The following is a 72,089-nucleotide window of genomic DNA, read 5'->3' on the forward strand; positions in this document are numbered from 1 at the left end:
TTGAGCACTTTTTCTTTGCTAAGGTCTGTTCTATTTATGTCTTAACTCTTTAAAGCCTCACTACTTGCAAAGTATCACTATTATTATCATCATATCACAAATAAGGAGGCTGAGGTGTAGACAGGTTAAGAAACATGACCAGGGGTACCTAGGTGGCCAAGTCAATTAAACGTCTGACTCTTGGTTTCAGCTCAAGTGATGATCTCATGGTTTGTGGATTTGAGCCCCACATTAGAGCCTGCTTTGGATCCTCTGTCCTCCCCCTCTCTGTCCACCCCACCCCCAGCTCTCGCGTGCTCTATTTCTCTTTCAAAAATAAATAAACATTAAAAAAAAAGAATCGTGACAAAAGTCACACAGCTGGGAAAATCAGAGCCATATTCAAGCCCTGGTCACCTGGGTGCAGAAATCCTGCTTGGAGCCACAGCACTCTCCTACTCTGGGGTCCAGACTTCACTGGAATCAGGGTGTTCCCCCATTGCTGATGAAGTGCCTCTGAGTTTCCTTACCAGACTTAGAGAAATGTATCACTGGGAAGGTGATGGATTCTGGATCAGTTTTGGGTAGTGAGTAAGATTTTTCAGTTTGGGGTCATTGCTCTGCAGAGTGGGAAGAATGAGGCATTTGAAGAAGTGAGAGCCTCTTCGGGAATAGGCATGTGCCCATGATGGAAACCCCATGAGAAACATCTACTTATTTGATATTTCTCCCTTAGGCCATAGAAAGAATCATGAGCAGTGTACAGACTTGAGTTTTGTAATAGGAAAATATGTTGTTTGTTTCTTGAATTACCCTGGTTTTCAGACAAGACCAAAATACCTCTACTCCTTTGTGTTGACACAATGTAGAATGGAAGGTCCACACACTTGACTGAGGTGTGGTCAGACCCATATCAACCTCTTGTCTGATCCTATGAGAAGGGAGAGGAACCCATTAAAGGGAGCTGACTGTGAGTTCCCAGTGGTGATCAGTGAGGAGGGGCAGAGGCCCATGGCAGAATGGGAAGGAGAACAGGGTGCTAAGAAGCAAGTTCCAAGTAGAGAAGTGATGTGAAGTATATCTCCCCTTCCAATATGTTCTTAGAAAATCTGACCTGTAGGAGGGGAAGAGGAAGAAAGGAGGATACTTGAGTTAGATCTTTCTTCACTAAAGACCAATAGAACTGTTATTTAGTCACATGGTTTCAAAGATAGCAAGTTAGAGTGAATCTTATGCTAGAGTCCTTTGAGTGGGACTGTGCTATATCAACAAAGGTAGGAGAAGATCAGGCATTGAGCTTTGGTTGGGGTCTTGGCTGGAGTGTCATAGGTAGGTGGCAGAATGTGTTCAAAAGGAAAGCCAGAAGTCTCAGCTTCAAGGGAAGGTGGAGTCTGGGCTAAAGTGGGGGGGAGTGGGGAGGAGGGTCTGGCCATGAGGACAACTGCAAGTGTTAGCCACAGCAACGTGGAAAAATATCCTGGAGCATGCTCTAATATGTCTAACTTCTAATACACTAACTTTAATCTCAGAACCATATAAATAGCAACGGAACAGCATTTACTTTTTTTTTTAAATTTTTTAAAAATTTCAATTAATTTTACAAACATATATTGGATGCATCATATATGTCTTGTCTTGCACTAAGCCCTAGAGATACTATGCCATTAGAAGGACACGGTTTCTGCTCACACAGAGTCCACAGTCCAGGGACATGATGGAAAATCAATACGGTAGTGTAACAAGTGCTTCGATGGAATATGCATAGATGCCCTGGACTCATGGGAGGGCACACAACTTAAACTTTAACTGGGGGAGGTCGTGTTAAAGAAGACTTCCTGGAGGAAGTGACATCTATAAAGAGGCTTGTTGGATGAGTGGCTATCAGCCTGGAAAATGGGTGTGGGGTGGGAGATTGTTTCAGGCAGATGAATCTTGACTTGAATGAGAACCAGAGACCAGAGGGAGCCCTGAGTAGCCTGTTATGACTAAAGAACACTGTGCCCATGGGAAGTGGCTAGAAAACAGATGCAGGAGTTAGGGACAGAGCATGATGGATTTTATAACTAGCCTATAAGGCAGGTAGCACTGTAATTTTACACTTGCAGCCAATGAGCTCAGTGGGTTAAGTGACATGCCCCAAATCACACAGTGGGTGGCAGAACTGGGATTGGATATAATATCTGCCTCACCCAAAGACAGAACTACCTTTACATTATTCCTCTGCATGTTTTTTTTTTATTTGGGAAAAAGTCTAATTAAAATTTATACCCGAATAAACAATGTGTCCATCTCCAATAGACCCCTCTGCTCCATTTTGACACAGAAGTCATTCCCTCCTCTATGGATTAAACAGATTGAAATGCAGTAAAGAATATTCTTCTCTGATCCTGATGGAGGCAGCAAATCACTGAGAACTCAGCTCAGTTCTCAGGCCTAAATTGTTGCAAAAGCCAGGCTGCATTTGAATTCCAAGTGAGAGTCCAGAGAGAAAAATGCACAGCGGTTTCTTTCATAAACATTTTAAAGGGACTAGTTTGTTCATCACCTTGGTTGATTAGGGTCAGAAACTTGACATGATAAGGCTGAATATATCAGAAAAATCTATGTTTGCTCACTGGCCCATGTTCCTGACTAGTCTTCTCCAGCTCTAACTTTTCTGGATTTAGCCCTTGGTATATGCAAGTTGGTTTTGAAGGGTGTGTGTGTGTGTGTGTGTGTGTGTGTGCATGTGTTTTGCTTCTTTTCCTAGTTTGGGACAAAATCCTGCATAATTGTGGCATTTAACTACCATTAAGTGAAAAATAAAGTTCGCTGAAAACAATGAGTGTTGTCATACCTCATAAGAACTCACAGTATTTCCATCCAGATGCCTCCTTCTTGGGTCAAATATCTGCTGATGGTCTTTTCATTTCACCACACTGGACCTTGGACTTCAGTCACTCTATGTCTCCCTCCCTGCTGCACTGCAGAGCCCAGCCTGTATTGAGAAATAGGCAAAGAATGTCTTTAGGGCTATCAACCTTCCTCTTCTTCCTCTCTGTGTGGGGCCTCACACCGAGTGGCTTAGGTACCCAGCGCCACGTTGAATGTTCATCCTCTTCCATCAAAATGATGACCAAGAAAGAATCTCACACTTAATGATTAGAAGAGAGGAAGGAGTGATTATGTTGATAAGAGCTTAGGCTTAGTGCATACTATGTGCAAGACACATGGTGCCCAGAGTTTTGTGAATGTTGAGTTAATGAGTTACTCTAATAACTCTCTGCACTAGAGAATATAATTATCCCTCTGTGTTACAGATAAGTTAGTTTACTTACCCAAGGTCATGTCAGTAGAATGTTGTAGAGCATGGTTTGGACCCACAGAGCCTGGTTTTGTCCACGATCTTAGTTATTATATAAGGAGAATGGGAAAGATTCATTGACCAAGATGTTGAAGGCACTGTGCGAGATACCATAAGCATTATTTTACTTAATGCTCCTAATGAGCTTTTGATATAAAATTTTATAACCCCAATTTGCAAAAAAGGAAGACAAGAAGTAAGTGACTTGCTGAGCTTTCACAACTAGTTACGTGGTGGAGTAGGAATTGGAACCATGGTCTGAATGATTGCAAATTTCATGTTCTGTCCACCATAGCACTTCAGGATTCAGACCATCAATCACACACTAAATGTCAGATTAAGTGTCAGACTAAGTGTCAGTCTTTTCAGATTTTGTACTTTAAATAGTATCAGAGTATTAGATTATTGCAGCCATGATCACATGGGGTTGGAACTTTGGGTGGCAACTAGGAGGCAGGACAAACATTGTGTTTGGGAATTGGGGGAGTGGGCACTGAGATAATCTTGGATGTAGAAGTTACAGTTGGTAGGCTGGTGACCACTTGGCCATCCTGGCATGCCAGCTTCACCCAGAAGCTTTTTCTCTTCAGTTCGAGCCTGCTGTATTTGCCTGTGTCCACAGCCTCTCCAAAGGAGCCCTGTCTGAAACTAAACTCACCTTTACATCCTCCCCCAGGTTTAACAGTGTTGCCTAAGCTAGAAACGCCTGGTTTTTTTCCACCCGTCACAAGTAATGAGTCTTTGAGTTCTATGAATTCTGCCTTTTGCAGACATTTCCAGTCTATTCTCTTATACCTCATCACTCATCTTATGCTTGCAAGGTCACTCATCATCATTTGCCTACATGATCATAGTTGTCTCCCAAGTGACCTCCTCTCTCCTGGTATCTCTCTCCTCTAATGTGCCATCATTGCTGCCCCTGGCATAATTGCCCTAAGATGGAAATCTGATCACATCACTTTCTTGTTCAAAGTCTGTCAGCGATGGGCCCCAAGCACTTATGTAATATTTCCTCAAACTTCAGGCTATGGTCTTTAGTAAAGTGCTCTTGGGGCTGATGGGTTCTCTCAGACAGTTTTAAAAATCTTTTTTTTTTTTTTTTAATTTTAAGGACAGTTTAAAATGTAAATAGAGGCATCTTCTAGGACATTTAATGACCACTTGTAATCAAGGAGCCAAGTTGCCCTATTTTTATTGTCCCAGGCTACCGAGGAAGGAAGTGCAGTTGACGCACAGGCAAGGGATGTGGTGGCCACGTGACATCACCACAGTCTCTTTTGATGACAGTTTCATGCTAGTTTGACTAGAAAGAAGGATTGGAAGAGTTAGTGCGTGGTCATGTAGGCATGCTGAATTAAAAATAACGCACATGCTTGTAGTGAGTGCCATGTTCACATGCCAGTAGTCATTTGCTTTCAGTTAAATAATAACATCCGTTGCCTCGAGTGGGTTTTGTTAATTTGAATTAGATTGGGTTTTATTTTATAAATTTGTTTTGGTTTTATTATTGTATCATGGTTATAAACATTGGGAAATTATACCTGGTTTGTGTTTGTATACATCTGGATGATGTTGTAATAAAAATAAGTTGTGGATACATAAGAATAGGTGATACCTTCTCTTTTACAATATTTTTTTAAGTTTATTTATTTTGAGAGAGAGACAGAGAGGGTGAGAGGGGGAAGGGCAGGGAGAGAGGGATAGAGAGAATCCCGAGCAGGCTCTGCACTGTCAGCCCAGAGCCGGATGTGGGGCTCGAACCCATGGACCATGAGATCGCGACCTGAACTGAAACCAAGAGTCAGCCGCTTAACCGACTGAGCCACCCAGGCGCCCCTCTTTTTTAGAATATTGATCAACACAATTTTCCACACCATGTTCAGGAAATACTGACCTGTGGGATCAAGTGCAAATTCCTTAGAATAGCACACAAGGCCCTTTGTGTGTTCTCTCTACCACTCTTCAGCCTCGTTCCTGCACCTTCCCCCCATACCTGCTCCCCCTTACTTGACTAGAGCTCCTTGGCAGTAGAGATGATTTCTTATTCGTATCTGTACCTATATGTGGACAATGAATGAATGTTTGTAGGACAAATGAATGAACGAACATGTGATGGGAAGTGAGAGGAAAAGGAAGGCCATTCCACAGGCTTAATGGCCAACTTCTAACATTATTTTATTTTATTTTTTATTTTTTAAAATGTTTATTTTTTTTAGAGAGAGAGCTCAAGCAGGGGAGGGGCAGAGAGAGAGGGAGACACAGAATCCGAGGCAGGCTCCTGGCTCTGAGCTGCCAGCACAGAGCCTGACGCGGGGCTTGAACCCATGAATTGTGAGATCATGACCTGAGCTGAAGTTGGATGTTTAATCCACTGAGCCACTCCGGCGCCCCTAACATTATTTTAAATAAGGTTCCTTGTTTGGCTCCAGGCTAGGACACATTCCAGCCTCTCTCATCTCCTCAGCCACAATTTACTGAGTAAGTCATTTACAGGCAGGCAAGGGAGAGAGGAAGGGGAAGGAGAAGGAGTGGTGGGGGAGGGAAGGGGAGGAGAGAGAGAGGGAGAGAGAGTCAAAACTAACACTCATAGGGGAAGGTCAGACGCAGCCCATATCCCGAGGGAAGGAGTCATCTCCACATGGTGTTTTCAACTTGGAAATTCTCAGAGGATCAAAGAGAGACTGTTCACATTGCCAGTAGTCCCAGAGCATATCAGCTGCTCTTCTCCCTCTCCTTTTTAGCTTCCAAAAGAAGAATGATTCATTTAAACAGACTTTTATGTGTACTTTATTTTTAGTCCAGGAAGTATTTGCTTTAAATATTGGTATGTGGAATGTGAGTTGAGATCAGCTGATAGTCAGGGGCAAACAAGTGCCCGCAGAGGGGCATAAGTAACTTAGCAAACAAAACTGCATGGCTTAGTATGACCTCTAAGGTCTCTGTCAGTTCCAGAATTCTGCTTAGTCAGTTCCTATTTACTGAGTGTGAGTCAACTGCAGTGGGTTTCTGCCATAACATCATTCTCATAAAGAGGGTTTGGGTGTACTGTGTGGCCAATGTCATTCCCTACAACAGAAGAACTTTCTTCTTCCCTTTCCCTCCTTCTTTCTTTTCACCATTCAATAATTGCTTCATGTGCCAGGCACCACACTAAGCCTGTCTAGCCATTGATCCTGATTAGACACAACAAAATTATAAGACAGGTTCTTCTTGTATCTGCATACAACTTTATGTAGAGATAATGGGGCGCCTGGGCGGCTCAGGCAGTTAAGTGACCGTCTCTTGATTTCGGCTCAGGTCATGGTCTCATGGTTCGTGATTTTGAGCCCCACATTGGCCTGGGTGCTGACAGCAAGGAGCCTGCTTGGGATTCTCTCTCCCTCTCTCTCTCTGCCCTTCTCTGGCTCACTCACGCTCCTCCTCAAAATAAACAAATAAACTTAAACAAAAATACACTTTACGTAGAGATAATTTGGTTGTGACAAAAGAGAATGTCAGTCTTTGTTTGTTCCCTAGAAATTTGCCTTTTGATGCTGCATCTGGAGATGAGGACACCTGGGTCCTCCCACCTCGGGGACCTAGAGCAACTCATTCACCTCTTTTGACCTCAGATTTTTTTCCTCTATAAAATGATGGTGGAAAAATACCTGCTCCTTTTTACATGAAGGGCAGTGATGAGGATTCCAATGAAAACAAGACGATCTGTATGAGAGAGCTATCAACTGCATCAGGCACCGAACAACCTCCTGGGAGGGTTACTGTTCCCAGCATGCCTTTCCCCCACCCCTCTCGTTAGAACACTGCATCTTCTATAAGTGAAGTGATTGACAAATAAGGCGTTAACTCCATACTGTTAAGTAGTCATGGTGAATATCTTCCCTCATTCCACCAAATAAAGGTACTCAGAGAGAAGGAGGCTAGAGCAGGGACACCTCTGGACAGAGGGGGCAGGCCACCACTGCTCCAGGAAGAACTGGCCCGAGGGTGTGCACCATGAGTGAGGGCCACCGTGGAAAGACCCATTTCTCCTTCGTCTTCTGAGCTGCACGGATAGATGGAAAACAACCGAACGAGGGCTGTCTAGGCTTGCTCGTGTCCCTTTCCTGAGCACCTTCCCGTGGACAGCAGTTGTTCAAAGGAATGACACAAGCTCCCAGAGAGTTTTGATTAGTTATATTTTCTCACTGCGCTCAAATGGTAAGACAAAGCCAGCCTCTGTCTTGGGGCTGTATGTAAACACTCTGTTCTACATCACAGTGATAACTCAGCGAGTTTGTAACTCCGTACTGCCTGGCCCCCAGCCCGCTCCCTTCCCATCCCAGCTTCACAGCTGCCTTCTGGTGTGGAAATATTTCCTCTGGGGAGGAAATATTAGCGCTTCAATGTGGAAATAAAGGGCTTTCCCTTTGATGTAAATATCCACTTGGTTCCTTACCGTTAGGAAATGCCTATTTCCTCTTCAAGGGAAGAGACCTACCCTACTGGTAATGGAAAGTACTTTCTCATTGCTATTTTGAACCTCATATTCAGGCTATTCCATTCATTCAGTCATCCCTTCATTCACTCACTCGTTTACTTGTAAATTGAGGGCCTACTATGTGCCAGATGCTGTTCTAAGTGCTTGTAATAAAGTAGTGAATAAAAGAGACAGGGTCCCTTCTTTTATGAAGTGGGAGGACACAGTCAATAAAACAAACAAGCCTGTGTACAAACCAGCTTCAGACAGTGAATGAAGGAGAAAGAGTGACGCGCTAGAGAATGACCAAGGAGGGGCATACCTAGGAAGGCCTCTCTGAAGAAGTGCATTTGAGCTGAGACCTGAGGACAAGGGGATCTGGGACAGAGCAGTCTCTGTTAGGGGAACTCAAGCGTGAGGGCGGAAAAGGCCCAGCTCACGTGCTGAGAAACTAGTGCTGTTTCACTGACATTAAAAACAGCTGGGCATACAGACTCCCAGATGTTTTCTGCTCCCTCAACCATGTCACTTAAACCCGTATGTTTAAGAAAATGGGCTATCTATTTCGCTGCTGATTTTCTCCCCTTTTGCCAGGCTTTTTCTAACAAAGAGAGTAACACAGATGGTATAATGGGCTTCAAGTTACTGCCTTTCCTCAATTACCCCTATTTCTAGCTAAGCTCCCTAAACCTTTGCAGAGATCTCTGTCTACAATGCTTACTGAAGCCAAAGTTGGTATACAATTTTTCCTAACTCTTCCCCCACCTCCTCCTCTACTAGACATTGTGACCTTTAATCTTCAGACATAGACCTCAGTCTGGGAACTTTTAATGGGATTTAAGAATGCCCATTTACGGGGCGCCTGGGTGGCGCAGTCGGTTAAGCGTCCGACTTCAGCCAGGTCACGATCTCACGGTCCGTGAGTTCGAGCCCCGCGTCGGGCTCTGAGCTGATGGCTCGGAGCCTGGAGCCTGTTTCCGATTCTGTGTCTCCCTCTCTCTCTGTCCCTCCCCCGTTCATGCTCTGTCTCTCTCTGTCCCAAAAATAAAAAAATAAACGTTGAAAAAAAAAAATTAAAAAAAAAAAAAAAAAAGAATGCCCATTTAAGAAAGGATACCTGTGAACAGACACCAGCCTCCTGGTTTGTATTGATGGGCTTTATCAAGAAGAATTGGGAATGAAAAAACTCCCTTTATAAGTCAGTGATGTAGGAGAAAGAGAAGCAGCCTTCAGATAGGAAAATTATTTGCTAGACGTTAAGAACTATCTTACTTGCAATGTAATGCCCCATGAGAGCGTTCTTATACACTTGCCCCAAGATGCCTAAAAGAAATTGCCTGGTGACATGGCCTCTCTCTCTCCATCCTTTTTCTGTTTATGTGCCCATCAGTCCTGGGAGTATTTAAAATACATAGCAACCACTTTTTCCCACAGAGTTAAATTAAAAGATATAAGGAACCAGGACGCCCGGGTGGCTCAGTCAGTTGAGCATCCAACTCTTGATTTCAGCTCAGGTCATGATCTCATGGTTCGTGGAATCAAGCCCTGTGTTGGGCTCTGTGCTGACAGCATAGCATGGAGCTTGCTTGGGATTCTCTGTCTCCTTCTCCCTCTGCCCCTCCTCTGCTCTCTCTCTCCCTCTCTCTCCCTCAAAATAAATATATAAACATTTTTTTAAAAAAGGCATAAGGAACCAAAGAAAATATTCTACAACTCATATCACACAAAGTGGGTGCTGCAAGTGCACGAGATTTCTAGGCCAATTCAATTCCAGAGGCTCATTCATCTCATCAACAAGTAATGCCAGAGTTCTCTCTGCCTCCTTGTTAAAACCTGTCCCTAAAGTCCACCCAAGGGGCTGACTTTGATCTCCAAGTTCTGTGCTGTGTACATCTTTGTTAGGATGTGTTGTTCATTCCTACTTTAGGACTAATTTCTGCATACATCATTCACTGATTCATGTTTATCAAGCATTTACTATGAACCTGCAGTGTGCAAGGCTCAGACGATACCAACCTACCCACCATTACGGATGAGTAAATATGGCTCTTACTCAGAGGAAGCTTGAAATTTACTAAGAGGCACAGACCAATAGGCAGGAGTTACATGGGGTGACAAGTGCTTTAATAGAAGTAAAACAGGATGTGTGGGGAACACGGAGGAGGGAAAGGAGGGATGCTACTATTTTGAAGAGGGGCAGAAAAGCCTCTCTGTACTTCTGCCAGTCTCCTCTTCTAGGTGCTTCCATTGCCTTTTCTTCTTTCTCCCTGCCTCTGCAGACCCACAGGCCACAAATCATTACTGCTCATTTGGTTGACTCTCTAGGTAGTTTGAAGACATCATCTTTTCACCTTTCCTGTTCCGTCTGCCTCATTTTTGCCAAACCAAGCTTCCCTCCTAGCCTCCTCTGGCCACCCCACAACAAATGACCAATGACTTCCTGTTTATGGGAACACAGGGATACTGTCTCAGTGGGACAAGGATTTAGGGTTGTTTTCCCAGGAGTTATGATGCCTCATGCTCCTTCTGACATATCTAGGTTAAGGGCTTAGGTTTTATGGCTATGGGGAAAATTCTCTCTCTGAAGCTAACAAGCCTGTATGGGAATAAAATAAGCTCCTGAGGCTTCATTAGATCTGAGCTCTAACCAGATGATATAGGGTAGAACTAACAATAATAAATCAACTATTAAAATGAGGAGATTTGCATGCGTTTCCAAGCCCAGGACCTGGTATACTTACTAGAATTTTAATAATATAAGCTGTGACCTTCAGGACTCTGATTACACATTGACTGACGATACTAAGTAGGGAAAATGCATTAATAAAGTCTATTAGATACTTCTGAGAAGAGAGCGAGAGTTTTTTCAAGATGAATAGTATTTCTGTGACAACTATCACAGTTCTTCTCTTATTCTTTGTGATTCTTACCCAGCCCATGTCAAAGGCAATGAATGAGGAGTTTACACTTTTGCTGTATTCTAGAGACCTTCTTCCTTTTACAGAATCATTACGTTGCTCAGTCACCCATTGGTCACTCATCGGCTTGAGACTAAATATTTTTATTAGGTTTTGATGTTATTTCTTCCTCCACCCACACTCTAGGGGCAACTCTCTCTTTATCTCTAATTTAGGCCTCCTCTGATAAGTGAGCACAATAGTGCTGATTGAACAGAAATCTCAGATGAGGGCCTGAGTCATCCTAGATAAGGGCTCCAGTGGGGTAGAGCTCTGGCCGGGGTGCCTCTTCTTCCATAGAAGTGCTGGGTGTCCTCAAAGAACCCCTGGCCTCAAAAGTCTCCCATTGGTCTTCTCCAGAGGCCAGAATTATTTATTTTATATATAACTCTTAATAGGGGTTATTATATTTATTATTAATATAGTTATATATTATATATAATAGTTATATTAATATAATTAACATATAATAATACAATTATAATGTTTCTATATAATTATAACTAATTAATATAGTTATATTAATATAACTATTAATAAGTTTTTTTCCTGTAATACCCCAATAATATATGTTCTTTATAGAACAGTAAAAAATAAAGGCCAAAAGTATAAAAATTAAAGAAAATTCTTAATTCCAACCTTCTTAGATTATAACAAACATGCTTGTTGACATGTATTCTTCTGGACTCTTCAGTATGCATTCTACCTGAGTATGTGCACACATTTTACATGTCTACTATATACATGTTGTTTGATTATTTTTTCTCTGTTAATTCCTTATTATGGACTCTTTAATATTATTACATGTTGCTCTATGTCATTTTAATGGATGCATAATAATTCATTATGTAGAGAGATTTAATGAAACCACTCCATTGTGGGATAGAGTTTCCAATTTTACACAAGTCTATAATAAACATTTCTCACAGAAAAATCTTTGCAAAGTGTCTCTAGATACTTATCTTTAGGAACGTTTCTCTGAGTCAAGGCAACTTGGATGTTTTAGCCCATTTTGGCTGCCTATAACAAATACCACACTCTGGTGGCTTATAAACACATTTATTTCTCATAGTTCAAGATCAGAGTAACAGCATGGTTGAGTTCTGGTGACAACCATTTTTGGGGGGCGGGGGGTTGCAGGCTACCAACTTCTCATTGTATGCTCACATGGTGGAAAGCAGAGGGCAATAACTCTCATGACTCTTATAAGGGCACTAATCCCATTCATGAGGGTTCTGTTCTTATGACCTCATCTGATTACTTCCCAAAGACCCTCACCTCCTAATATCACCACATTGTGGGTTATGGTTTCACCATGGGAATTCTAGGGGGACTCAAACGTTCAGTCTATAACACTGATTCATCTATGACAAGAGAGATTCATAGTATAGATTCTCAAGAAGAAACTCAGTGATCCTTTCTTTGCTGAAATGTGAAAATAATAATACAACCTAATTTAACTTTTCCCTCCTCTCATATTTACTCCTGCGACTCAATTAATGTTTGAACAGCTCCAGGGTTAGGTACTCAGTATGTTTACATAGCTCCTTATAACTCACAAAAAATTTCACGTACAGTATCTTACGCTAGCCCCAGAATAACCTAGACAGTAGAACAGATATTTTTATTATCATTTTTTTTTTCAAATAAGAAGGCTGAACTCAGAGGGGATGAGTGACCCCTCTAATTTCTGCTGCTGGTACACGGTAGAATCTTGGTTTCTGAATTCAGATATGTGGGGGAGTGGGGGGTTTAGGTGGGGGTGGGAGTAAAGGTCTTTTCGCAAAGCTCTGCTGCCTGCCTAGTATGTTACGTCACTCCCTTGGTCAGGAGAGACCAAAGCTAGATGGTCTTCACTTGTGGCTAGATGGGGCACATCTATTATTTCATTCATCAGTTAGTCCTCCCTGCCTGTCTTTGAGGAGGTGAGTTTAGAACTGGGGATGAGGGAGTAGGATAGAGGCCATGGGATTTAGATCAGGAAGAAACGGCCCTAGGGGCACAGCTTAGTGTGAGGCAGAGGTGTGTCTAGGGGGAGGAGGGAAATGATGATGAGGGTGAAGGGTGTGCTGAAATACACCTGGCCCTGCCAATTGTCACTGCTTGATTGGTGCCATGGTGGTTCCTGACTTTGGGCTGGACACAGATAACTGTGATAAATGTACTTCCGTTTTATCATGCTCTTACCATTAGAGTGTCAAGAAAGTGAACACACATAGATCACGATGGAGAGAAGTCAACCTAGATGTATTCGTTTTTTTCCCTTTTAAAGTTTTGCTTGCTTTCCCCTCATTTGAAACTGCTTCTGTGATGTCACAGAGATAGCATTTGCCTGCCGGTCGCAGCCAGAAAGCTGTCACAGAAGGAGCATTCTTCAGGACACAGAGCCTTTGCTTTTATGAGCACACACTGTAGAGGGCAAAGACCTGCCAACCATCTGGGAAATGCCGAGCACTGGGTTTGACGGAAGGGTGGCAAGGGCGCCCTCTGGTGGAACTCTACTCATCCTCTAATCTGCCTGACAACAGGCTATATTTTGTAGCTCTAAACCAATAGTTATTTTCTTTCCCTGAATTTGTGTTTGAGGGTATTCTTAGAATATTCTGAGTACAATTCCTAGCTGCTTTTAATATCCACCACGAGCTGATAATCTCAAGTCAGTGTGCAATGGAAAAGGTTGCATTATTTTTTTTTTTAAAGGGTCAGATTAAATGTGAATTGTCTCCCACGCTGGCATGTTGGTTAATTATTTTCATATTTTTGTGCAAAGCCTCACAAAGTATGGTTTTGCAGTGAGCCCTTTTTTATTTTTTTTATTTTTTATTTTTTTAAATTTCAGAGCCCAACAGTTTTATTTTTTTTTAATTTAAAAAAAAATTTTTTTTAATATATGAAATTGTCAAATTTGTTTCCATACAACACCCAGTGCTCATCCCAAAAGGTGCCCTCCTCAATACCCATCACCCACCCTCCCCTCCCTCCCACCCCCCATCAACCCTCAGTTTGTTCTCAGTTTTTAACAGTCTCTTATGCTTTGATGAGCCCTTTTTTAAAACCACCTCTCCCACCTGGGTGGGATTTAAGCAAAGCTCGGGCAGTTTGGGGCTATTTTTAGTCCTGATTAATTATTAGGCCAAGATAATTCCGAGTTTAGCAGCTTACTTGAAGGAGTCATGACAGCTGGGCTCTCAGGGCAGCCTCCGGTCAAAGCCGACATCTTTATGAAAAAATGGTGCTTTCCCTGCTCGTAGGGGGAGTGCAGGGGCAAGGGGAGGGCACATTCTGTGAAAAGTAGTGTCAGCTTTGCCAGCTTGGAGCTAGTGAGTGGAGGAGAAACTGCTGATTCAGGGGCCTGCAGACATGGCTGGTCTCACCGCATTGAAACTAGGTCACTAATGACACATGGCAATAAGCCAAAAAGCCTCAGCCAGGATCTCTGAACCGTCCACTGGTGGCAAGATCCATTTTGCTGGAACTCCAGAAAGAAAGCAGTCTGCCTGAATTTGTTTAGAACAACCACAGGATTGCACAACACACATGCTCAGATTGTGATCTCACTCCCCCTTCCTTTATTTTCCGAAGCATTTAAGTTGCTTGTTTTACGGTTTCAGTTTATCCTGTTTCTATTCCCATGCGCTGAAATAACTCTGAAGCTCCTGGTTGGTTGGTTGGTTGGTTTGTGCAGCCGAGCTGATATGGTTGGTCTTTAAAAATATCTTTTTAATGAAATTTAAATTAAAAAAAAAAAAAATTCTTCTCCACCGCTAAGTGGCAGGGAGCAGAATGGAGACGAGAATGACATTACCCTTGTTGATTCCTTCTATGATGACACGGAAATGGTTCTGACCCGTCTAGTCCATACCACAACAATCTTTGTGAAGCTATCCACCTCTGTGATTCTAGCAGGAAGGGTCTGGGGTTGCCATTACATGATAAAACAGCATTCTACTTTATTTTGGGTAGTGTCACTCTGGGTTGGTGTTTTCCACTTCTGTCAGGAGTTCCTTGAGAAGGGGAATTGTGGACAGGAAGTCTGGGAATGGCTAATGATTCAATGCCGAGCTTAGGCCAGAGAATCCCAAACAGAAATGAGCTCTGTTGTCTCCTGCAGGGCCTGCTAACACCCAGATTGCTGGGCCCCACGTCCCAAGTTCTGATTCAGTAGATCCGGAAGAAGGGCCCAAGGTCGTGTACAGGCTGCTTTTAGGCAAACAGACTTGAGGGATGGAATGTAGGCAGGGGCCCATAGAGAACCCCTGGCTGAACACAGACAGGCCCATCAGGTGACCCACCTCAAAATACCCATAGACCCTAACTGACCAAGGGGCTACTTACAACCAGACACAGTTATCAAAAAAGGGGAAATCCCATACGTTGCCATACCCCCTCACTTTCCTCCTTTAGATACAGCCCCCACCCACTAGCACATTGCAGACAGCCTCTCCCTCACTGTCCTGCCCGCTGCTCCGCTTGTGGTGGACTCAAGAAACTTCTATCTCCTTTGTTCTGATTTGGGTGAATTCTTTCAGGACCCGCCATCGACTTCCATCCAACTGTCACCCCACAATTGGGGGTCCCCATTCAATTGGAATGGACACTACAGGCTGTGAATTTCTAAGCAGTTCCCAGATGACCATATTACAAGAAGCACTAGCTCGGGCAGGTCAACTGTGGCCTCAACACTGTCTGTGCATAAGCAGTTTCCATGTCCTCGAGCTTCTTCCACTGTGCAGTCTGAGGGCAGAGACCATGCCTCCTTCACTATCAGGTCTCCAGAATCCAGCATAGTGTCTGACACAGAGAGAGTGCTCATTAAATTTTTTTAAAGCTTATTTCTTTTTGAGAGAGAGAGATTGGGGGAGGGGCAGAGAAAGAGGGAGGGAGAGAGAATCCCAAGCAGGCTCTGCACTGTCAGGACAGAGCCGATGCACAGCTCGAACTCACAAACTATGAGATCATGACATGAGCTGACACCAAGAGTCGGACACTTAACCGACTAAGCTACCCAGGTGCCCCTAGAAAGTAGTCATTAGGGGCGCCTGGGTGGCTCGGTCGGTTAAGCGTCCGACTTTGGCTCAGGTCATGATCTCGCGGTCCGTGAGTTCGAGCCTCGCGTCGGGCTCTGTGCTGACAGCTCAGAGCCTGGAGCCTGTTTTGGGTTCTGTGTCTCCCTCTCTCTCTGCCCCTCCCCTGTTCATGATCTGTATCTCTCTGTCTCAAAAATAAATAAACGTTAAAAAAAAAATTAAAAAAAAAAAGTAGTCATTAAATGCTTGTTGAGTTAATTAATGACTGAATCCTACCAGTTGATCTTAACACAGAAGCAGGTTTTCTAAAGGCCTGGGACTGCCTTCAATGGGTTGCACTGATTGTAAATCATTAAATTACTAAGATTTATATTAAAAACACAATGGAATAAGGAGAAATTAGGCAACATACTCTTTCCAGGCCTGCCCAGGTTGAACAAAAAGAGCTGGGTTTGAGGAGGACACCGAGCAAAGATGGGCCCATCACATTTGATAAGGTGTTTTACCCATAATTTGTAGTTAAGGACAGAAACCTTCCACGAGTGTCAAGCAGGTGACATGGCAACTCCCCCGTGGAGCTCCCCTCCACCCATGTACTGAATCTCATGGGGCAGGGTGTAGAATGGTTCTTAGAGAAGAGTTTTTAGTGTGTTTTGTGTCTCAGGGACTCTTGTCTATGCCAGGAACAAATGGGTAACCCCTGGAGATCAGCTTCTGAGACTATTTGAAGCTGTGTGTTCATTTGTTTCAATGGCAACAAAAGGGAAAATAGAGTTTGAGTCTGGTTTGGTCACAACCCTCCATGCTCCATGACCTTATTCTAGCTGCCCCAACTTGTCCTCTACTCTACCCTACCTCACACTTTGCCCTCTATCAACACCATTTTGCTGGGGTTTTCTAACATAGACCGTGTTGCCCTCCTGCTTCTACCTCCCAAGCATTCCCAAGTCTGGGTAACTCTGATGCTGCATTTACGACTTCACGTAGCAGCCACTTTTTACGGGAGGTCTCTTTTGGTGTATCTTCTCTGCATTCTCATAATACCCTGTGAACATATCCATCACTCATTTAATTATCTGTTGAGTTACTGTTATGTGCTAGACATCAAAGACACAAAGATGGACACGACACTTGTCCTTAAGTTCCTCATTATTTAGTAAGGGAATATGTAAACAAGATACGTAAACAAGTAACTATACTAGAAAGTACAAAGTCCTAAGATATGATTGCTATGGAAATATATAGAAAAGGCACCTAACCCTGACTTGAAGTGTTTTTTTTTAAGTTTATTTATTTATTTATTTTGAGAGAGAGAGAGAGAGAGAGAGAGAGAGAGAGAGAGAGAGAACAAGTTGGGGAGGGAGAGAGAGAGGGAGAAAGAAAATCTCAAGCAGGCTCCACAATGTCAACACAGAGCCTGACAGAGGGCTCAATTCCATGAACCATGAGATTATGACCTGAGACGATATCAAGAGTTGGATGCTTAACAGACTGAGCCACTGAGGTGCCCCCTGACTTGAAGTGTTAAGGGAAGCTTTCCAGATGAAGTAACATCCTAGTCAAGTTCTAAAGAGTTGAATAGAATTAGCCAAAGATATGGGAGAAGAGCATACCAGGGAGAAAAAAAGAATTTGCAAAGGTCATTTTCTGCTTATATGATTATAGACCATAGATTTTGGAGGCTGAGACTATATTTTGTTCATTGGTCCAGCCCTAACTCAAAGCACAGAACATGGCACCCAAACAGATCTCTAAGAAAATGTTTGTTGAATGAATGAATGAGTAAATAAATGACTTAACCTCTGGTAAGAGGGCTGGTGAGGGTACTAATTAATCACAGAAAGTGAGGACTCTTAGAAAGTACACATTTGCTGGCTTAATGGTTCTCTATTCTAGTTCTTCTATGTTCCTTCCTGTATGCTTATCAACGGGTTAGCAGACATTATTAAAATTGCACGGACTCCCTGTGCAAGTGGATTTCATGTCCTGAGTATGATCGTTGACATGGTTTCCACGTAGCAGCAAAACGTTCCAACCCGATGCTTTGAAAACAAATGGGCAATTTCTGTCGAGATTAACGCAAACAAGGTTAGAACTGATTGTGTGTTTTAACGCTGCCCGAAATCTAGAGAAATCAAAATTTGTTTTCAGACTTAGGCTCTCTATTTTATCATAGCTGGACAAATACTCATTTTCGTTGTTGTTGGCATTGCCAGTTACCTCTCAAGGTGTATTCTGCCATTAATGGAACAGTGAAGTGTGTCCACAGCCCCCCACACCTGCTCACTCACTTTCAGGGAGCTCTGAATTTCTGAATCACCTTGGGAAAATGGAAAATGATTAACTCAAAGCAAAAAGGTGATTTACGTTTTCTGAATGGATGATAGTGATTGAAGTGCTAATTGCTAAGAAATTTGCAGCGGAGTTCATGAAAGAACAGACAGCACCCTTGTGTTCTCAGAAGTCACTTAAATGACAGGAGCGCTACTTTGAAGAGTAGCAAAGGCAAAAAAAGAAAAGAAAAAAAGGCAGAAAGCAGTGAGTGGGGGAATTTGGATGACTTGGAGATTCCTTGTGCTACTTCTCCGTGCCGTGATCGCATATGCACTGACATCTGGATACACATAGATGCTCTCAGCAAGGACTCACGGCTACCATGGCTCATAGTGGTTCCTCACAACTGCGGGTGCACATCAGAATCATTTGCAGGGGGGCACCTGCGGGGGCTCAGTCGGTTAAGTGGCCTCTTGATTTTGGCTCAGGTCATGATCTGTTTGTGAATTCGAGCCCCATATCGGGTTCTGCACAGAGGGCTTAGACCCTGCTTGGGATTCTGTGTCTTCTTCTCTTTCTGGCCCTCCCCTGTGTATGCTGTCTCTCTTTCTTAAAGATAAATATATATATATTTTAAATAATGTATTTAAAAAAATCATTAAAAAAAATTTTTTTTTACGTTTATTTATTTTTGAGACAGAGAGAGAGCATGAGCAGGGGAGGGTCAGAGAGAGAGGGAGACACAGAATCTGAAACAGGCTCCAGGCTCTGAGCTGTCAGCACAGAGCCCGATGCGGGGCTCGAACTCACGGAGTGCGAGATCATGACCTGAGCCGAAGTAGGTCGCCCAACCGACCGAGCCACCCAGGTGCCCCTAAAAAAAATCATTCTGATGCTAGAGCTTTATGCTAAGGTGTGGGATAGGACCTGACATTAGTGTATTTTTCTTTAAGTTCCCAGGTAATTGTATTCAAAAACTAGGGTTGAGATTAACTGGTTGAAGTAGATTAGGAGTGCCTCAAGCCAGCTAGGGAGTGGCTCCTTGACTGACAGTCATTCCCCTCTGTGATCTCTCTGCAGGCACACTGGCTTGGAAAGGAGAAGCAAAGAGGAATAATTAAGGGTTTAATATGATCCTTTAAAAATCCCAGGCTGAAGAGGCCTTAGGAAACACAGGTTACGTACACTTTGGTTGGTATTATTACCCTCGGAATCAAAAAAATATGGAAAATGAAGAGTTAGCTGAATTTTTTGAAGTTTATTTATTTTTGAGAGAGAGCGAACACAAGTGGGGGAGGGGCAGAGAGCGAGAGGGAGACACAGACTCTGAAGCAGGCTCCAGGTGCCGAGCTGTCAGCACAGGGCCCCACTTGTGGCTCGAACCCATGAGCCATGAGATCATGACAGGAGCCAAAGTTGGACGCTTAACCCACTGAGCCACCCAGGCAGGCGCCCCTATCTTTTTAAACGATGGGACAGTGGGTTTCTGGCAAGATACTTCCAGGAGGTCTTGAAAGATGTTAAGCAAGAAACTCGCTGATCAGATACAGGGATCTATAAAGTGAAATTTGACGGGAATGAAAGTGCCGGCGGGGTGGGAGGCAGAGCTAGATAGATATTAAGAAATAAATGGCTAGAACTTTATCCGAAAAAAAAAAAAAAAAAAGAAATTGGAGACCTCTCAGTGACGCCTAAGAGAAAACAAGGAAGAGTTCTGGGATAATAGTCATAGTAACAAAACTCAGATTTTAGTTTAGAGAACTGAATATAATTTTAAAAGTTATTATTTTCAGTACCATCAAAACTGTTAGGGTGGGATGTATAAGGAGGACACTGCACCAGAGTTCTGCCCACTAAAGATTTCCACAGGTGTAAAGCTTTCCAACATTCATATATTCCACTCAAAGCTCTGTAAGTCTTTCAGAACCATACTATAGGACTCTTGGGAAAGTCTTCATAGAGGACATTGTCTTCATAGAGACAGTGTCTTCATAGAGGACATTCCAGTACCCATTTTAATAACACACCATCACATAGTTGGAATTTGTGCTCATCTCAACGTCACATTCAAATTCACCTGTAGAAAACTCTGGTCAGTCCAACAGGACTGGGTCTCTTTCCTTGACCGTTAGCTATTCTGAGTTTCCCTTTGGCCCTTCCCTGCTGGAGCCCTTAGATTTACCAGAGCCCCAGAAGTAAGAACCACCACTGGCTCCATCCTGGAAAGCCCCCAAGTTCTGTCGCGTAAAGAAAACTGTATCTCCCTGGACCCTGGGGATCTCACAGGGCTCTGATTCCTTCAAGAGATGTGGCATCTTGTGGATGAAGCTACAAGAGGACAGCAGCCCTGAAAATAGTCACCCAACACTACCACCTGCTACCGTTGTCATATCCTGCTTGGCATGGTGGGCCCAGAGGTGAGAGGGTTTTTGTTGATTATCCTTGTACCTCACACGCACACTTCCTAAAACTTGTATCTCACTGCCTAACTTAGGGCCAGAATCTCTGATTTGCAAACGGGATATTGGAACCCACAGAGTTCAAGCTTCTGCAGCAAAATTTAGCCATGTTTCAGCATCTTCCTGAGATAGTCCAACTCTGAAGCTCCCCATAGAGGTGTCAGTGTGTTTAAACTAAGGGATTTAAAACCAGGTGCTATCAGCCGATACTAGTCAAGAACCTGGTTGAAAAAGGGCCACTAAGGCTTTGAGCGTCTGCCTGTAGGTCTTCCCTTACCAGAGTTCAAAGACTTCCGCTCTGGTGTCTCTTTGTCCACGGATGCCTCTTCTGGCCCCTTTTCTTTTTAGCTTGGGCCTGATATTCCTGGGTCAGGTCAGAGAAAGGGTTTGTCCTAATGGCATGGCTACCCTCAAATCTCCTATAACATCCACTAAGCCTCTGAGTTCTTTGGTTCTCCAAGATTTGTGGGAAATGGCCAATGAGTGTTAGGAAAGATCCACTCAGGATATGCCCGTACCTTGTTATGATGCTATGCATCCGGTGGAGCCTGTATTTGAAAATGGACAAGGTCAACCCTGATTCTTCCAGGCAGCTCTGAATCTGGGGGATCAGAATTCCTGTGCTCCTGAGGCCTTGTAAAATATGTTATTATCTAAAGAAATCAGTACTTCCGTATATTTCATATCAGCATCATCCTTTCTATCAACCCCTTGAAAGTACCAGGAGCCCCAGGATATCTTGTGAATATCACTTAAAACTGAGAGAACCCGCCAGGCAGCAAAATTGTCTTTTCCTTGTTCTTGGTAGCATCTGGGTCTGATTCTGTTTGCTCCCGAAAATTGGCTTTAAAAACTGTCTCCGGTAAGCAGTGTTGGGCATTCTCAACCTAGGTTTCGGGTTCGGGTCTCTTTTGGTGTCTCTTTAGGAAGCAATAGTCTACCCAAATGTCACTTTTATCTGAATTTTTATTCTTCCCAACGCACATGCGGTGAGGCTCAGAGCTAGTAGCTGCGATCTCTTATTCTCCTCAGGAAGTGCAATTCCCTAAATGGTCAGGAGTTTTGCATTGCTCTCAGCCTAGGAACAGTGAACCCTGCGCTCGCAAAAGGTCAACTGACTTGACCTCGGCTTGGAACCTCCTTATTAGCCTCATCTGCATTTCCTCAGGTAAAACAACCGAAGCTTTCCATCCTCTGAGGGATCGGTTTGGGACACTCTCGCAAGAGGAAATGGGACAAGCCAGCGCTTGAATATTTGTGTAGCTTTCTGTACATGGGGCGTGCTTAAGGATAGCCATGCTAACTGCCCAAATATGCTGCCTATAGGTCTGGACACGTACAGTAAGCATGCTAGAGCCGGCCCTGTGCACCCATCTACCTCTTGCAAACATCCTGCATTTGCCGTGTTCTTCTCTGACCACCACCCACTCCCACTCCTTCCCCGTCTCTCACGTATATGAGTGCTGGGAGGCTTCTGCCCTGCGGCTGCAGAATCCGAGGCCAGGATGATGGTGCAGGTGCTGGCTCTTGAGTGTCATTAAAGACTCCCTAACTAGCAACGCTGAGATCCAAATCTCTCCTCTCTTGGCAGCCTTTTCTGCTGGGCCTTTCCAGATCCGGGGGACTGAGTGCTGGAGGTTTTCTCCAGCAAGAGCCTGCTCCTGGAAGGCTGGCAACGATGCACATCCTTGGCTAATTCATTGTTTCCCAACCTTCTCCAAGTGGCCTATAACCCTGCAATACTGAAGAAAGGTTCTCTTTCGGCTACAGGTCTTTGTCCCCTTCCTTTCCACAGCGATTGAATGTCACGGGATCGTCTTTTTCTTCCTTCAGGTCCTGCCTTGCTCCCAGGCCTATGCTCTCCAGTGTTAGCAGTGGGATCCTCGAAGCTTTGCTGGGGACGCTGCGCTGCGTGCTCCAAAGCATGTAGGTCGGCGGTGGGGTGAGCCATCAACACCCTAGTGAGGCCTTGTAGTTCCTATATGTTCTGGCCCTCCTTTTCCTGTTTATTTTTGCTAATGGGAAGAAACATGGGGCTATCTCTGGCCTGTCAGCCACAGTTTCTGCTGCAGCGTTCTCTTCGGAAATTACTCAGGACCTGCCCTCTAGCTATGTTTTTTCTCTCTGCTGTTTTTCTGCCGCCTTCTAAGACAAAGTTTCCACATTCAGCTTCTAAGCAGAGGGTATTCTCCTTCAATATCTGGTTAGAAAAGCGCCCTGCACAGCCTGTGGCTGCTCTCCCAAAGGCTGGCTGGAGAGTCTTCAGAATTCTGCCCCTGACGGGAGGCAGCGTTTGCCCTGGGGCCATAAGTGACCTAAGACAGCAGGCGCTCAAGGCTCTCGACCGCTTTCTTCCCCCCTCCCCCCCCCCCCCCCCCCCATCAGGCTCCCACCATTTTGCATTCTGGCAGCATCTCAGCGGTGTGTTTCTGCCACAGTTGGAAGGTGCCCTCCACCCCACCCTATTCCACCTCCACAGGGCTGGAGCAGGGCTTCCCCGAATAGTTTCAGTTTGTAGGAAGTGACAAGTCGCTTTAACAAATGAGCGGCCCGCACCTCTGAGGCTTTTCAGCAAATTTTACGTGCACAAGAGTCGACATATAAGTATACAGCTCGACGAATCTTCAAAAGATGGATATCCCTGTGCAACCAGCGCTCAGATCAAAAAGCACAGTGCCATCAGAAGCCCAGAGTGCCACTCACATGCCTTCCTAGTCTCTCCAGACTTCCTAGCAGAACGGATTAGTTTTACTTGCTTGTAATCTTACACAGATGGAAACACACACGAGACGCTGTTTTGTGTCTTTTTCGTTCGGCGTTCCGTCTGCGCACTTCATCCACATGATTGCACGGGGTTATAGATCATGCATTTCATGTCCGGTGAGGTATTCTACTACGGGAACATAGCACATTTTCAAAAATCGATTTTCCTGTTTTGCTCCAGATTTCGGCCACTGCAAACAGTACTGCTGTGAACATCGTGTCGCCTGTCTTTCGCAGGGGCACTCGTCGACCTTTCAGCTCTGTGCTACCGGTTTTTCAACACGTGTCAGAATTCTCCCCCCCCCCCCACCCTCGCCACGGTTGGCATTTTCTGTATTTTCATGTTAGCCAGCGTGGTGGGTGTGTGGTGATATCGCACGGTGGTTTCAGCTTACATTTCGTCTTGCTTGGCTTCTGTGGAAGCCTCAGGTATGAAGTTCAGGTATCTAATGAAAGAAGTCACCATAGGCGCGTGCCTGTTGTAACTTTCAAGAGAACGCAGCCTTTCATCCCCACTTTAGAAATGACTTGTTTGCAGAGCAGAGGCTAGCTTGAAAATCCAGAGTCCTTCAGGCAGCTGCATTCTGAGGAAACACGTTGTTGGTAGCAGACCTAGACACGTTCCAAAGTATTGTGCAAGTGACGCCGTCCGGCCGGCACGCTCATTTGTTCACCCATCCACAGTCAGTGGCGAAGCCCTGTACGTGACAGGCAGTGTTCCAGGTGTTGAAAGAAATCGGGGAACAACACACAGCGAACCCTCTTAGGAAGTTCACGTTCTTGGGTGGACAGACAGACAATAAACAAGAAGTAAAATAGCGTGTTGAGCAGTGACCAGGGCTATTGAGACAAGTAAATCAGCGAGCGGGAAGGGCCGGCACGGGTTTAAATGGGATGGTGAGGGACGGCCTCACCAAGCTGACGTTTGAGCACAGCACTCACACTGACTTGGAAACAAGCAGTGTGGGTATTGGGGGAAGAAACTTCCAGGGGGATCCGCACACGCGCAAATGCCCTGAGGTACGAATACGTTTGAGGAACAGTAAAGAGGCTGTTGGGAACAGGGTGAACAAGAGATAATGGGGTGCAGAGAAGAAGGCGCCTGCGTTGGGCCTTGTGGATAATTCTGAACGCTCTGGTTTTCCCTCAGCTGTGACTGAAATGTCCTCAAAAGCTGTTCTGGTCCCACCTCTGTGAAGCCTCCCAGTATCAGATCTTCCTTCCAACTGGGCCCACTTGGTTCTCCTCCCACCACCTGGGATGGATCAGGTTAGTATCTCCTTCCTCTCACATCTTTCCTAGTAATTTAGAGGCTAGGTGGCTGAGGCCACAGGAAGGAGAAAGACCAGATGGAATTTGAAGACACTAATTTTTCTGTGATAGAATGAACACAGGGTTCAAACATTCCTGAGGGAATCCAATAGGCTATAATCCCAACTAGGCCTCAGCAGAACATGAGTATTGGCAGGCACGGTACAGTTAAAATCAAAGGCCCGTGGGGCCTATCTTTCCCATCTGCATCGTAGAAAACCAAATCCTACTTTCAAGGTCCCTCACACCCTGCCCAAGTGTCTCCTGGGGCAACTCTAAGGGGGAATCCAACATGTGCTCTCGATTCCGGCCAATGTAGCTGTGACTTTTCTGAAAGGAAATAGGAAAGCAGGGGTCTTGGCATCAGAACAGACTGATCAGGTGAGAAAAATCTAGAAAAAGTAACAGTAAATGATAAAGGGAAACGTTATCAACGTATGGTGTTGGAAAAACTTAACCACTGGGGGAAAAAGTAAACTCTTTGCTTTATAGCTAATACCTATATTAATTTCCATAAAAATACTAACTTCCAAAACAATACCATGAATAGTTTTTGTGTTTTTTTTTTTAATGTTTATTTATTTTTGAGACAGAGAGAGACAGAGCATGAACGGGGGAGGGTCAGAGAGAGAGGGAGACACAGAATCCGAAACAGGCTCCAGGCTCCGAGCTGTCAGCACAGAGCCCGACGCAGGGCTCAAACTCATGGACCGCAAGATTGTGATCTGAGCTGAAGTCGGACGCTCAACCAACTGAGCCACCCAGGCGCCCCTGAATAGTTTTTTTTTTTTTTTTTTTTACAACATGTATAATGGGGAAAGACTTTCTACATCATCCAAAAAATAACTCATCATCATTATATGACACTCTGTGTCAAAAACAATTCTAAAGCTTTATCTGTATTAAGTGATTTAATCCTCACAAAAGCTTATAGGTACTTATATGTACTTTTCCCGTTTTCTCAATGATACGGTTGAGCCATAGAGAGGTTAAGTAATTTTCCCAAGATCCCCAACAAGTAATAGTGCCAGGATTCAAAGCAAATAATTGTGACTTCAGGGTCCATATTCTAAATTACTTAACGGCAAAGGAAAATACGGAGAGATTTCAATACATGAATTAAACAGTGTATGGAAAAAATCATGCAGAGTAAAAGACAAACGGTAATAGGGAAAAATCATGCTACATACCTAACACATAAAGCATTAATATCTTACATAGAACATTTTCTCAAATGTTATTGCACAGAACACTCGTGTCCTGAATGATGCCAGAGGGTATTCTGTGGGGGGGGGGGGGGGCGGGGAGAGAAGAAGAAGAAGAAGAAGAAGGAGGAGGAGGAGGAGGAGGAGGAGGAGGAGGAGGAGGAGGAGAAGAAGAAGAAGAAAATGTTTGATGGTCAACTAAGCTTAGGAAATGATGTGTTAAATCTGACCGTGGAAGTCTTTTCCTCCCCTCAACACACCTATTAACATCTCAAAGTGCAATAAATTCCCTGAAATACAGTCTAGAAAATGTCATCTTTGTGTGTAATGAGTTCCTACAATCAGGAAGGAAAATATGAATATCCCAAAAGAAAAATGAGCACAAGAGAATAGACAATGCAAAAAAGAAAAAAAAAAAAAAGTACAAACAGTTATTAGCATATGAAAACCTTGTTAATAATAATAATAAACCCCACAAACTTCTCAGGGATGATGACAGTGTAGGAGGACCCTAAGCTCACCTTGTCCCATGGTTACACCTACATAACACCTACATCAGTGTAAATAACCCAGAAAACAACCCAAACACTGGCAGAACAGACTCTCCAGAGCAAAATGTAGAGAAGAGGCCACAAAGAATTGAGATACAGTTGGGAACTAAAGGGACCCATGGGACTGTCTGCTGGAGGGAGGGATGTCACGGGCCAAGAGAAGGGGGAGGAGCATACCCCACCCCAGGCACCCCAGGCATGGGGAACCTGCATAGGGACGATGAACCACTAACATTTGGTTTTGAAAACAGAGAGGCTTAACTTCTTGAGTTCTTATAATCAGTGGGGCTTACCACCTGGAAGCTTAAAAATCAGCGGGCTTATCTCTGTGAGACCAGGGATGGTGAGAGGAAACTGAGTCCCTGTCCTTAAGGAGCAAAACAAACGGTCCAAGAAAGATATAGCTTAGAAGAAGCAATTTGAAAAATACCTGGAGTATACGGGAGGGAGATTTACTTACCGATCTAAGAGTTTGTGTTAGAGAGGCAGGGATCCTTGGGAGACCTAAGAACAGAGGAGCTGGCAAGTGCCATTTCCCTCCCTTACCCCCAAGCCTAGATACACAGACACCCATGGGAACCAGCTTAGCACAAAAACTCTCCACCTAGTTTGCTAATGATGTGTTCTGCCCCTGTGTTCTCCTGCAGACTGGCCTCCTCCCTCCTGGCCTCAGCAGGAGTCTTCCTGGGTGACTGCAGAACCCCCTCCATAGCAGACCAGCATGAACCTTGCTGGCATCACAGCTCTGACCCTGCCTTTTTTCTATGGACCTGCCACTGGCAGGAGTCTATCCGAAGGGGTGCCATAAGCCTGGCAGTGTGCAAGCAACCTCGACAAGGGTCAGCGCCACTCCAAAATGGAGAGGGGAAGATAACCACACACACCAATCCAACTGTAGCTCCAGCATTGGACTGGGGGAAGACATGTGGTCTGACTCCAGGTCATGGCCACCAATAAAAGCTTCTCGGGGGGATAACCCAGGGAAAGCATCTAGCTCTGGCAAATGCCTTTTCTGACTCAACTCAAGCCCAAGGGGGAGGCCTCGGACTGGCCTACTGACAGCACAGGGACCAAACCCTGCCAATAGGCAAAGAGAGCCTTTGTAGATGACTGGGCTGAAGGAAAACATGGCTCAGCCACACTAGTAGGGTGCACATAACACACACAGGAAATGCTCCTGAAGTGCCAGGCTCTGGTGAACAGGGGACACTGTACTGCAGGGCACTACAGGAACTTCTTCTTTTCATAAGGCCACTACTTTCAAAGGCAAGCGACATAGAAACAGACACAGAGAGTGAGACAAAATGAGGAGACTGAGGACTATGTCCCAGATGAAATAACAGGACAACATCCCAAGAGAGCTAAATGAAATGGAGATAACTAATATGCCTGACAGAGAATTTAAAGTAATGGTCATAAAGATACTCAATGGACTGAGAAAATAGTGGAGAGCCTCAGTGAGACATCGACAAGGAGAGAGAAAACATAAAAAGGAACCAATCAGAGGTGAAGAACTCAATAACTGAAATGTAAAATACACTAGAGGGAATAAATAGTAGACCAGAGAAAGCAGAATGGATCAGCGACCGGGTGGAAAGCAATCAAGCTGAACAGGTGAGAGGAAAAAAATAGTAATAATAAATGAAAATAGACTAAAGGAACTCAGCAACACCATGAAGTGTAATGATAGGGATCCCAGAAGGAGAAGAGCGAGAAAAGGGGCAGAAACTTTGTTTGAAGGAATAGTAGTTGAAATCTTCTAAATCTGGGGAAGGAAATAGAAATCCAGATCCAGGAAGCACAGAGAGCCCCCGACAAAATCAATTCAAGGAGGTCCACACCAAGGCACATAATAATTGTGGGGCGCCTGGGTGGCTCAGTCGGTTAAGCGTCCGACTTCAGCTCAGGTCACGATCTGGCGGTCCGTGAGTTCGAGCCCCACGTTGTGCTCTGGGCTGACGGCTCAGAGCCTGAAGCCTGCTTCGGATTCTGTGTCTCCCTCTCTCTCTGCCCCTCCCCCGTTCATGCTCTGTCTCTCTCTGTCTCAAAAATAAATAAATGTTAAAAAAATATATGACAAAAGGTAGCGATAAAAAGAGAATTTTAAAAGCAGCGAAAGAAAACAGTTACGTGGAAAAGGAATTCTCCAAGGCGATCATCTGATTTTTCAGTAGAAACTTTGCAGATCAGAAGGGAGTGGCATGATATATTCAAAGTGCTGAGAGAAAAAAAAGATCTGCAACCAAGAATACTCTATCTGTCGAGGCTATCATTTAGAAATCCAAGTATATCACTAAAGAAAGCCAAGAAACCACGAGAGAAGAGAGTGAGAGAAGAAAGAAACAGAGAAGAACTACAAAAACAACCATACGAGTAACAAAATGGCAATAAGTATGTAGCTATCAATAATTACTGTGAATGTAAAGGGACTAAGTGCTTCAATGGAAAGACATAGGGTGATAGGATGTATAAAAAAGCAAGACCCATCTACATGCTGCCTACAAGAGGCTCATTTCAGACCTAAAGACACATGCAGATGAAAAGGGAACAGATAGAAAAGCATTTACCATGCGAATGGAAGTGCAAAAGCCAGAGTAGCAATACTTACATCAGATAAAATAGACTTTAAAACAGACTGTAACAAGAGTCTTTAGTCTTTCTTTAGAAAGACAGTACATAATAATAAATGGAACGATCCAATAGGAAGATATAGATGATTATCAACATTTATGCACCCACGATGGAGGAACCCAAATAAATAAAGCCGTTAATAACAAACAAACAGAATATTATCGATAGTAATAAAATAATAGGGGACTTTAACACTCTACTTACATCAATGGATGGCTCATTCAAACAGAAAATCAACAAGGACACAGTGACTTAGGTTGAGAGGGAATAATACACCTCAACCTGATAAAGGCCATATATAAAAAACTCATAGCTAACATACTCAATGGCGAAAAACTGATCAGGAACAAGATAAGGGTGTCTACTCTGACCACTTTTATTCAATATAGTACTGGAAGTCCTAGGCACAGCACTCAGACAAGAAAAAGCAAAAAAGGCATCCAAGTTGGTAAGGAAGAAGTAAAGCCTTTACTATTTGCAGATGATATGGTACTAGACATAGAAAACCCTAATGACTCCACCAAAAAAAAAAAACCTTCCAAAACTGATAAATGAATTCAATAAAGTTGCAAGATACAAAATCAATATATAGAAATCCATTGCATTTATATACATTAATGATGAAATAGCAGAAAGAGAATTTAAGAAAAAAGTCCCATTTACGATGGCACCAAAAACAATATCTAGGAATAAACTTAACCAAGGAAGGGAAAGACCTGTACTCTGAGAAGTATAAAAACATTGATGAAAGAAACTGAAGATGACAAAAACAAGTGGAAAGATAGTCCATGCTCGTGGGCTGGGAGAACAAATATTGTTAAAATGTCCACACAACCCAAAGCAATGTACAGACTTAATACAATCCCTGTCAAAACACCAACAGCATTTTTCACAAAATTAGAACAAATAATCCTAAAATTCGTGTGGAACCACAAAAGACCCCAAATAGCCAAAGCAATCTTGGAAAAAAAGAACAAAACTGGAGGTATCACAATCCCCGATCTCAAGATATACTACAAAACTATAGTAATCAAAAATACTATGATACTAGCTAAAAATAGACCCATAGATCAATGGAGCAGAATAGAGAATCTGGAAATAAAACCATGATGTTATGGTCAATTATCTTTGATAAAGGAGACATGAATGAGAAGTGGGAAAAAGACCATCTCTTTCCCAAATGGAGCTGGGAAAACTGGATAGCTACATGCAAAAAATGAAACTGGACCACTTACACCATACACAAAAATAAACTTGAAATGGATTAAACACCTAATTGTGAGACGTGAAAAATCCTGACAAAAACCCTAGAAGAGAGCACAGACAGTAACCTCTTTGACCCTGGCCATAGCAACATTTTCCTGCATATGTCTCCTGAGGCAATGCAAACAAAAGCAAAAATAAATTATTGGGACTGCATCAAGATAAAAAGTTTCTGCACTGAAAAGGAACTAATAAACAAAACTAAAAGACACCCTGCTGAATGGAAGAAGGTATCTGTAAATGACATATCAGATAAAGGGTTAGTATCAAAAATATATAAAGAATTTATACAACTTCACACACACACACACACACACACACACACACACACACACACACACAATTTAAAAATGGGCAGAAGACGTGAACAGACATTTCTCCAAAGAAGACATACAGATGGCCAACAGACACATGAAAAGATGCACGGTATCACTAATCAGGGAGATGCGGATCAAAACCACATTGAGATATCACCTCACAGCAGTCAGAGTGGTTAAAATCAACAACACAAGAAACAACAGATATTGGTATGGATATATAGAAAGAGGAACCCTCTTGCGTTGCTGGCAGGAATGCAAAGTGGTGCAGCCACATTGGAAAGCCGTATGAAGCTTCCCCCCAAAATTAAAAATAGAATGACCATATGATCCAGTAATGCCACTACTCTTTACCCAAAGAATACAAAAACACCAGTTCGAGCAGATACATGCACTCTTATGTTTATTGCAGCATTGTTTACAACAGCCAATTATGGAAGGAGCCTGAGTGTCTATTCATCCATAGAACTGACAAATAAGATGTGGTATATATATAATAGAATGTTACCCAGCCATAAAAAATGAAATCTTGCCATATGCAACAACATAGGTGGATCTAGAGGGTATAACGCCAAGTGAAATAAGTCAGAGAAAGACAAATAACGCATGATCTCACTCATGGAATTTAAGAAACAAAACAAACAAAAAAGACACAAACCAAAAAACACTCTTTAACTATGGAGAAGAAACTGATGGCCACCAGAGGGGAGGCAGGTGGGCGAATGGGTAAAAGAGGTGGAGGGGATTAAAAGCACAGTTGGCATGAGTATTGAGTAACGTATACAAGTGTTCAATTGCTGTATTGTTCACCTGAAACTAACATAACACTGTATATTAATTATACTAGAATTAAAATTTTTTTTTAAAAAAAGCATGGAGGTACCATTTTTTTTCTCTCTCAAATGAGCAAAAATTTTAAAAAGACCTATTTTACTTAGTATTTGTGAGAGTTGGATTTTAAAATGCACCCTAGGGGCACCTGGGTGGCTCAGTCGGTTAAGAGTCTGACTTCGGCTCAGGTCATGATCTCGTGGTCTGTGAGTTCGAGCCCCGCATCGGGCTCTGTGCGGACAACTCAAAGCCTGGAGCCTGTTTCAGATTCTGTGTCTCCTTCTCTCTCTGACCCTCCCCCGTTCATGTTCTGTCTCTGTCTCAAAAATAAACATTGAAAAAAATTTTTTTTTTAAATGCACTCTAATGAAGTCAGTGAGGTTGAAAATGAGGCCAAGTTTTCTGGGGGGGAGACGTGATTTGGCATATGTATCAGAGGCCTTGAAAAAAATGTATATGATCTGACCTAGCAAAGTTTGTTTATAGGAATTGTCACAAGGAATAGACTAGTGAGCAAGGAATGTATGTGCAAGTTCATTGCAGCAGTATGTGTAGTAGCAAACTATCCATTGTTATAGGTAGATTAAAGCATGTTAATATTTTGCAGTATTCTGCCCCTCTTAAAAACAGTGACATTTATCTATTCTGTTTTCATCTAACATCCAAAATGTAAAAAAAAAAAATCAAATTATTGATAGCTTGTAATTTGTGGGGAAAAAAATAATGAAAATCATAGACATTAAAATGTTAATGGTGGTTAGTCTTCTCTAGTGGTGGGATTTGGGAGGATTTTTTTTTATCCCAATTAATTTTTTTTTTGCATTGATTACTTGTTACATTGAAAATAAGAAAGGCTAGGACCATTTTGAAACATGAAGTTTTTATTATTCCGAAATGGTGACTCACAGATTGGGAAACTAAGAGGATTTCATTCTCCAACAAATATGAAGGTCTCGATTGTGCTAGTAAACTCAGCCTCAGTCTAAAAACTAACCTCGAAGTGAGGGTGAGTAGGATTCATGAGGAAGAAAAAGAAGCTTAAGAAAAAACCTGGAATCTGCAGACATAATAGATCTTTATAAAAGGGGATTTGGAGAAAAAGGGGAATTAACCTTTGCTTGGTGTAATTGCTGCACTGAAGCACAGACTTGTCGGAGGAAGAACCCAGACAGCTGAACGGTCCTTTTTGTATCAGGTGGAGAGACAAGTGCACCTGCAGAGCCACCCTCCAGCCATTTCTGAAGGGAATGGCGAATCCTTGCTCCTGAATGTGTGAAACAGGATCTGGGCCAACCCCTTCCCTTTTTTGACTAACCAAAAACGAACTCCTCATGTGAAATCTGGATCAGTGCCAACACACCCAGGGCTCAAGGTTGTCAGCCAGCTGTCGGCAACTCACACTAATTCTCTTTTCTCTTAAATGATGCAGAAATATGTTGCTTTATGCACACGGGGGGAAATGAATCAAAGGACCTAATTGGCAAATAACCTAAAACCTCCTAAAATTAGCCTTAAGACCTGGTCAGTGTTTACCCACTCATTCTGTTGCACTAATCTGTGTTGAGAGGGGAGGGGTCACATGGAGAACTGTCCTCTTTACTTCTGATATGGAAGGGGACTTCCCCAGCAAATTTCCCTGGAAAGGACGGGGCATGAACACTGAGGAGGAACATGTCTGCTTTGCCACTTTCTTGCCATTAGCCAAACTCTCCAAAAGCTTACTGCCTCTCGGGACTTCTCAAGTGGGGGTCCAGGGAGAGGTGACAGGACCAGTTTGCTGTACGGGACAAGCTACTAGGACCTCCATGCCCTGAAGGGGAGGTCAAGGTTCATGGCTGCTTTCACTAGTCCCTTAAAGAATCAGTTTTGATTCTTATGCCTTCATTTGGGTGACCAAGGAGACCCTTCCTCGTACACATTTGTATTAAATGAACGTATTCGCCCACTTAGAAGCTGAGTCTTAAACCACCTGGTAGGCCAGATTTTATTTTACTCGGGGGGGAACCTTTCAAGTTCTAATGAAAAGTACAGCTTCCTGTATTTATTTAAAGTAGAATCTTTCATAAAAATATATTTTAGGGAGTAGAGTATTTGGGGAAAGTAGTATCTTTATTCTCATTAGGAGGGAGCATTGTCCGGTGGTCAAGGTCAGAAGCACTGGAGTCTTTGTTCCTCCATCCATAAGATAGTTGGGTTGTCGTGAAAACGAAATAAAACAATGTTTTGGAAGTACACACTGCCGGCTTGGCACAGACCAATTAATGGTGGCCAGTAGTAAATACCACCACCGCTGCAGGGTCACAATCCACCTTAGCAAGCACCTTCCCAGAATTCTTTGGGATTTAGAAAGGCCGGCATTGGCAACTTTTGTTGTGGTGGTGAGCTGTTTAAAAATACTCTGCCCATCCAGAATCCCTACAGCTTGTTGTGTTACGGGGTAAATTCCTCCACTCCAACCCCATGTCCACTGACCTACAAGGCTGGGTCTTTCCCCTTCACGAATGCCTGCCAAGGGGTCAACGGGTCCAGTTTGCGAGTGCTGTTGGACTGTGGACAGAGGGCCGGCCACGTGGGGGGCAGTTCGGGAAGGCTCGGCAACTGCCCAGGTCAGGGCAAGATCACGTGGGATGATGGGGACATGTCCTGGGAGGGCGGGAGGCCCCCACGCAGCCAGGAAGGGAACCGGTGGCGGGGGGCGGGGAGCAGGAAGCCTGCCTGGAGAGACCACCACTAATCTTTGTGGATATAAACGTTGAAAAAAAATTTTTTTTAAATGCACTCTAATGAAGTCGTGAGGTTGAAAATGAGGCCAAGTTTTCTGGGGGGCGGGGGAGGGGTGACGCGATTTTGGCATATGTATCAGAGGCCTTGAAAAGAATGTATATGATCTGACCTAGCAAAGTTTGTTTATAGGAATTGTCACAAGGAATAGACTAGTGAGCAAGGAATGTATGTCCAAGTTCATTGCAGCAGTATGTGTAGTAGCAAAATATCCATTGTTATAGGTAGATCTGTGATCTGTGTTGAGTGGAAATAAAACTTCTGAAAACTAACCTTTCCTTCCAGCCTTCCAGTCACAACAACGCTAGTTCTTCTGCAAAGTAGATACTTCTGCCCACTAGGGGAAAGGTCAGGAAGTGCTGGAAAGAAAGAAAACAACAGTGATTAATATTTCAAGGTTTTCTTAACTTCTGTGTAATTGTTGGGAAAGCAAGGAAAATAGAGATAACTGGGGGTGTGGCCTCCCTGGGAATTTCTCTGGATGTTATCTTATCTCTTTACCTTAAAGGTTTGTCTTTTTATTTTTAAGGCATCTCTGTACCCAACATGGGGCTCTAACTTAAACCCCTGAAATCAAGAGTCACAGGCTCCACCGACTGAGCCAGCCAGACGCCCTGGAGGATGTTAAATTAGGAAGCCAAAGAATTCCTGCGAAGCTTTGAGGGGGTGGGAGAGGTAGGGGTGAGGGTGAGGTTGGAGGGGGACAGGAGCGGCCACTGTGGCTCTCTTGCTTTCTCCATGTGCTCAGTGTCCCTAGAAAATGCCACGCTTGGCACTGGGGGCTTCCTTTTCCTCCCTGAAGCCCTTTCCAAGTCCTGGGAGAGCCAGGAAAACAGTGGCTGGGACAGCAGCTGTTTTAAGCAAGACTGAGTCTGTTAGCGGACTCCCCTACCATCTCCTGCTAGATGCGAGGTGGGCATACTGAGCAGTGGTTAAGAACTGCTATACTTTAAGACTGGGCCTGTCTCCAGTGTTTCTCTGATTCACGGATTAAAGTGGAATTTTCCAGGAAGGCTTGATCTAGAAGGAATCCTTCTCTTGGGTCTACAAGTTCTCTTTGTGCAGCAGGAAAATCCTACCCCGTGACCATCTGCGGGCAGGGTCTGCTCACTCCGAGGACCGTTTCCTGAACGAAAGAGAGGAAATACCGTCCTGAGCAGAAAGGATCCGCCAGGCACAGTGTGGTTTTCACACTGTGACAAAAGTCAGAGCCATAGGCTTATTGATAAAATGTATATCGGGCTTGGAGTTTTCAATTTTTATTAAATTTATTTGATTAAATAAGAACCTAAAAGGAATTTTGGAGTATAATTACCCTGAGCGAGTCACTTAATCTCTGTGTCTGTTTTTTTTTTTTTTTAATCTGGGAAATAAAGGGTTGTAAAATTTTTTTATAGCCATCCTAGCATTAGTACTATTCTTTTTTTAGAAATATTCTAAAGTATCAAATACATATATGGGGTGTTCTAGACAAAATTTTTCCATTAAAAAAAAAAAAAAAAGCTCCAGGAGTGCCTGGGTGGCTCAGTTGGTTGAGCATCTGTCTTTGACTCAGATCATGATCTCATGGCTCAGGAGTTCGAGCCCCATGTCGGGGTCTGCAGTGACAGCAAGAAGCTTGCTTTTTTGGGTTCTGTCTCCCCCCCCCCCCCCCGCACCTCCCCCACTTGCTCCCTTTTGCTCTCTTTCAAAAATAAACATTAAAAAAAAAAAGCCAGCTGACAAAATTTAGCCGTTGGAGTATTTATATCTTGCTTGTTTTCTAGATAGTGGTGAGTGTATTTCTTAAAGTTTAGACTAACCTGACTGGCTTCTTGAGTGCCTGGCAATAGGATTTACAATTACATTTCAGAATGCTTAATCCCTAAAATGTGGTCACTGGGACACAATACTAAGTGAGACTTGAAGGTCAGAACCCAGGAAGGATATGAAGGACTCTCCATTACTGAGGGACGGAGTAGCAGATCTTGAAGAGAACCCCGGGAGCGGGAACATAGGCCACAAGATTTGTCGGAACTCTTGAGAAACCAAGACTTTCCCAACTGTGGGGAACGAGCGAGCACGGCCCACAGCCGCAGCTGTCATGTTCATTTCCCAGCCCCTCCCTTCAGGGTTATTTCTGTAAACAGGCAACCACTGTGGTTGGAGCAGGAATGGGAGGGATTCAGGGAAGGATGCTTTGGTGTCTTTGAAGTGAATACCTCAACTTGCTGAAAGGGAGGTCATTATTTATTTGGTTTGACTTGTTCTTCCTATTCAGCAAAACCCGCCAGGAGGACCTACTCCTCACTTTCTTCATGTCACTCAGAGTCAAAACACTGGGGATGAAAACCTAGATCTCCACGTGCAGAGGTTTATTGACCTCTTCTGTCTGCCATACGACCAGTGTGCCTTGAGTGGCCAGATCTGAATATACCAGAGGGCAGCCCCTACGTATTTAGAAGGCACATGGTCACAGGCATCACGAGCTGTGACATCAGTAGACGGTAGCAGTAACATCTATGCTCATAGGTCCCGTGCTGTTGACGGGGACCTACTGGTCCAGTTTTGGATGCGAGGTGCAGGGGTCTGCACCTGCACACCAATATTTCTCCCCTTATTCCAGAGCACCCTGAAGAAAAACACAACCTTATGCTCATTCTTAACCTAGACTTGCCTCATTTCAGACACCGAGAGGATTTTTATTTCCCATCCTATCGCTTCCTCACAAGACTCCACTCATGCTTTCTTCATCCCAATCTTGGGCCTTTTGCATTAATGGGCCTATAGGAATCACTTTGTATCATCCCCACGAAATATTTTCCTGTCTTTATTGCTGACTCCAGGGCTCATTCTATTTTCTGGCTTTGATGATTTTTCTACTAACATTGTCAAAAAAATTTTTAAAAGTTATGTCCCCTAGAAATTTAAAGCCATATTATGACAACTCTTTTAATGTGTTTTTAAAAAAATTTTTTTTTGTTTATTTTTGAGAGAGACAGAGACCGAATGCGAGTGGGTTAGGGGCAGAGAGAGAGGAAGACACAGAATCCGAAGCAGGCTCCAGGCTCCGAGCTGTCAGCACAGAGCCTGATGCGGGGCTCGAACTCACAAGCTGTGAGATCATGACCTGAGATGAAGTCAGGCGCTCAGCCGACGGAGCCACCCGGGCGCCCCTCTTTTAATGCGTTTGATAGGAGTAGCTGGTAAAATATTGAAGACACCCAACCATCACTGTCACCAAAACAATATACACCTCTAGACTGCACATTATATTTTGTCTGGAGGGAGTTTACAATCTAACATACAACTACTGTATTGACAACAATGTATTTAGCCTACCAAGTTAGTGCCAAATACTCAGGATTAAACATTCTCACTGGGGCACTGGGTGTAGGAATAGTAGGGTGGAATTCTATCTCTACACACAGTTCATACATGTGCATGTCAACTGAAGAGTTTCTTAAACTAAGATTACCTAGTAAGAACAGTAAAAATTTAGTCTCTAAAAATAATATTCATCACCAATTTAGAGCAATGGCAAAGCCCCTTTTTATTAACACTCAAGTTTCAGGGTATAGATTCTCGTATAATAGTTGTGTCTCTTGTGATTCACGTTCTTCCCTTTCAGTTCGATTGAGCCCCGTTAAAACCAGGTTACAATGAACTGATATTTTTTATTTTATTCCATCCTGTGAGATCAATGTGTCCAAGCAGACATCTGCATAATTTTTTTTTAATTTTTTTTAACCTTTATTTATTTTTGAGACAGAGAGAGACAGAGCATGAATGGGGGAGGGTCAGAGAGAGGGAGACACAGAATCTGAAACAGGCTCCAGGCTCCGAGCTGTCAGCACAGAGCCCGATGCGGGGTTCGAACCCACGGACCGCGAGATCATGACCCGAGCCGAAGTCGGACGCTCAACCGACTGAGCCACCCAGGGGCCCCGACATCTGCATAATTTAAGGTAAGTTAGCTTTTCGGTAAGCCCACAGCTACCTCCTCTGAGTGGGTAGGAGCTACATGAACCCATCTCTCAGAGATATGGTTAGCATTACATATTTATTTGTTTGTAATTTGAATAGGATATATGATTTAAGCACACTGTAAATTAATTTAAATAGGCCAGTTGTTAGAATAGGATTTTCTCAGATTATCAAATTTATGTTTGCCGCCTGCAGGTGCCTGGAATTATTGACTGGCTCTGAGGATCACACATAGGCATTTATTCCAAGGCTTCTGTTCACTTTAAGAAACGATACACAATTCTGCATTCTTGATCCTCCGCAGACTTTTCATCATGTAGCATGGAAAACCATGTAGAAGAGAAACTCACAGACCAAAAAAGCATAGCAAAGATTTTTTCTCTTTTTAAATATCAGGAAGGGAGAGGGGAAATTCCTGAATGTAAATGGCAGGGTCTAAAAGTCAGAGTGGAGTTTCCAAGGTCTATTTATAGTGGTGTAATCCTATCATGGGAATTCGAGACTGTGTACTTGTCGTAAGTGGCTGAAAAAATGAAAAGAAAGCAAAATGTTTTTCCCACGTGGAAGACTGGAAGGTAAATCTATCTGAGAAATAAATATACCTTAATTTTTCTCAGGATCCAATTAGTCACCTATTTCACTCTCTATTCTGACAGTTGTTTATCAATTTAATAATATTGGACAACCCGGGAGCTACTCACCCTGATATCTGCCAAGTGCACGCTTAATTTTTGCTTGATAATCTATTTTTCATTCATTTCCATGAATTTATGCTTTTTTTTTTTTTTTGGTGGCCATAATGGCACCATCAGATGGTTACTGTCATTTTTATTTTTATTTATTTATTTATTTATTTATTTTTAAAAAAATTTTTTTTTCAACGTTTTTTATTTTTTATTTTTGGGACAGAGAGAGACAGAGCATGAATGGGGGAGGGGCAGAGAGAGAGGGAGACACAGAATCGGAAACAGGCTCCAGGCTCCGAGCCATCAGCCCAGAGCCTGACGCGGGGCTCGAACTCACGGACCGTGAGATCGTGACCTGGCTGAAGTCGGACGCTTAACCGACTGCGCCACCCAGGCGCCCCTGGTTACTGTCATTTTTAAATAAGAAGACATCGGGGCGCCTGGGTGGCTCAGTCAGTTGAGCATCCGACTTCGGCTCAGGTCATGATCTCACAGTCCATGAGTTTGAGCCCCATGTCGGGCTCTGTGCTGACAGCTCAGAGCCTGGAGCCTGCTTCCGATTCTGTGTCTCCCTCTCTCTCTGACCCTCCCCCGTTCATGCTCTGTCTCTGTCTCAAAAATAAATAAACATTAAAAAAAAATAAGACATCCAGAAAGAGTCTGAAGGAGTGTACTCATGTAGCCAGATGTATATAAAGGGGCAGGTGACAGTCGCAAAACTATTTTGTTTTCATTTCTCCCCCTTCAAGCTAACAAGCTCCATATACTCTCTCCCCGTTGTGAAGAAGGGTTTCTGCCCCCTCTGGGCTGCCTCTATGCATAAAGCAGTGCGGGGTTGGTTGGCACTTGAGACAAACAGAGGCATAGCTGATGGAAAGCAAGGAGAGTTTTGGCACAAGGGAAGGTATCTTTGTCACCTGTCAAATCCCTCTTCTGTTTCCTCTTTGCCTCCTTACACTTGTGGCCGCCCTAAGATGGGACTGAAGCTGTTGTCTGCTACCTGCCCAAAGTTAGGCAAGAGTCTGAAAAGGTCTTGAAGGTTCAAAGGACTTCTTCCTCAGAGGTAGCAGTCATTTTAATTAGGTAAGGGGACGTGTTTGAAATGGGTCAGTTTCTTAAGAACTTTTGTTGGCAGTCTGCCTAGAAGCTGGTCTTTCCTGCACCGCATCATAGGGTGGCCCCTCCTGGGAATCGGGACCTGAACAATAACACACAGAGAATTATTGATGGCCAGTATGGATGCTGTGGTTATTGGAGCCTGGGGTAAAATATTCCGTAGTCAGTGAAGTCATTACCTTGGCAGTTGCTTGGGCAAGCTTGTGGTGTTAAAGGACCCAAAGACCTTAGACTTACTTTAAGGGAGCAGGTGCCAAAGACAAATCACTACCTCGAGAAATGATGCAAAAGCACAGTTAGAGGCACAGATTCGTTATCTGGTTAGGGTTGCGCAGGATAAATTGAGCCAAGTGAACCTAAATGAAAGATATCACGGACAAAGTGTGTGAGATTCAAATAATGAGTTATCAACTTTCATAACTAGCCAGAGGTATTTCTCCAACCCAGAAGTGGAATTCAGGTGAGATTTTGCAGATACAGAGAGAGAGAGAGAGAGAGAGAGAGAGAGAGAGAGAGAGAGAGAGAATTATAGCAGCAACAACACCCAAACCAGATAGGGCAGAAACTCCAAGTAATGCAAGCTTAGTGTGAGAAAATCCTAGGGGTGATACCTTTCTGGAGGTGGGGCAAGTCTGTTTGAAGAACAACCGATAACCCAAAGACGAACATGCTGCAGAGGAGCTAATTTTTAGGTGACACTAACACTACTGTTATGCACATGTGATTATTTTGGGCGTCTATTTAATACAGCTGTAGCTCGAAGATGGCAAATGCATTCTTCGTGTCTCCCCCCTCCCCCGTTCAGAGCCCTCCGTGAACCTCTCTGATAGACCACACCACCACCAGACATGAAAATGGCCTCAGAGCCATTCTCTACGCAGGATTCGGTGATGCGGGTTGGCGTGGGAGGGGAGATCTATTTGCAGTCTCTACAGTGTTTTCGGTCTTTTCCATATGTTTGTTTGCAAAGCGACAAATAAGAAAGCGCTATTCAGGGTTGTTAAAAGAGAAACTCCTAAACTGGGCATCAGGTTACTAGTTCCTGGACAAAGTTTCGCGGCACCCAACGCTGCACTGCCGTGTTATCTGCGTTCACAAAAATGGCACCAAGATGGAACTATCCTGGCAAGAGTGAGCGGATATCACCTTTCGGTGCATGTGAGAGAGAAAGAGACAGAGAGGAGCTCTGAGCCTGGGGAATGGAGGCGCTACAGTTTTTTGGTTTTGTTTTTTTTTTTTCAGCCCACTGCAATTCTAACTCCTGCCTCCTTGGTTTCTGCTATTTCACCTCAACAGTAGCTCCTGTTTTCTTTGGAGGATATAATGGAATCCAGTGTCAGCCCAGCCATGGGGGACTCTGGTCCCCAGGCCCACCAGCTTCTTTTGGGTGCTGAATAACAGCAGAAATGTACAAAAGTTCATCTAGGAACTTGTTTAGTTCTGTCTCACGTAACTTCGGTGAGAAGAGGGACAAGGTAGCCTCACATAAGCACGTGGGTGCAAATATGGGACACGGCCATATCCCAGGGTCCTACGATGGGATCTTTACCTTAGGGAAGACTGTTTCCCTGTAGCTCACCCACTGCTTCCTGATGTTGCTCTTTTCTTCTTTCTCTCTCAACAGACCATAATATGGCTCTGAGAGCTACCTTATTTATTGAAAGAATTCGGGGGCTTTTTTCCTTTACTAAACTTAGAAGTTGAAAGTTACAGTTTATCATTTGGTAGGCCTAATATATAACTCTTCCCATTCACCTTGGAGTCAGTAAAGAACCCAACCTCTCGCAAAATTGACAGAAAATTTAGCAAACTGTGTACTAGGAAGGTTCGTTAGTTGTTTTGGTTTGCGCCCCCTCCCCCCGTCTTTTATTTTAAGTTTCTTGGTACCTTTTCTGTTTTCAATCTAGGAAGTTGAAATACTAAGCCTCACATAAATGCAAACAAAGTGTTCAGAGCGCAGTCCGTGAATTATTTCTTTTCATGCCCCAAACATCAGTCTCATTGGCCACAGTCTTACACACTCATAGCAATAACTGAGGTCAGGATTCAATTCTTGAGCAGAGAAGGACGCTAGCAAGTTAGGGAAGAAAGAAATATTCTATTTGTACAGTGAACACAACAGCCATAACTTCTTCCGGGTGAACACAACAGCCGTAACGACCATTTAGAAAGCCTCCACTATGTGTTAGGCATCGCAGTGCAAGAAGGTATCCTTTTTTTTTAAATTTTTTTTTTAACGTTTATTTATTTTTGAGACAGAGAGAGACAGAGCATGAATGGGGGAGGGTCAGAGAGAGGGAGACACAGAATTGAAACAGGCTCCGGGCTCTGAGCTATCAGCACAGGGGCCCGATGCGGGGCTTGAACTCACGGACCGTGAGATCGTGACCTGAGCCGAAGTCGGCCGCTTAACCGACTGAGCCACCCAGGTGCCCCAAGAAGGTATCCTTTTAACTCTTGCCATAGCTTGGTAAGAGTGGACATTGTTTTCTTAATAATACAGGTAAGAATATCAAGCCTTTAAGAATTTAATTAGCTTGTTAAAGTTCATACCGCTAGAAAATGGCTGAGAATGCATGCTCCCAGAATCCTCTTCTTATATCTACATGAATAAACTTGGCTATTGATCAATGGATCTTCTTAATGACGGTTATTGCCCCCAGCCTGCCCCTCCCTCCCAGCTTACAAAGCTGTCATATACATCGTTTCCTCTTATTCAAGCCTCATAACAATTCTGTGAGGAAGTGATTGTAATCCCACCGCACAATGAAAAAACTAAGGCCCAAATTCAGGAAACTGTGAAAGCAAATCAATCCTAGGGGCGTTTGTGAGTATACTCTGGCTAAGCACTGATGCTCTATTTCCTAAGGGGAAGCTGATTGAACAGGCTCCTCTCCAGAGGGGATTCTGATTTATCAGATAGGAGCAAAATAAAAATAAGTTTAACAGTCTCCACAGCCTATAAATTCAGTGAGAAGGAAGGAGAGAGTCCCAGGCCAAAGGAGAGCAAGGATTGCTGTTTTCAGCAAGCTGGGCCGGTGCACACGTAAGGCTGGAGTGTGTGTGCGCGCGCGTGTGCACATCAGTGTTATCCTGGCAGCCTGAGTGCCTGAAGAGTGCCAAGGTCTTTCTTATCCCATCAGGACAAGGAAAGGCAATCTTATTGGTGGGTTATTGCCAGGACCAGAGTGTGCTTCTTATCGTCTCAGACTCTGTGATTGAGAGGGACTCATCATCTTCTTCCGGGGCCAAATTGGACCTTGCCAAGAGCATCCAGACATTTAAGATACCGCGTTCACCTACAGATATCCACCAGATCCAATGGTCTCCCCCCAAACCTTCACACTCTCTCAATTCAAACATGGCGTCATGCTTACCTTCAAACTCTGCATTGTGACGAAATTGAAGGCTCTTTTCATAATTCAGGGCCTGCGGGCTACAGCTACGTTAGGGAACTGCCTGTGGGCCAAAGAGAAAAATACTTGTTATAAGGTGGCTTTTGCCAGAGGCTTTTTCTCTGAGAACAATTATCAATAAATCTGTACAAAGAGGCCACCCCTGAATCTGCCCATGGCGCATGTGGTCACTGTACTCTTTCCTTTTAGGTGTTATTGATTCCGGGCAATCTCTTCAAATCCCTGGGCCATAGTGTTCCTCTTTATGATATCACAAGAACTCGCCAATGGAATAGGAGATATCCACAAATCTGCGTTTACGCCAAGGGTCAAAGTAGTCAAGGTAACGTTGCATTGGGGCTGCGCTGAAATAATTACACAAGTGTAGTAGTTCTTTCCCGGCCTCTGTCCCTTTCCTGTGATGCTGTACAGTTGTTTAAGGAATCGGCTCCGTGTGACGGTCCTTAAAGCCAGAGGTATTGTCTGTGCCGCGTCTCAGAGCCATGTTTCCACTTGACACGGTCTTGGTTGGAGGGAGGGGCAGGCCTGAGTGTGGCAGCCCGGGTGTTATTGTTAGTACCGTCTGGGTCAGCACGGGCTGCGTGTCAGCTTGTTTGTCACATGTCACTGAGCCTCACCGGGCAACCACTGGGATAATAGCCCTAATCCAGCCCCACAGAGAAAGCTGGAACCCTCCGGGAGCTGAGTGCCTTTTCTCTCTCTGTCTAACTGCAACTAGGCATTTACATCCCAAGTCAGCCTTTACCTAAACACATTCTATTTTTAGAAAAAGGAAGAAAGGCATCCTTGAAGGGTTACCACCAGTGAATGGTTAGGAACTTAAGAGATTTTCCCCCCTAACGTATTTTAGAGTTTAGGAAAACCTAGAAATGAGATACCCTAAAAAAAAAACCAAAACCAAGTTTCTCTCTATGCTCCCAAATCATCTTTGTATCTTAAAAAAAAAAGTGTGTGCAATCTTCAAGGGAAGGAGAATATATATACCACTGCTGACTTCCTATTTCTAAAGATAGTATCCTAATATCTATAAATCAAACTCACTACTTTGACTTTATATAGCAAAAGACAGAGCTTTGAAATACTGCAGTTCTGAGCCCATCTGCAATCCCCTCTTCTCATCATTTTTAGCTTTCCTAAAGTGTAGAGACCTTTGGAATCCTGAATTTGGGACTCACTTTTTTTTTCTTTTTTTTGGAAGCCTGGTTAAGTTTACCTTTGCCTCATCTGTATGTAGCAAGTAGAATTTACGAAGTAAGAGGATAGTAAAAACTCATTTTGGGATGATTGCTTCATTTACTAAAGAAAGGGTGTTTTCATCACATTTGAAACAATTGTAATATCATTTGTTTGAAGGCAAACAGCGAACAGATTACAAAGCAGTATTTTTTTTTTTTTGAGCTTCCTCGAAAATACCAAAACTTTTAAAATCCTATAATTTCTCCCTAATTCACACTAGGCTTCCCTCCATTTATTCCAAATGGGTGAGATTTTACTGAGCACTGAAAATGGGACACTCCTGGGAGAATTCCCAATTAGGGTAAAGCCTTGGCTAGCTATGTGGGTTAGCCAGATGGTATAGCAGAGGTGGACCCTGCATTCATGATCTCATTCATTTGGGCCGTAAATATTTTTAGCACCTCCAGGCACCGTGGTATGTGAAGATAATAGAAAATAGAATATACACTTTGCCTGGACTTGGCTCCACAGCACTTACAGTCCAACAGAGACAAGTTCTCTTCCAATACGTGTCCGATGGGTGTTATCAACTGAACGGTGTCCCACCAATTTTCGTGCTGAAGCCTGAACCCCCAGTGGACTGTTTTTGAGATCGGGCCTTTAAGGAGGTGAGGAAAGCTAAGTGAGGGCCTAAGAGTGGGGCCCTCATCCTACAGGGCTGGTGTCCTTATGAGAAAGAGAGACACCACCGCATTCTCTGCATTCACGCACAGAGGAAAGGCCACGTGAGGGCACAGCAAGAAGGCAGCCGTCTGGAAGCCAAGGAGAGAGTCCTCACCAGAAACCAACAGTGATGGCACCTTGATGTTGGACGTCTAGCCTCCAAAACTATGAGAAAATAAGCCTCCATTTTCCCAGTCTATAGGATTCTGTTATGGCAGCCCAGACAAATTCAACAGGAGAAGTGTGGGGTTCTTGGGGGGCATAGGGTAGGGACCCCACAACCACATCTGAAGCAGCAGTGTCTGAGTTGAGACCTGGAACAGCAGCAGGAGTTGGAGAGGGGAGACGAATGTTTCATGTGGAGGTTGCAACATAGGTGAAGCCAGAGGTAAGGAGAGTACAGCCTGACATGTGACACAGAGGAAGAGGAAGTTCAGCAACCTGGAGCATAGGGGGCAAGGGTGGAGGTTCTGGAACAGAGGAAGCTCTGTAGGTCCCGAAGCGCTTAGAGCAGGATTTCTCACAAATGTTCAATGCAATCCAACTCCTCTTTTCTCTTGAGATTCCTTTTTTCCCCTTTGTTCTTTGGTAGCACCCTGTTCTGGTTTCCCTCCTACTTCATTGGTCACTCTGAGTCTCTTTGAGAGCTTTTCCCCTGCTCAACTTCTAAATATCTGAGTGCCCCATGGCACCATTTTGAGCTCTCTGCTCTTTTTACAATCCTTCCGATGTGGTTTCGTCTAGTCACATGACTCTAAGTAACATCTATATGCCTAGGACCTTCAAATATCTAACTCCTGCCCTTATCTCTGTTTCCAAATATAGATTCACATGTCCATTTGTTTCCTTGATATCTCCCTTTAGTTGTTCAAGAAGGAACTCAAACATAATATTCGATTAGATAGGATGTTAGTAGCTGTGAGCAACAGAAGACTCCAACTTAAATGGTTTAAATAGCAAGGGCATTCTTAGAGTATGGTTCCCGACCTGGTGGGTCATAGAGATGGTGCTGTATGAGAGGGGAAAGCCCTTCCTGCACTCACTTAGGTGGAGTGACTGAGTCCTGCAAATTAAGTTGACAAAAAGACAGATTAACAGGAGAAAAAAAAATGATTTACACACACAACGTGGATACACGGAGGCATGCTTGATGAGGAGTTAAAGGGGTTAGAATTGGGGCTCATACACCTTAATAGGGGAAAAAGAGGGAGAAAACGTTTCTATAGAAAAAAAAGAGGTTTTTTTTTAGGATGACGAAGTTTTAGGAGAACAAGAGAGATTTGTGATTTGTGATGCTATATGGTGATTTGTGATTTGTGATGCTATATTCAAATGTCTTCAGTTTAAAACAATTCTGATATCAAAATGGCATATTTGGGGGTGGCATATCTTGGTCTCTGGCATTACTGCATTCTTTCAGTTGGTCAGAGTTACACAAAGCGGTCAATCCAGTATTCTGAATGAGGTTTTAGGCTAATTCTAGAATTACAAGTCACCGAAGGGCCTCGGTTGGTAGGATTCTTAGCTGTAACCCAGCCACTTTTACCATTCTGTTCACCATACGATTTAAATTCAAGTCGAGAGACTCGTTTGAGGTCTAAGAGGGCCTACCTTGGCCTTCCCCCTACAGTTGTTTCCTTCCATTCTGACCTTGAGCTCATCATGAGACTTGCGTTAGCCGGTGGACGGTTAGCAAACGTACCACAGCCAGTGGCTTCAAAACTTCTTACATGTGGGGGTTTACTTTTTTCCTCTCTTCAACCCGCATCATCACCATGAGAATGAACCCAGGCTAGCCTGGTAGAGATAGAGGGGAGTTCTCCTAGCTCAGGCCATACTAGGGCAGCCCGCTTCCTGACGATTAACCAGTCAACCACAGATGCATGTGTATGCCCAGCTAAAATCAGCTAAGTCAAGCTCGAATCAGCAGAACTCCCCCAGCCAATCAGATTCATAATAAAAGACAAGTGCAAGCAATTTTAAGCCACTAGCATTAGAGGCTGCTTCTTATGTAACAAAGCCTAATTCGTATGCGTGGAGAAGTCCTAACTTTTTGAATGGGGAAGATGAGGGGACACTTTAAGAGAGTGGGGAATAGGAATAGGGTTCCCCTAAACCAGGTCTTCCAAGTCTGGCCATTTTTATTCCCAGATTTCCTGAGATGGGAAATTTTCAGACTGGGCGTTCTTCCCACAGAACATATTGCCGTGGCCCTCGGGGAGTAGTTCTCTGATAGGCAGAATTATATCATTGTCAACTTCTCATCCCTAGGTGTGGAAGACTGTAGTGCAGCATGGAAGAAGTCTGGTCACTGCTTTGAGACGTGTGGAGTCTATTAGAAGAAGCCACACAAGGCTGTCCCATTAGCACAGGAGGTAGGGTCTTTAAATGGGAGCAATCATGGCAGTACACGGAATGGCCCCCATGGAGAGGGATTTCCAGCAAGTTCTTTGGCGTTAGCTTTTCTGTCTTCTTCAGATCCTGAGGTTATGGGCAAGCCTCCAGCCAGAGCTTCACACAATGGCTGGTGACTGCTCCCAGGCCACAGTGGTGCCCTTCATTTGCCAAAGGATTGCCACCAACCCCTAGTTGCCCACTAATCTTTACCCTCTGTTTCCTCCACTGTGTCCTCGGACACGCTATCAAACTTTAACATCCAGCTTGGTGTCTTTTGCTTTTTTTTCTGTAGGAGGTCGCGTGCCATCATTTAGACATCTCTTGACACGCACATAGAGGTCACACAGAGAGGCCCTCAGGAAGAAAGCAACGCACATTTCCAGTATGCTTGATACAGCTCTCATTGGTTGAGTGGCTGCAGCATGGTGGGAAGGTGCTCACTGATAGACGGATCTGCCAGGCTGGATCTCAGGGCGTGAGAAGATAGGATAGTTCTCAGAGTATCAGGAAAGTATATATCAATGCCATGCACTGTATTACTCCACGAGGTGACTATTTCAAAGTTCAGTAGTGCCATAACAAATGTAGCTTACTGGCTAAGCATGCAGCCTTTGGAATCAGACAGACCTGGACGCATATTAGGATTTGTGATTCACTAGTGCTGTCATTGTGCTCTGCACCACTGGACGATGAATAACGCCCATCGCCCAGAGATGTTGAAAGGATTAAGTGAGACACAGCGTGTAAAATCCCCAACAGTACTCAATATCTAGTAAGCACTCAGTGTAGGTGATGATGATGATGACGATTACTTAATGTTCCTCAAAATATATTCCACCCAGGAATAGTGCACTTGGGTATGTTAACAACCATAATGTGGGGGAAAAGTTTCAGAGGTCACAGAATATCAACGTACTCACAGCTCTGTGGGGTTGTGCAGTAAAGCGGTCAGTAGAGTTTTGTGTAACCCACCTTGTCCCAAGTTTATTTGAAGACGGAATCTATTTTCCTCTTAGAACTACTAACCTCACTAGCGTGCCCCAGAGCACTGTTTCAATGATGCTCATTTGTGAAAATAATTCTTAGTTGTGTGACTAGTTAATCAGAATCTACTGTTTTAACTGCTGGCTTCACTCTGAAACAGAAGCTACCCAGGGGCGCCTGGGTGGCTCAGTCTGGTTAAGCATCCGACTTTGGCTCAGGTCATGATCTCACTGTCCGTGAGTTCGAGCCCCGTGTCGGGCTCTGTGCCGACAGCTCGGAGCCTGGAGCCTGCTTCAGATTCTGTGTCTCCCTCTCTGACCCTCCCCCCTTCATGCTCTGTCTCTGTCTCAAAAATAAATAAACATTAAAAAAAAATTGAAACAGAAGCCACCCAGACCTCTAAGTGGCACCTCCGTCCCCTGAAGAAAAGCCCTGAGTTCTGCACTAGCCTCACTAGGACCACCCAGGCCAAACACTGACTCTCTTTTTTAAGCCAGGAATGGCCACACATATTTTCGACTTTTGTTTGGGTTCGTTTTGTAGGAAACCACATGAAGTGTCAAACAAGTCAGCCCAGGCTGGTCTCAGTGTAGAGGAAGCTCCACACAGTGATGCTTTTGAAGAGGAAAGTTACATTTGTCAGAGAACATAGGATGGATTCCTAAAACAAGGTGACTCATAAAGAGACCGGGGGTTTGGATGGCTACCCCTCTTGAAAAACAGCTGGCTGGCTATTCCTACAGGATTTTTTTTTTAGCGGGGAGGTTTACAGAGAGTTACAGAACACATGTAGGAGATCCAAAAGGCAGAAGAAGAAAGGTCATGTTGTTGTAAGGGTAAGGTACATTTTTAAAAAATATTGGTGTTTAACGTAATATTAATTTGATATAATGTTAATACAGAGCCAATGGAAGGGAATTTGCAAGGGAAGGAAACACCAGATTACTTTCGTAATGACACAGTCTATGTATCTTGCCACAAGAACACGTTTGGTCCCATGCTTCATGAATCGTCACATGGCACAGAAACACGGCATGCTGACCAACCCACTTTGTGACGGGAGCAAAACAGAAATACCACGTTTTTTTTTGTTTTTTTTTTTTTTTTTTCTTTTTTTAACGTTTATTTTTGAGACAGAGAGAGACAAAGCATGAATGGTTAGAGAGAGGGAGACACAGAATCTGAAACAGGCTCCAGGCTCTGAGCTGTCAGCACAGAGCCCGACGTGGGGCTCGAACTCACGGACCGCGAGATCATGACCTGAGCCGAAGTCGGCCGCTCAATCGACTGAGCCACCCAGGCGCCCCCAGAAATACCACGTTTTAACAAAGGTCCCACAAACAGACCCTCCTGCCCAAACCATGAAAAATCAAACCCTCAGACAACTGACACCGACTTAGGAATCCAAATTAAAAACAAACTGGAATACTAAGAAATTACATGCAGCAGCATCTTTGAAAAGACTACAATCTGACCAAGTAAGATTTACCATGGGAATGCAAGGAATAGTTTATTAATAGGAAACCTATAAATAAAACACTTCAATAAGTCAAAAGAGAAAAATTATATAATCATCTTAGCAGATGGTACCCATTTAGGATTAAAAATATACTAAAGTGGAGTTAGAGAATAGTTTCTTAACTGTAGTTAATAGAGATACCAACTGAAGACCTGGGCAGCATTCTTGTCAGAACTAGAAACAGGATACGGATCTCCAGGATTACTTTTACGATTTTATATTTTTCTGGAAGCTTTAGCCACTGATAGAAGATAGGGAACAATTAACCATGTGATAGTTAATTTTACACATCAACATGGTGAGGCTATGGTACTGAGACGTTTGGTCAAATATCCGTTTAGATGTTGCTATGATGATTTTTTGAAGTGTTATTAATTAAAAAAAATTTTTTTTTAAAATTTAATTTTGAGAGACAGGGTGAGACAAAATGAGAGTGGGGAGGGCAGAGAGAGAGGGAGACACAGGATCGGAAGCAGGCTCCAGGCTCTGAGCACAGAGCCTGATGCGGGGCTTGAACCCACAGACCGTGAGATCATGCCCTGAGCCGAGGTCAGACGCTCAACCGACTGAGCCACCCAGGCACCCCTGAAGTGGAATTAATTTTTAAATCTACAGACTTTGAGGGGCACCTGGGTGGCTCAGTCAGTTAAGCGTCCGACTTCAACTCAGTCATGATCTCACAGTTGGTGAGTTCAAGCCCCACTTTGGGCTCTGTGCTGAAAGCTCAGAGCCTGGAACCTACTTTGGATTCTGTGTCTCCCTCTCTCTCTGCCCCTCCCCCGTTCACACTCTGTCTCTCAAAAATAAATCAACATTGAAAAAAAAATTTTTTTAAATCCATAGACTTCGAATAAAGCAGATAACTATCCATAATGTGGGTGGGCCTTATCCAATCAGTGGAAGGCCTTCAGAGAAAGACTCAAGTCCCCAGGGAAGGACAGATTCTGCTTTTAGACTGCCTTTGAATTCAAGACCTCATTAATTCTTCCCTAGGTCTCCAGTCAGTTGGCTTGCCCTGCAGATTTCAGATTTGCCAGACCTCACAATTGTGTCAGTCAAACCCTTAAAGTAAATTTCTCTATGTGTATAACACACACACACACACACACACACACACACACACACACACACACACCTTATTGGTTCTGTTTCTCTGGAGAACTATGACTAATACAAATAACCGCTAACACCTACTAAAGACGTTAAAAAGTGCCCGGCAATGTTTTAAGGGCCACACCTGGCTGTATTAACTCTTAATCCTCATAGTAACCCGAAAAGGAGGCCGATGTTTGTCCCTGTTAGAAACTAATCAGAATGACATATTCTGATGACTCCTATGAATGTTTCTGGGCTAATTCAAGGAGAAGAACCAAAAGCCTCAAGTTCCTGCCCTTTTACTTTTAGGCAAAGGACTCCAGCTGGCCCTTTCCGGGTAAGATAGCAGGGTTCCGAGACCACGCAATGGTGGTGAAATCAACCCCACTGTCCTGGCAACAGCCAACTAAATTGGACCCAGGCTAGGAAACAGTGGTGTTCAGGAACCACCGCGGGGACTTGGCCTGCACTTGACTTGTACTCTGACAATCCCATATTAGTTTCCTATTGCTGCTGTGACAAATTAAACAAACACAGTGGCTTAAACAACACAGATTTGTTGTTTTACAGCTCTGAAGGTCAGAAGTCCTAAAACCAAGGTGTCAGCACGGCTGCATTCCTTCTGGAAGCTCTAAGGGAGAATCTATTTCCTGGACTTTTCCAGGCCCCTATAAGCCACCTGCAATTCTTGGCTCATGGCCCTTTCCTCTATCTTTAAAGTCAGCAGCACAGCATTTTCAAATTTCTTTCTTTCTCTCTGACCTCTGCTTACATTGTCATTGCCTTCTCTGATTCTGACCCTTGTTCTCCCTCTTCCAAGGGCCTTTGTGATTACTTTGGGCCCTCTGGGATAATCTCATTATCTCAAGATCATTAACCTAATCATATCTGCAAAATCCTTTGCCACAGAAGGGAACGTATTCACAAGTTTCAAGGACTAGGATATGTACATTTTTGGAGGATATGATTCCATCTACCATACGTTAGATGAAAGATCCCATCATATCCTTCCTATGGAGAAGTACACATGCTAATGGAACAAAGAGAAGCTGGCTTCTCAACTCCTATTACAATCATGAAACATGTCGACTTTCAGTGTTTCCCTGTTCCTGGTTCTTTAGTGAGAAGCCTGTTGCACAACCAAGATTTGGACAAACCATACCACAGGAGAGGGGAGTATCTTTGCAACACTGCTTTCTAACCTTCCCATACACACATAAGAAACTTTTACAAAACTAGAAGGAGGGGTGCCTCGGTGGCTCAGGCAGTTGAGCGTCTGACTCTTGGTTTCTGTTCGGGTCGTGATCTCGTGGTTCGTGCGATTGAGCCCCGTGTCTGCACTGTCAGTGCAGAGCCTGCTTGGGATTCTCTCGCTCTTTCTGTCTCTCTCTCAAAATAAATACACTTTAAACAATTAAGAAAAACCCCACCAAATTATATAGAAACATGGACCCGTTACTTTCTCACTTTATTGAGGGCAAGGCTATTCCAAACATAAAAACAAAGACCGAATTCACAGTGGACAAGATTAATAGCTAGGACTTACTTAAAACTTAATAACCTACACAGGCTTTTAGAGTTTACTTATTTGGAGAGAGAGTGCACACGTGTGTGTGAGCAGGGGAGGGTCAGAGAGAATCTTAAGCAGACTCCATGCTGTCAGCAGAGACCCCCCCAACACGGGGCTCAAACTCACAAACCGTGGGATCGTGACCTGTGCCAAAACCAAGAGTCCGACGCTTAACTGAGTCACCCAGGCACCCCGCAATTTATATAGGCTTTTAAAAAGCAAACAAATGTCCAGTTTCTCGTCCCACATGTAAATAGCTTAGAGGTTGCCACTCCATCTAAGCCAGAACAAATCTGAACTGAAAAACCAACAACTCTTCTTGGATTCATAAGAGAGGGGAGGACACAGGTCAGACTACTGCCCCCAGGATGAGAGAAGCAGGGAGTCGCTGCTTACCAGGGCAGAGAATCACAGGTGGAAAAGCCAGGCTGTGAACACCTGATGAATGTTGGATGCCCCAAGTGGATGACTCTGAGAGCCAAAAACCCCAGGGAGGTCCAGTCATAGAAGGGACCCCACAGTTTTGTGGGATTTACCTCCAGGAGCTCCAGCAGGTTCTCACGGTAAATAGCGGAGAAAAAGTTCATGTGCCCCCAGGAGGCTGAGACGAAGAGGATCCATCTTGAAATCTGCCAGCGCCCTCTGTTCTCCTTAATAAGGCCTTCCATCAGCAGAAACGAGTTAACCGGCACCTAGCCTGCCGGGATATTATCAGAGCCTAATTAACCCCAGGGGAAGAGAAATACCAAATTCTAGCTGGCTCCAGCCTTCCACCTGGGAGAAGGAAATACCCAGATTCAGCCCACATTGGCCATCCTGTTCCACCTGATGAGGAAAAAAAAAAAAAAAAACCTGAGGAACACTTGTGAAGTTCACGGTCCAGAGGCATGGGCTCCCTAAAAGAGTGAGATCTAATCACAGGACTATAGAACGCTTCTCTCCCCATCCGTGGCATCTCCATACAGCAGTTCAGTTTACCCAGTCCATCATGCCCAGCTACCAACAAAAAATGACAAGGCATACCAAAAGGCAAAACACACAATTTGAAGGGACAGAGCAGGCATCAGAACCAGACATGCGAGAGATGTTGGAATTATCAGAGAGGGAATTTAAAACAATAATCATCAATATGCCAGGAGCACTAGTGGATAAAGTAGACAGCATGCAGGAACGGACAGGCAGCGTAAGCAGAGAGATGGAAATTTTAAAGAAGAACCAGAAAGAAATGCTAGAGATCAAAAACACTCTTAACAGAAATAAAGAATGCCTTTGATGGGCTTATAAGTAGATTGGACACAGCTGAGGGAAGAATCTCGGTGCTCAAGGATATCTCGATAGAAACCTCCAGAACTGAAAAGTAAAGAGAACAGCCCCCACCAAAAACACTAGAATATTCAAGGACTGTGGGACAGCTACAAATGATATAACATATGCACAATAGGAAGACCACAAGGCAAAGAAAGAGAGAAAGGAACAGAAAAAATCTCTGAAACAATGATGACTTAAAAATTACTCCTCAGTTGAAGTCAGATACCAAAGCACAGCTCAGAGAATGCCAAACAATATAAATGCCAAGAAAAAAAAAAAAAACCCACGCAACACAAAACAAAATAACCCAACACGTAGGCATATCGTTTTCAAAGTACAGAAAAAGACGATATAGAAAAAAATCTTGAAAGAATCAGGAGAAAACCAACACCTTACCTACAGAGGAACAAGAGTTACGCTGACTTCTGCTCAGAAGCCATGCAAGCAAGGAGAGAGCGGAGTGAAAATTTAAAATGTAAAGAGAAAAAAAACCCGGAAACCTAGAATTCTGTACCCCGTGAAATCCTCCTTCAAAATGAGAATAACAAAGGCTTTCTCAGACAAAAATTGAGGGAATTTGTTACTAGTAGACATGCCTTTCAATAAATGTTAAAAGAAGTTTAGACTGAAGGAAAATAATATAGGTCAAAAACTCAGATCTACCTAAAGAAAGAAAAAGCTAAGAAGGAATAAGTGAATGTAGAATAAAAAGGGTTATTTTTCTTATTCTTAAATTTTTGAAGTTTATTTATTTATTTGGAGAGAGAAACAGAGCACACAAGTGGGGAAGGGGCAGAGAGAGGGGGGTGAGAGAGAGAATCCCAAGCAGGCTCTGTGCTGTTAGTGCAGAGCCTGATGAGGGGCTCAAACTCACAAACTGTGAGATCATGACCTGAGCCGAAGTCAAGAGCTGGACACTTACCTGACTGAGCCACCCAAGAGCCCCTATTTTTCTTATTCTTAATTGATCTAACAGTGAACAGTTTATTTGAAATAATAACAACAATGTGTTCTATTATGTATGTTCATATATAAGCATGCATATATGTACGGAGTGAATGAATGACAACAAAGATACAAGGGACAGGAGGGAGGAATTAGGATTATTTTGTTATTTTAAGGTATTTCTACTATCTGTGGAGTGGTATAGTGTTATCTGAAAGTGCACTTAGATTAGTTGTAGTACATATTGCAAATTCTAAAGCAACCACTGAAAGAGGTAAAAATATAACCGATATCCTAAGAAAAGAGAGAAAATGGAATCTTATGAAATGCTCAGTTAAAACAGCAAAAGGCAAAAAAAGAACGGAAGACAAAATAAGAACAAAGAACGAAGTAGAAAACAGTGACAAATATGGTGGACATTAATCCAACTATATCAGTAACCAGTTTGAACATTAATGGTCCAAATGCACCAATTAAAAGACAAGATTGTCAGAGTGAATTAAAAAACAAGTCAACTAGGGGGGTGCCTGGGTGGCTCAGTCGGTTAAGTGTCCGACTTCAGCTCAGGTCATGATCTCACGGTTGGTGGGTTCGAGCCCTGCGTCGGGCTCTGTGCTGACAGCTCGGAGCCTGGAGCTGCTTCAGATTCTGTGTCTCCCTCTCTCTCTGCCCTTCCCACACTCATGCTCTGTCTGTCTGTCTCTCTCTCTCTCTCTCTCAAAAATAAACATTAAAAAAAACCAAGTCAACCGTGTATTTTTTACAAGAAACCCACTTCAAATATAAAGGCACTTAATCTATATAAGTACATGGATGGAGAAAACCATATCATGCTAATAAGAGGAAAACGAAAGTAGCTGTATTAATTTCGTAGAAGAAAACAAGGAAAGTTATCAGGGACAAAGAAGGGAATTACATAATAATTAAGAGGCCACTTCTCCAAGAAGACATCAATCCTTAATGTGTATGTGCCTAACAAATGAGAGGCAAAACCTGATAGAACTGCAAGGAGAGATATGTGAATCCTCCAGCACAGTTAAAGCTTCAACAACCCTCTATCAGAAATGGACAGATCCAGCAGGCAGAAAATCAGTTAAGGACTTAGTTGAACTCAACAGCACCATCAATCAATGGGATACAATGGACATTTATAGACTACTTCATCCAACAACAGCAAAATACACGTTTTTCCTGAGGTGACATGGAATACTCACCAACATAGACGACATTCTGGGCCATAAAATATACCCTGACAAATCTAAAAGAATAGAAGTCATGCAATGCCTGCTCTCAGACCACAGAATTAAACTAGAAATCAATAACAGAAAGGTAACTGGAAAATCCTAAAACCTGTGGAGATTAAACAACATACTTCGAAATAATGTCTTTCCAAAAAAAAAAAAAAAAAGCAAAACAAAACCCAGAAACAAAATTAAAAGATAAACAATAAATTAGAAAAATATTTACAAAATGTATAACAAAGGGTTAATATCTTTAATATATAAAGAGCAGTTACAAATTAATAAGGAGAAAAGACAAACACATCAAAGGCAAAATGGGCAAAGGAAATGGACACTTGACAAAAGAAGATATCAACTGGCTTATGCACATGTCAAAATGTTTCAGCTCATGGGTATAAAGGGAATTTAAATAAAAATAACTTGACAAATATGAAAATAAATGACAACTAATGCTGGAAAACATGTGATAAAGCTTTTGGGGCACCCTCCCGATCGCAGGTAGGAGTGTGTATGGCACGGCATTGCTGGGCATCCGCTTGGCAATATGTATTAAAAACTTAAAAATTGTGTACACTCGATGACTCAGATATTCCATTTAAAAGAAAGTTATCCGAAGGAAATCAGGAGTACATGCAAAAATTGATATATACATATATGACAGCAAGATATATATATGTATATGTACATATATATATATATATATATATATATATATAGCACAAATATATAACAGCAAAAGAAAGGAAATTAGATATCTGAAGGAAAGATGGGTTAACTATACTGTGATCAGCTGTAAAATAAAATACACTTCAGTCATTTAAGATCCATTTGATCTCATTTATTATCAGATTGAATATCAGATTGTTTCCCCTCACTGCAAAATAAGGGCAGGGACTCTTTCTTTAACTGCTGTACCCTTAGAAACTGCCATGTACTCTTCTAAATGTTCGCTGATTGGCTTAGTAAGAAATATGTTTTCAAATAATATAATAGCATGTGAAGCGCCCACAATTTAAAAGGAAAATAAAATCAAGATTAAAAAATTTATGGAGGGCGTGATGTAAAAACAACAACAAAAAGATGAAAAGGAAACACGTCAAAATGTTTATACAGATTCTCTCTGGATGATGAGATTGAAGGTGATTTGATTTTCCCCTTGTACATTTTACAGTTTCCAAATTCGCCACAATGATTGTGTGTTAACTCCATAATTAGAAAAATTTCAATAAATAGTAAAGACGTGAAAGGAGAGTAATAGCGTCTTTTGTCAAAATCGCGACTTGTCCTTCCTGATCTTTTCGAAATACAGAATCTCCTGCCTTGCCTGACTGCTACGTCAGAATCTGAATTTCATCAAGATACTCAGCTAACATACGCACTGATGCTTGAGAAGCACTGTTTTGGGGCACTCTCAGCTGATTGTTTCGTTACTGCTGTTTCATTACAGCATTCGCTTGGCTAATTACTGTCGAGAGGTAGCATTTGGCGTTCTGTGCAAGGAGGTTAATAAGATTTCAAGTGCCTTTCTGGCGTTGAAATAACTTTCACACGTTTTTAGTAGTCAGGATGTGAATGATTCAGAAATACCTGTGTGAAACTTGCCATTACATTGGCCTCTGTCTTAGCCCTTGCTGCCAGCTGGTTTACCCTCTGAGTCAGCAGCCGCTCTAAGCATTCACTGCTCTCTTTCCCTCACCTCATTGTCTCCATTTACTCACCCCTGCACTCACTACCTAATTCAGCTTTTGTTCACCTGCTCAGTCATGCTCATCTACATGCTTCCGTTCAAAATGGTAAAACACGCTGTCACTTCTGAGATTGCCCTAAGCAAGATTTGAAACGTATTGATCACACCTGGGTAGAGATGTCTTTCTCTCATTCACTGAACATTTCCGAGGGGACTGATTGAGATGATCCGTGACCTTAAAGCCCCCTCAGCAAAATGGCAGGGATGGCAGGAGTGGGGGAGGCATCGTCTAGAAATACCATGCAGTAACCCGATGGGATGATACTTGCCTTTGAGTAGACATGGGAATGAAAGAGCGACAGTGGCCTCGGGAAAGCCAGGAAGGATTTGGAGAGGAGGCGGCATCCTTCTGTGACCCCCAACCCCACCCAAATGAAGTCACTCCCATAACGGATACATCCTCCGGAAGTGCATATGACACTCTTTACTTGTCATCTTTCTTGGTAGACCGATAGCTCAGTGATGGCTCAAAAGTGGGTGCTTACGCCGTATTTGTTGAATGAAGGGATATGATCTGAATCTTGGAGGGAGGGTTGAGCTGGGCCTTGGGGCCACGTAGACGTGCTCAGGGGCAGAGGAGATACAAGGCAAGAGGGAGAAAACAACTAGCTGGCTATAACTATCGTTAGCATGCCTTCCCCAAACCGTGTATCGGTCGATCAGGGAGACATCTCCACTCTGAAGCCGACTTTTATGGATCTACCCTAGCTGGAGGCTATGGAGGTGAAAGCCTTCTGGCCGATCAGCTGTGGCAGACTGAAAGGTGACCTGCCAGCCACAAGCGCATGTCAGAAGGTGGTCCCCTCTTTCAGAGTGTGCTGAAGTCTGCCCACGACTCCCCCCGTCGCTTTACATATGGCTGTCCCCTTCAAAGCAGAGTGCAAATGTGCTCCGGATGAGCAGGCAGCACAGTGCAGAGTCTGGGCACCTAGAACTTTCCGAAAAGAAAGCAGAGCTGGAGGGCTGCCAAGGCAGTAAGCTGTCTGCTGCACGACCAGGAAAAGAAAAGCTGGGCTTCTGCCTCCAGCTCCTCCCCACCAATTTCTTGATATCCTTCGGCATTTGAACAGGCTGCTGTTGCTTTGGGGGAGAGTGACGTGCACAGTGACATTTGTCTTAATACCTTCCTGATGACTGCCTTCTGTTTACCAACCCGTAGTACGAAAGTGGAATCTGTTCCAGAAAACTTAAAGTACATGTGTGCTAAGGGCAAAGAACGCGCCAGGTTTAGAAGATGGGTCCTACGGCTGCTGGAAAGGGACTTATCACAGGGCCCCTGGTCTCATCAACCATTTGCCCTGTTGTTGGGGGCACTGGGCAGGCGTGATGGGACCGTCCAGGCCAAGAGGAGGTTCTCCCGTGAGTGAGTACTGTGGCATCAGGAGCCACAAGCTGGAGGTGAGCGGGCCAAAGGGAAGCCTGCGGGATCCTAAATTGCTGGTTTCAGAACCCTGCCCCCTCATGGAGGCAGCCACCCCCCGCGACCATGCCACCCTGCTTCGGGCTCACGGGGCTTTGCCAGGCATGAACTCCAAGTCACCCAAGAGAAATCACACCCTCAGCTTCGGGAGGGGGTCATTGCCTCTGCACACTCCGGCAGGAGGGTATGAAAAGAACACCCGGGTTGTAGGAATCTGTGTGCTGAGCCCGAGGACACTGCACAGCTGTTTGCCTCAGTCCCAAACCAGCTTCATTCAAACCTCTAGCAAAAGCGGTTCCGTGTTTTCAAGGTAAACATGCTGGCAAAGTCTGACCGGCACCCGGATGTACAGAAACCACGGTGGGGAGCAAGAGCTTTCTCCCTTATTTTTCACCCAGAACATAGACTACATTTTCTTGCTTCTCTTCAGTACACCTGAGCGCTTATACTGTTCAACTATTTGGGGGGCATGCCTCCAAGAACTGGGTCCTGGACCGCAGGGAGCTGAATAGAAAAGCTCCCTTTTATAGCAAATGTTTTACGTGCTCCTGAACATTTTTACGCACTTGCGGGCTCCTCGGAAAGACACAAGCCGTCCTGTGAGGTGCCCGGGATCCACGTTGTGTTCTTTTGATGTATGTGGAACAAAGAGAGCTGTGATGGACCCGGGACTCCAGATTCTGGTGCCTCCCCCCTGCACCACAGAGGACTTGTCTTCACCCCTTCATCAGAGGCCTGGAAGGGTGCTGCCTTCTGAAGAAGGTGCAGACAGCATGGTTTGGCAAATTCACTTCCTTCTACATCTGGGACTCACATCGCAAGCTTTTTGTGGGATCTCGGGTGCAGTATCTTTCTTCGTTTGGTTTAAATATAATCTTCAGTAGGCAAAAGAGGAATGCTTAGAAAGCACCCAACTTGCTGATGTCAAGGGGAAAGAGATCTAATTTCTATAGCATATAATTCCGCTTTTATACCACTCATATTTGTTTATTCAGCTGCCATTGTCCTAATTCTCATCTGCATACCGCCTAAAATAATTAATCTTTGGGTCTGCAGTAGCTTCCCCTTTGGTAATCTTGCCAACATATTCCTGGAAGAATCCTATTTCACTGGCTTGCAGTGGAGGATGGCAAGGCTCTGAACAGAGCTCAATACAAAAGAAACGTCTGCGTTCTAGGGAAGGTTTTTTTTTTTTTGACAGGGGCTGTTGTTCCTAATTTGCACAAAAGCCCCCAGTGGGATAATAGTGTCTCTGGGAGAAGGAGAACTCTGGCCCATGCTTTATAGATATTATTACTTGTCTCTGAGCATGGGGTTTGGGGGAGAGAAAGCCCGTTCTCTCTGCAAATCCCAGCCCCTTTTAATCTTTAAAATATTATAACAAACTGGGGCGCCTGGGTGGCTCAGTTGGTTAGGCAACCGACTTTGGCTCAGGTCACGATCTCGCAGATTGTGAGTTCGAGCCCCGTGTTGGGCTCTGTGCTGACAGCTCAGAGCCTGGTGCCTGCTTCGGATTCTGTGTCTCCCCCTGTCTCTACTCCTCCCCTGCTCACGCTCTGTGTCTCTCTGTCTCTCAATAATAAATAAACGTTAAAAAAATTTAAAAAATATATATTATAACAAACATCCTAAACAGTTTTGGAAAAACTGCCACAGTTATTCTTGCATACTCTGTTGCTTCTATCCGTATGTAATTTGCATGTTATATCCGAATATAGTCACAATTTTTATGCTACCTTTTTTGGCTGACCATTATACCATAAGCACCTCACGTCTTCTATGGGTTTTTGATTTTCATAATTATGATTTTGATGCTACATAATTTCCACTGAAGGTAGGAATGACAGTGAATTTAACTACTCCTCTCTTGTCGGACTTTAGCGTTGCTTGTGGTGTTTTGTCTTCATGGCTAACACCTCTGTAAGCATCAGTGGACCTATAACTTATTCTTCTTTTGTATTTGAATAAATTCCCAGGAGTGGGGTAAAGCATAACTAGTTTCATGGCCTTTCATGTGTGTTACCGCATTGATTTCTTAACGGATAGTAAAGGTTTACATGCCATGGATTCTTTGTCATTGAATAACGCACAAGCCGAGGCAGGGATGATATTCAAAATGTATCAGCTAGTGGAAGCACTGATACTGACTGACCTAAACTGAAACCAACTGGTCGGCCTGCCTGAACACACTGCCTGAATATTGGCCCTACTTGGATGGCCAGCTTAGTTACCTCCAAGGTATCCTTCTCATCGGTTCTCTTTTCTGTCAGCCTGTTCGTTCTCTAGTTCTTTTCTGCTCTTTTAGCAAGGTAGTAATCATAACGGCAATAGCTGATACTTTGTCGAGTATTTACTCTGTATTCACATGAATTAGCCCAGTTAACGCTTGGAACAACCCGATGCAGTGAGTTTCGTTCCATTTTCCAGACATGAACACTAAGGCTTGGGAGGTTAAGTTACTGGCCGGGGCACACAGAAATGAAACAGGACGCGGCTGAGATTCAAACCCAGTCTGGCTGGGTTCTTAGCCAGGAGGCTGCCCAACCTGTAGGGTGTTGGGGTGGCTGGGTGGCAAAACAGAAGAGAGAGAGAAGTTGAAATCATGGGGGGACTGAAGGTGGGTTATTTCCGTTTCCTCTTTGCTCTTTTGTTTCCTGCCTCCTTAAACTATTTGATTAGCTTCTCCTGGTGTCATATTTATTTGCAGCTGTTAAACATTAGAAGACTTCAGAGGGGGGATTTATTTAAAGCATAGTTATTAAAATGTCTATTTTGATTTAAGGATTTCTTCTGCTTTGTATTACTCAGTTGTCTCATCTCTCTTTAATCTATAGTCATTTCTAATAAAAAATGTTCAGAACCTACCAGCCAAAGCACTTTAAGTGATTCTTGCCAAGTCTCATTTAAACATATTATCTCTCAGCCGAATTATCACTCAGTCATATCCCTGTCCTTTTATCATTTATAAACTTGGCAATGTGTCCATTCAGGTCCATTACAAAGTCATTTATGTATTTCGAGACTATGTCTTCCTTACAGTATCCCATGTTCTCTTGACTGGAAGAGATCCCTGATAATTTTTAATTTTTCCCTATAATGTGCAATTGTTTTCAGTTAAATTTCCATGAGTTGGGCTAGATATCAACCTTTGAAACAGGGATGGATGATAGATGTCTTGAAGGAGTTAAGGAAAAGCTCTGTTTCCTGTTGCAAACTTCATAGATCTTGGGAAAAAATTAGAAACTGGAATATGAGGGTGGCATCTCCTGGGTGTTCTCTTCAAGAGCCTTGAGCCAGGACAGGGAACTGTATGCGTTTGGTAGGGGCAGAGCTTGCTGGTAAATGGGAAATAGGTAGAGAAGGCAAATGTCCTGTCTTAGTTTGAGTTCCCCCAAAGCAGAGGCCGAAACAAGGAATTGAGTGAAGGCAGCTTATTTGGGAGGTGATCCTAGGAGGCAGGAGTGAGAAGGCAGGAAGAGCAGGGGAAGAAGGACGAGTTAAGATAAGGGTATGTGCCCCAGGTCACTGACACAGGCCTTGAACTGACGTATACTCTGAGAAGTATATAGAATGCCTTCTAGAACCTTCCGCCTGAAAGGAAGCTGGAGCATTTGTATGACTCCAGTCTCCTATCGGTTGAGGGTTGCCCCGGTGTCTAATACCTCCAGCCTGCACTCCCCGTGAGCCTGTCTGTAGGCCAAGAGGACTCCTTTGGTACTGGAGAAGTAGCCCCAGGCGAGTGAGCTTCTGGGAACCGTCCACCACAGTCACAACTGAAATCAGAGGTGAGTCAAAGGCAAGTAACACAGGCATCCGAGCTTTCCACCACATACCCACAAAGTGAGATTTAAGTGTCTGATTTCAAAATATATCTGGAGCTTTAGCCCTTCTCCCCACCTTCACCATGACTCCATCTCAACTGGCTATATTTGCAATGACCCTTTCTCCAACGTGGTCACATTCTGAGATCCTGGGGGTTGGGACTTCGCCATAAGAATTTTCAGGAGACGCCGAGACCAATTAAAATCGCATCTATGAAACTATTGCTACATGCTCGTAAGGGGTTACAAAGTGTAAGAGTCTGTGTTTGTCACAAATGATCACATCTTAAAGCATCTAGTAACCTATTCGTTGCACCACACGGCAGGAACTTAGCTTGGCACAGATTAGACAGTTTGGGGGAACGATGCTAACAGAGCTTGTCCAGGGACTCTTTAAAGCAAGCACTCTGTTGGGTTCTAAATCTGCCCTCGGTAATTGATTGCTTTAGCTCAGCTAACAGAGAAAAATCCATTCTGTAAAGAGTTACTAGATACATAGGGTTTGTCCAGGCCACCTTTGTCTCTCACTTGAACCTCCATAAAGCCTCCCGACTGGTCTTCCTGCTTCCTTACTTGTCTTCTTACATTCTTTTTTTGCCTTATGCGCCCCTGAAAGCACATCATCTCATTCTTCTGGGAAAATTTTTCCACTGGCTTCCTATTACCCTAAGAATATCTGGTCCATGGTTCCTCAAGCTTCATTCTGAACGACTGTTCCATTTGCTCTCTGTGCTCCAGCCACACAGACCTTCTTATCCTCAACAATGATTGTCCCTCCTTCCTTTCCTTCAGCCTAGCATGATCTTCCTTCTGATTTTCACTTGGCCCATGGCCTCAGTGCTGTCTCCTCAGTGTGCACTTCCCTTAAAACTCTTCCTAAATCAAAATCTCATACTCTCTAACTATTCTTTTTTTTTTTTTTTAATGTTTCTTATTTTTGAGAGAGAGAGCACAAACAGGGGAGGAGCAGAGAGGCGGCGGGGACAGAGGATCTGAAGTAGGCTCTGTGCTTACGGCAGAGGTCCTGATGCGGGGCTCCAACTCACGAACCATGAGACCCTGACCTGAGCTCGAAGTCGGACACTTAACTGACTGAGCCACCCAGGCACCCCTCTAACTATTCGTAGTGATATTTCTTTGTCTTCATAGCACTTCTTACTACCTGAAATGAGCTTGTATGTTTACAAGAATAAAATCCCACAAAAATTCAACACTGTATCTCCAGTATCAAGAATATTCCCTGGTGTATTATAGGTTCTCAATAAAGATTTGCTTAATGGGTGAATAAACAAGTGACTCCAGAAGCATGATGTCTCCTCTAAATTCTCCCCGCAGATGCTCTCATTAATGTGATCACCCCAGTGATACAGGAGGGCATTACTTCTGTGCATACTTCATCATTTATATCAATGTGGTGAGAATGTATTAAGAGCCCCTACGAGAACAGATAGCCTGAGGTGGGCAGGAAGTGGGTGGTACTTCCTGCCCAGGAATGTGGGCAGGCAGGGAAGCATGGGCAGAGGGCCAAGCTTCAACCACTTACCAAACCATGGTCTGTTTCAAACCTGGCCCACTGGGTGGATTGTGTGAGAGAGCCAGGGCTGATACTGGCAAATCGATGCTTCTTGCCTCTTTTCTAACTCTTTCCTCTCTCCCACCCCCTCAGGAAATGACAAAGAAGGAGAAGCTAGACCATCTGGGGCCGTGGGAAGGTCTGGCAGAGAGAAAGTACTTGACAGCGAAAGTACTTGGGAGGCCTGACTTCATCTCCTCGTATCCAGGGACTGACTGAAACAACACAGACAAGGGCCATTTATGGAAGTGAGTATAACATTGCAAGAATGTGCTTTTGGGAATTTTGACCAAAAAAATCTGCATTTTGAAGGGGATAGGGGATTTTTGTTAGGACACAGAGTCTCTCTTTGTTCCCCCGCTTCTTTGCTCACCTGCACACCAGATGCTCCTCTTGCCAATACAAGGGGAAACTGGCATTTCCTCAAATAGTGCCCCAACATCCACATTTTTATGTTCAAAACTTACCTGTCCCCCTTAAGGCTCTGTTCTTCTAATGTGAAGGCGAGCACCCTATTCTCCTACTCAGGTGACAATGGAACTGGAGCATTCTAGAAGCAACACCTCCAACTTCATCTTCTAGGTCAAAGAAATGATTCTCAATATGAACTTCCAGGCTATTGGGAGGAAAGAATGGGCCACTGGGGAGGATAGTTTGTCACCTCCAAGACATTATGGTGTTGGCAGTTGTCTACTTTGAAGACAGGCCCTGAGACCTGACTCCCAAAGTCCAACCTGCCATTTGGTTAGTTGTGGGACCTTGGAGGTTTGTTCCATCTTCTGCAAAATGGGGATAAGCTGGACCTTCCTCACGGGGTTGGTGTGTTAAATGATAATAACTGGACCTTTCTCATAAGGTTAGGGTGAGCATCAAGTGGGTTTGTGGGTGTGCAAGTGCTTAGAAAAATACCAGTGCACGTTGAACTTCAGAAATGAAGGCAATGATGATTCCGTGGAACTCACAAAGAGCCAACAATTCTCACCATTGGCTTTGCCTCTGCAGAAGTCACTTCCTTGGTTTCCCTATCTCCAACAGTGCCTCCAAACTGTTTTGGGCATGGAATTCAAATTCCATCACTTTCCTAAAACATCCTGTGGCTTTTTGTTGACTAGAGAATGAATTCCCATGAATTCATGAATCCATGAAGGCCCTTTCTAATCTGTCTTCAGCTCTGCATTATAGGAAAAAATTCAAACTGGCTAAACACGTGGGGAATGTGTCATCTCCCGTATCTGAAAAGTCAAGGGGCAGATTGTTTTAGACATGACAGGATCCAGGTGTATAAATGTGTCGGCCTTTCTCCATGTCAGGCACTCTCCTCAGAGAGACCGCGTTTCCAGATTTTCCAGAAAATTCCAGATTTTCATTATTCTTTAGAGCTACTAATCTCATGGAAGGAGAATGTTTCTTTCCAAACTTCCAACAAAATTCCCGAGATTTCGCCTTGGGACATTGGATAACTTGAGTTGTGTACCCAACTCTGAAGCAATTGCTATATCCAGGGAGATAGAAGGCAGTGATTGGTCAAGTGATGATCACTCTGGCCCTGCCTTGACTCCAGGAGTAAGGTCAACTCCACTTGTTAGATATCAAGAGTAGATGGGTTCCCCCAAAGGAACCATTTACCACTAGGAAGAGAATAGAGAGTGGATATTGAGTAGCCAAAAGTAACAGATGTCCACCACAACCTACTCTTCTTGTGTCTCCTATCATTCTTTGAACACATGCTGCAATTTTCCATTTCCTGCCCTTGTACGTGATGTTTTCTTTGCTTGAAATGCCTGTCTCACACCTCTACCTATCAGAAGTTCAAAGTACATTTTAAATTATGCTTCCTTTCTGTAGCCTAGCCCTTGAAAATCATAATTTATTACCTTTATTATAGCTTTTAGCATCATCCAGCTTGTATTATATTACATTGTGTTCATGTCTTTCTTTTGTGGCTGCACTATAAGCTTTTGAGGGGCGAAAATCATGCCTCAAAACAGATTGCACACGTGCATATTATTTGGACACCGATGAGCATCCTCCCCCACGTAAAAAGCTTGGTGTCAACTCTAAAGTACCATCATAAAGATTAGGTGTTGTCATCACCATCGTTTGTCAGTACTATGTCTTCTACATTGCAATTTTCTAATAAATATTTGGTTGCATTACTAGAATACCTAATAGTTATCAGAAGTGATTTTTAGCAGTCTCAAGACTCTCCATATTCACTCCAATGCTTTCTAAGCCCGAGATTAACATTACTCAGGTGCAGAAATGTGCCTTCTTTCAAGATGCTTCAGGCATCTGGGCCAAGCAAACAGAATTATGATTTTATTACGTGTCTGCGTTTAGATTAAATTCTTTGGCATTGCTTTGGTTGTTTCCTTAGCAGACTTTTGCATTTCAATACTCTGCCTTGTAGCTTGTGCACCTCAATCACACGCAAAGCTTTGAGTTTTTAAAGAGCTTTCCTAGGGCCAATGAGCATATCTTTCCTTGCCCCTGGATGGGCTGACAGCCTATAAGGTTGCCTGGCACTAACAGGCACTGGTCCAGTGGTACCAAGGCCTGCAAGCTTGATCCAACTTGGGTGTCACTGGCTTCCCTCAGAGCCTGCAGCCCATTCACCAGCCTAGCGGGTGAGTGTTGGGTGTCGTTAGGCACAGGAAGCCTGATCCCTGGGTTACCACTCCTCCCTTGTCTTCCCTTCTTCCCCATCGTGTACACTCCTCTTCTTTCCTAAGAGATGCCCACAGTCTACCACCCTCTTGCTGCTCGGGGCCACATTTTGGGAGTGCCGTTTAAATCTCCGTTTTCTCATGATGCTTCCTCCTCATCTGTTCATAACAATTCCACTTTCTTTGGGGGGGGGGTCAACAATCTTTTATTAAATTACTTATAGTTACTGGTCGTAACCAGCGAGTCATGGCTGTTAGTGACTTGATCACGTCAGTCCTTCCAGATCACAAATTGAATTCACGCTTTTAGTCAGACTGGCTAGAGACAACGCTCCATTCGGAGAAAAGACAAAAATGAGATGGATCCCAGACAACAAATCCGCTGTGGAAAAGGCTTGGAGATGGGCTGGCGTTGGACAGGACAGGGTGGAGTATGCGTTTAGCAGCTCTTTCTGTTAAATGAGCATCTGTGATAAGAGCGAGCAAAAAATAGAGTACATCCATCAATATAATGTCAGAACCTCACTGAAAACAGGGGTTGCTCAGTCCTCCTGGTAAGCTAATGCTACACCCTCATTTATATTTTAAGAGGTGAAAACCTAGGATCTGCTGACAAAAATCCAGTGGGGGACAATACTTTGGGCCAGCCTGACTTTCCAGCATCTTTTTTTGCTAGTCTTAATAGCTGCCACTTAAACCATGTGTTTGTCGTGTGCTTTGCATCTACTAATCCAGTTAATCTACATCTTTAATTTTTATTTAAAAATTGTGTTTTAATGTTTATTTGTTTTTGAGAGAGAGAGAGAGAGAGAGAGCGAGCACAAGTGGGGGAGGGGCAGAGAGAGAGGGAGACACCGAATCTGAAGCAGCTCCAGCCTCCGAGCTGTCAGCACAGAGCCCGATGCGGGGCTCGAACGCACGAACTGCGAGATCGTGACCTGAGCGGAAGTTGGAGTCTTAACCGACCGAGCCACCCAGGCGCCCCCATTTAATCTCCATCTTACCCCACCAAGAAAGTTGACAGAAATGATCTCCTTTTGCAGATGAGGACGCTGAGACTCGGAAAGCCTGGTTTACATTTCTCAAGGTTTCCTAATTAGCACATTGTAGAGCTCACACTCAAATCAAGGTCTATCTGCTTCCAAAGTCTTTTCTCTTAACCAATAGACTCCAATCCCATCCAAACAGGCACTTTAAAGAGTTTCTAACTTCACGTACACAGGTCTGTCCATAACTGACTTATTCATCTGTAATGCGCAGTCACTGGTTTTTGAGCATTTCTGAGCATCTACGACGGACAGTCACTGTTGGATGTTGAGGATACCAAGATGTAGCAAGTACCCTGGGAACAGCAAGGATGGAGCAGTGAGCCGCTACGCCTGGGGGTTGGTGCATCTGAGATGAGTATTGAAGGATGAGGGAGTTTGCCAGACACAGAACGGGAGCAACGATGCTTTCGAAAGCATCATATCACTTCCCTTTTGGATTCTGAGAATACGCCCAGCATAAGAAGGCAGGCATAAAGTGTGCCAAATGGGCCTAACCTTGTAGTCCCCATACTTGATGCCCCCAGAAGTGGACTGCGAGCTCGAGGAAGTGGGGGAGGGCAGCGAGTGTATCTGGGACATGACACAGCAAGGAACAGTGTGGAGAGCCTGGAATCTGCAGAGGGAAACTAAGAAACAGTAGTGGAGATTCGGCTTTTGTAAATAGAGTTTGGGGAACATTGGGGAGTAGATTATAAGGAACATAATTTAGGTCAAAACAATATGGAGGAGGATGTAAGTGAAGCAAAGGCCCTTAGACAGAGGGGTAAGGGAGATGGTCCTGGCTGATTTGTCTTAAAAATTTTTTTTTAAATGTTTATTCATTTTTAAGAGACAGAGAGAGACAGAGCACGAGTGGGGGAGGGCAGAGAGAGAGGGAGACACAGAATCCGAAGCAGGCTCCAGGCTCTGGGCTCCAACCCACAAACCATGAGATCATGACCTGAGCCGAAGTCAGACGCTTAACCAACTGAGCCACCCAGACGCCTCCTGGTTGCTTTATCTTAATAAGAAAAAATATATTGGTTTCTACAAAGTGATATTAGTCAGTGGTACCCAGAGTCACAAAACCAAAAAATTCCAAATATTTAATTTTTTTTTTAACGTTTATTTATTTTTGAGACAGGGAGAGACAGAGCATGAACAGGGGAGGGTCAGAGAGAGGGAGACACAGAATCTGAAACAGACTCCAGGCTCTGAGCGGTCAGCACAGAGCCCGACGCGGGGCTCGACCTCACGGACCGCGAGATCATGGCCTGAGCCGAAGTCGGCCGCTTCACCGACTGAGCCACCCAGGCGCCCCATCCAAATATTTAACCATAAGAACAACGTTAGGTAAAGTTTGATGTATCAATTCAATGGAATCTTATACAGCCGTTTGGAACTGAGTTCCTGTGTAGGAACATGGAAGCTGCTTACATTTAAGCAGCACAATACAAAATGATATCTCACTCTAAGTATCCTAGGAACCATACGATGATATACAAAAATGAAAGTGGTTGTGTTGGTTGGTATCATTATTTTTCCTTTTCACAATTTAAAAGGGAAAGATTATCTCAAAGTGATTTCTCCGAGGTTCTGTCGTTACAGAGAGTAATTGTAACCATCGATCGTTAAACACAGTCTATGTTCCAGAGAGGGTTCTGTTTCACAGATTATCGGGTTTAATCCTCATAGCAGCCCTACCAGGTGAGTATGATTATTTGCTAAAGGTCACGGATATCTCTTGTCTAAGACCTCACAGTGAAACCCAGAACATACAGCCAGGCAGCTGAACTTCAGGATCCCTGCTTTTGACCACCATGATATGCTGCTTCCCCTTAACGACAAGGTCATTTTGGCCTGAATGGCCCTGCTAGGTAAAAGGTGGCCTAATGTCATTCTGAATTCCCGTTCAGGGCAAATGATGTTATAAAAGTCACCCATTAAGAAAGTACACGCATTTGGGGTCAGCGGGCATAGCACAAGCCTGCACATTAGAAAAGCTGGATTCTCTCTTTAGTTTAACCATGGAACAGCCCGGCTAATTTGGGAAATTTCTTCGAATCTCTGCCTACAAGCAATTATTTAATCTCTCGACATACTGCTGTAGCTCCTTTTATATACAAACCCCATGTATCTAGTAACTCTTTACAGAATGGATTTTTCTCTGTTAGCTGAGCTAAAGCAATCAATTACCGAGGACAGATTTAGAACCCAACAGAGCGCTTGCTTTAAAGAGTCCCTGCACAAGCTCTGTTAGCATCGTTCCCCCAAACTGTCCAATCTGTGCCAAGCTAAATTCTTGCCGTGTGGTGCAACGAATAGGTTACTAGATGCTTTAAGATGTGATCATTTGTGACAAACACAGACTCTTACACTTTGTAACCCCTTACGAGCATGTAGCAATAGTTTCATAGATGCGATTTTAATTGGTCTCGGCGTCTCCTGAAAATTGTTATGGCGAAGTCCCAACCCCCAGGATCTCAGAATGTGACCACGTTGGAGAAAGGGTCATTGCAAATATAGCCAGTTGAGATGGAGTCAGGCTGGAGTAGGGTGGGCCCCTCACACGATACGCCTGGTGTCCTGATACAAAGGAGAAGTTTGGAGACAGACCTGCGCACGTGGAGAACGCTATGCGAACATGAAGGCAGAGACCGGGGTGGTGCAGCGGAAGCCAAGGAACTCTGAGGACTGCCAGCAAGCCTCCAGAAGCTAAGAGGGAGGCTTGAACAGATTTCTCCTTCACAGCCCTCAGCAGCAAGGAACCAGCCCCTGCCCACAGCCTGATCTCGGACTTCTGGCCTCCAGAACTGTGAGACCATAGGTTTTGGTGGTTTAAGCCACTCACGTTGTGGTGCTGTGTTATGGCAGTCCTAGTCTCCAAAACTAGTCTCTGAAGACAGGTACATTATTATTTCCCCCCCATCTCGTGTGAGTAATAATCAACACTTAGTTCAAAAAAGGATCAAGCACTTTCTTTTTTTTTTTCTTTTTTTCTTTTTCTTTTTCTTTTCTTTTCTTTTCTTTTCTTTTCTTTTCTTTTCTTTTCTTTTCTTCTTTTCTTTTCTTTTCTTTTCTTTTCTTTTCTTTTCTTTTTAAATTTGCACCCAAGTTAGTTAGCATGCAGTGCAATAATGATTTCAGAAGCAGAATCCAGTGATTCATCCCCTATGTGTGACACCCACTGCTCAGCCCAGCAAGTGTCCTCCTTAATGCCCATCACCCATTTAGCCCGTCCCCCCACAACCCCTCCAGCAACCCTCAGTTTGTTCTCTGTATTTAAGAGTCTCTTCTGTTTTGTCCCCCTCCCTGTTTTTCTATGCTTTTTGCTTCCCTTCCCTTATGTTCGTCTGTTTTGTATCTTAAATTCCACATATGAGTGACGTCATACGATATCTGTCATTCTCTGACTAATTTCACTTAGCCTAGTGCCCTCTAGTTCTATCCACATAGTTGCAAAAGGCAATATTTCATTCTTTTTGATCACCTCGCATGATCTCGCACTCCATGAGTTCGAGCCCCGCGTCGGGCTCTGTGCTGA

General features: G+C 43.8%; 1 long non-coding RNA gene across 1 annotated transcript; it reads right to left on the reverse strand.

Moving 5' to 3' along the window:
* Positions 1 to 466: 466 nt before the first annotated feature.
* LOC132694100 (uncharacterized) lies at positions 467 to 43,382 on the reverse strand. Its single transcript, XR_009617167.2, has 4 exons — positions 43,294 to 43,382; positions 34,422 to 34,507; positions 2,816 to 2,956; positions 467 to 1,093 (listed from the first exon to the last, which is right to left on the reverse strand). It is a non-coding gene; the product is annotated as an uncharacterized LOC132694100 (long non-coding RNA).
* Positions 43,383 to 72,089: the final 28,707 nt, after the last annotated feature.

The sequence above is a fragment of the Panthera onca genome, chromosome B4 (genome assembly GCF_046562875.1).
Source record: "Panthera onca isolate mPanOnc1 chromosome B4, mPanOnc1 haplotype 2, whole genome shotgun sequence".
NCBI classification, from domain to species: domain Eukaryota; kingdom Metazoa; phylum Chordata; class Mammalia; order Carnivora; family Felidae; genus Panthera; species Panthera onca.